This window comes from Mauremys mutica, unplaced genomic scaffold (assembly GCF_020497125.1).
Source record: "Mauremys mutica isolate MM-2020 ecotype Southern unplaced genomic scaffold, ASM2049712v1 Super-Scaffold_100125, whole genome shotgun sequence".
Classification (NCBI taxonomy): Eukaryota; Metazoa; Chordata; order Testudines; family Geoemydidae; genus Mauremys; species Mauremys mutica.
In genome coordinates, this window is record NW_025423274.1 from 1 (window position 1) to 70,973 (window position 70,973).

The 70,973-nt window shown below is 50.4% G+C and overlaps 6 non-coding genes across 6 annotated transcripts; 4 read left to right on the plus strand and 2 right to left on the minus strand.

Moving 5' to 3' along the window:
* The first annotated feature begins 612 nt into the window (after nt 1–612).
* Nucleotides 613–694, plus strand: TRNAS-GCU. Its single transcript has one exon. It is a non-coding gene; the product is annotated as a tRNA-Ser (tRNA).
* An 8,632-nt stretch (nt 695–9,326) lies between these two features.
* Nucleotides 9,327–9,400, minus strand: TRNAI-AAU. Its single transcript has one exon. It is a non-coding gene; the product is annotated as a tRNA-Ile (tRNA).
* A 1,997-nt stretch (nt 9,401–11,397) lies between these two features.
* TRNAS-CGA lies at nt 11,398–11,479 on the plus strand. The gene has a single exon. It is a non-coding gene; the product is annotated as a tRNA-Ser (tRNA).
* Nucleotides 11,480–12,693: 1,214 nt separating this feature from the next.
* On the plus strand, nt 12,694–12,766 carry TRNAF-GAA. The gene has a single exon. It is a non-coding gene; the product is annotated as a tRNA-Phe (tRNA).
* Nucleotides 12,767–15,752: 2,986 nt separating this feature from the next.
* TRNAQ-CUG lies at nt 15,753–15,824 on the plus strand. The gene has a single exon. It is a non-coding gene; the product is annotated as a tRNA-Gln (tRNA).
* A 53,727-nt stretch (nt 15,825–69,551) lies between these two features.
* On the minus strand, nt 69,552–69,623 carry TRNAG-UCC. Its single transcript has one exon. It is a non-coding gene; the product is annotated as a tRNA-Gly (tRNA).
* Nucleotides 69,624–70,973: the final 1,350 nt, after the last annotated feature.

Genomic DNA, 70,973 nt, shown 5'->3' on the forward strand with positions numbered 1-70,973 from the left:
AGAAAGGCAGCTAGTCTTCATGAAATCACATCAGGACATGGCGAATCCACCACTTTCCTTGGTAGCTTGTTCCTGTGGTGAATCATCCTCGCTATTGAATATTTGTGCCTTAGTTGTAATATGAATTGGTCTCTTTTCACCTTCCAGCCATTGGGTCTTGTTATGCCTTTCTCTGCTAGATTCAAGAGCCCTTTAATATCCAATCTTTTCTCTCCAATATGGCACTTCAACACTTCAGTGAAGTCACCTTTCAATCTTCTTTTGATAAGCTAAACAGGTTGCGCTTGTTCAATAGCTCACTAGAAGGTATTTTATACCAGCCCTCAGAACATTTATTGGCTCTTTGGTCATCAGATTCCTGAACTGCAGCTGGATGTGGCTCTTGTTCTTCTGGTCATTTTGGGAAAGCGGCCCCATCATGCTGCATAGCTAGGCAAAGTAGGTGTGTCTGTGCAAACATGGTCTGTTCCTGAAGTCTTTCCCCCCGCTCCTCACTAGATGTGAGGGGGGAGCTCATTCAGCCTCTGCTTCCGCTTAGTGTTTAGAAACTCCTTTTTGTCCCTATCTCTGCTGCCCTTAGATTTCGCCTCCTGTCTTTTTCTTGACAGCTCAGATGAGGTGGCCGAGTGGTTAAGGTGATGGACTGCTAATCCATTGTGCTCTGCACGCATGGGTTCAAATCCCATCCTCATCGGATGCATTTAGTCATTACGCCTCCTTTGTAGACAACCATGTCCCCCTTTGGTACAATGTTGCTTCTTGCAAACTAAAACCTTCTCAGAAACTCAGAACTCTCTTGCTTTAAATAAAATGTCTAAATTCCAGATTTCTTAAAAAAAGAAAAATTTTCTAGTCCTGTATTTCTTAATTTTTATCTCAAAAGGGAACATCCTCGTCATCTCCTCCAAACACCCTGGGACCTGCCCAAATTATTAAAATACCCTCAACCCGAGCAAGGCCAGAGCAGTGAACCAGAGCTAGTGTCTAGGCCAAGCTGTTCTGAAGGAGGCAACTCAAACATTTTCTCCCTGCTTCCCTTGGCAAGATCTGACTGAGAAAACAAAATTCCCCAAACTGAAACACCAATACTAATCTGTTTGGGGAGAGTTTGAAAGTATTATTGTTATTATTCTCTTCTGATTTCTGAATCAGTTCAGTTCAGTCTTTGTCCTCCAGGTGTGTTTCCAGCTAAAACCACATTGAGGGTACTGGACCACTGACCTATCAGCTCTTAACACCCAAACTTTCAGTAACTCTATTATCAGTGCCTGCGAGTGTAATTTAAACCATAGGTCCATCTAACTCTGAATCTTGTCTTCTGACAGTAGCCAATACCAGGTGCCCCAAAAGCCACTCACCAAGATACCACTGGGAGTTGAACCCAGGATCTCTTGTTTACAAAGCAGGTGCTTTAACCAGCCAAACCATGGTACCTGCTGTTACTTAAAGCAGTGTGTTTGCCCATACCTGACTCTCTGCCAGTCCCCACTGGGCCCTGACAAGTGTTGCTTGTGTTTGGCTTCTGTAAAGCAGAGGAGCAGATGAAGTTTTGCTCCCAAGGTGTGTGTATGATTCTTTGGACACCTCTACACTATGAAATTTGGTTGGTGTAATTACATTACTTAGGCTGGCAATGCAGTTCTATCAACCTAATCCCGGTGTAGATAGCGGCTCAGCTGTCAGAACTTTCTGGATCTATGAAAAGGGAGGGGCCCAGCCTTTGTAGCAGGAATGCAGGGCAGGTGAGTTCACGGCAGGCATGGTGGGATACTGGTGGAGGCCAGTTATGGTGATATAATGACCAGCAGCATTTACACTGACAATTTGTCACTTTAAGTTTGCTGCACAAAGCTCTAGGCCTCTCGTCGAGGTGGTTTTATTTTGTCACCAAAACAGGGCAATTTTGTCGCCAGACGTGGTATTGCAATGTGTACACCAGCCACAAGCTGCTGACCGAGGAACCATTGTGTATTTTTCACACACCTGAGCAATATAATGATACTGAAATAACTTTGTAGTGCAGACCTGGCCAAAGATTCACACACACACACAGCTTGCAAGGAAAACGTCACCTGATCCTCTGCTTTGCAGAATCCAAACACAAGCAAAGTTTTGCAGGCCACAGTGGGAATGGCAGGGAGTCAGGTGTGGGCAGACAGTGTGTTTTAGCTACAGGCAGGCACCATGGCTTAGCTGGCTAAAGCGCCTGCCTTGTAAACAGGAGATCCTGGGTTCATCTCCTAGTGGTGCCTTGTTGATTAACTTTTGGGGCACCTGGTATTGGCTACTGTTGGAGGACAAAACACAGAGCTAGATGGGCCTTTGGTCCAGCCCAGTCTGGCTGTTTAAATTACACTGATAACAGAATTACTGAAAGTTTGGGAGTTAAGAGCTGATAGGTCAGTGGTCCAGCCTGTCACACATGACACCCTCCCTCTGGGACAGGGGCAGGACTGGGCTCTCACACCAAATGGCTCATTGTGGCTGCCAGAACCTGTAGGCGGCTCATTTAGTTTGCACAGAGGGTTGAGTCCTGCTTCGTGCATGAGAATGAAAATCCTGAACCACCCTTTGAAATAACAAATGCAGCAGGCCGTGTTATTGTCCCTGCCCCAAAGCAGACAGACCAATGGAGAAATGCCATTGAGTCCATGGTAATACTCCGCTGCCATTTTAACTTTTTTGCTTGCTAAACTCCCTACCAACCTTGTGGGGTTCAGAGCCCGGTATTGAACCGGAACCAAGATGTCTACACTGCAAATTTACCACCCCATGCCCCAAGCCCTGGGAGCCTGAGCTAGCATGGGACAACGCTGGGTGTTTCATTGCAGTGTGGACATAGCCTAGCATTATGTCTACACTGCCATTAACACACCCAAGTCACTATTCTCAAACCCTGGGTCAGTTGATTCAGGCTTGTGGGGCTTGTGCTGCAGGGTTATAAAATTACAGAGTAGACACTTGGGCTTGAGCCCAGCCTCCAAGGGGGTTGTGCCGATCGGGTGTCCGCACTAAGTTCGGCATCAATACGGTGATCCCGGGGAAGCCTAAGGAGGGGTGAACCGGCCCAGGTCGGAAACGGAGCAGGTCAAAACTCCCGTGCCATTCAGTAGTGGGGTCACGCCTGTGAGTAGCCCCTGCAGCGTAGCCTGGGGAAGACAGTGAGACACGATCTCTTTTTACACACCCCACCCCCACCCCGCAGAGCCTGGCTGGGGGGATGGGAGCACCCACACGCTGGGGATTCTGACTTGGGGGGAGGGACGCCCCCCTGCAACAAGGATCTTGAAAAGAAGAACAGTGACACCCACACACCACAGAGCCTGGATGGGGGCAGGGGAACACGGGAGCTAGTTCATGGGGTGGGGGATACACCCATATGCTCCATTGCACCATTCTTAATGAGAAGAACGGGGGCATCCGCACAACACGGATCCTTAACGGGCAGGGGGACACCCACACACTCCACTATTAACCAGGAGGGTCAGGAGCACCAGACACCCACAGTAGCGTGGAGAACACCCACAGCCACCGGATCCCTCATGGGGGTAAGACAGAGGGGATTGTAATGGGGCCCAGCGCACCCACGCACCAGGGATTGTTAAGGGTTGAAGGGACAGGGACACCCACACACACTGAGATCATGGCCTTGGAGGAACGCAAACCCTCCACAGAAGGACCTGGTCTGTTCCATGATGGCAGCCCAGCCTGGGTGAGTCAAAGTCTCTTTTTATACAGCCACGCCCCAGAGATCCTTAATGGTCTAGGGTGCACCCACACACCAGGGATTCTTATGGGTGGGAGGAATGGAGACAGCCAGGCACACTGAGATCACTTCCTCCCAGGAGCCTGGGCCAGACAGGGAGACACAGTCCCCCTTTACAGATCTGCCAGACAACCTTCTTCCCACCCCCTCCACACAATGTTCTTATCTGGAGGTGAAGCCAGGGAAACCACATGGAGGATTCTTATCTGGGGAACTGGGGGGACCCACTTACCACCAGAGATTCTTAAGGGCAGCAGGAACAGGGACTCCCACCTCTGCAGCATGGGGGTGGGTCGCCTGCTGGGATCATCTGGGCATATTTCACCTCGTCAGCTCCCTGCCATTGCCTTGGGGGCCCCTTGTTCGCTGCCTCTGGCACCCAGTTTAGCCTCCTTCCTGAGGGCTGAAACGCTTTGATCTGTCTTAAGTCTGTGGGATCAATACGTGTCATGGTGTCAATACGTCTTCTGTGTTATTCGGGGGTCAGACTAGCTGAGCTAATGGCCCCTTCTGCCCTTAAACGCCATGAAAACATTTCCCTGGTTTCTCCTTGCGCCTGACAGACACCACGGTGAGGGGCCCAATAGAAGATCCTGGACACAGTGCTCTGGCTCTTACTTTACTTGGGGACGTCAGCGCTTTCCTAGCAAAGCTGCTGCTAAAGCGCTGGATTTGGGGAACGGTTCGGCTCCGATTCAGAGATCTGCCTGCGGGGTGTGAACCTGCCACGAGGAGCGGGAAACGCAACCAGCAACAGGAGGCGTTGGCTGAGCTCCAGGTTGCCCCCGTGTGGCCAAAGCTTAGAACTGAGCAGCAGAGTTTAAAGCTGGCGCTGGGAGGGACCTGAACACGCGGGGCACGAAGGCTCCTGCGTGTAACGCTTGTTGGGGGAGCAGCTGAGCGTAGCTGATTGCCGGAGTTCAGGGCTGCACCCCGGGGTGCTGAGCAGGTGTCTGTGCTCAGGTTGGCCTCGCTATGATGGTTTCTGGGAAGTTTGGGGTCGCCAGTCTCCCTAGAGAGAGAGGAGCCAGCCCAGAAAAGGAGGTTTTCAAAACTCTGGTACCAATTGGCAGTGGGACTGCCCCTGTGAAGAGCCACTGCAGCCCCGCCAGGGAGAGCCAGTCTCTCTTTATGCAGCCCCCCCCATTCCTCAGGACAAGGGTTGTGCTCAAAGATCTGTGCCCCGTGTTTTCACCTCCATGTGAAGCGCACAGTGCAAATAACCCTCAGCGCATCAGCTCAGTTCCAGGCTCCACTTCCACCCGCTCAGGCAAGATGGTGCAGAGGAGCCCCTGGGTGGCTGTGGGCCTGGGGAGGATGGCTTTTGATTTTTCGGCCTGATCGCTACGGGCAGCAAGGCCAAAAGTCAGATGGCCGGCTCTCCCCTCCACCACGCTCATCAGGAGCCCTTAGTCGACAGGCTCGGAGAATGCGGGCATCGCCCCCCACTACCTCTCGCATGCAAAGTGAGCGCTCTGCCGCTTGAGCTAATTCCCCGCAGCTGGCCTGACTCTCAGGCACCGGGCAAAAAAAGGCAAGTGCTCTGTGGCCTTAAGCAGAACACAGCCTGAAATGGGGAGGGGGGGCGCTACCCAGAGCTGGGGAAGGGGGTCCGAGTCCCAGCCACGCTCCTCGGCACAAACACCAACGCTCCCTCCCTGGAGTGTGTCTGGGCTGAGAGTTAGCCCCTGAAACAAGCACCAAACTTCAGAAGACAACGCAGGGATAGATCACTTGACGATTGCCTGCTCTGGCCATTGCCTCTGAAGTACCTGGCATCGGTTACTGTCAGAAAACGTGATAGTGGCCTAGATGGACCAACGCAGCCCTTCCCCGCTTTGGCTGTCTCCAAGCTGTCTGCGTGCTCTGCTCTGCTCCACGGCTGCCATGCTGCCTGAGATCAGGAGGCTGCGTGGTCACACGGTCTCAGCTGAGCTGGTATCGCGTGCCACCCCGCCCATCCCCTCATTCCCTTCATGGACCCCTAGGATGTGATTAATTCTGTATTTGAGTGGCTCTCCCTCCCGGCCAATGAGCTTGATGTGGAAAGCTACAGCCCCATCGCTACTCCTACTATGCACACTTCTTGCAACAGCTGATGAACGGCCAGGTGCTTTTCGCATCCAAGTCCATACCAGGGGAAAACCTTGAGAAGCTTCCTGTGGCACTTCAATCACTCCTGGGTGCCGCTCCAGTGTGCAGCTTTAAGGGAACACATAGTACGAGCCCCCTGAAATAACCTAGCTACCGCCCACCCCCACAACTCCCTTTTGGGTCAGAACCCCTAACTTGTGAAACTCTGGTCTCCCCTGTGAAATCTGGTGTTTTGTTTGCTTTTACCCTATACCATACAGATTTCACGGTCTGTGATGTGTTTTTCATAGCCATGAATTTGGTAGGGCTCTACTAATTAGGGTGCCCATTTCCCTGACATTCAATTGGAATGCGACAGCCACTTCTATAAACAGAAGGCATAGCTCCCATGGCGAAACAGAGAGCGACAATTACAATGTAGCATTTGCTGTTTGCTAAGGCCCAAATGACAATTCTGATAGAAACCAAGGAAGAGATCTTCACATGTAGAGTTCTACTTCTTTGATTCATCCTGTCCCTCACTAAACCTTCCTCTCCTTGGTTGAATCTCTGATTTCCACCAGTGATTTAGGGAGCAAGTGGAGCCTTGGTTCTGCCTCTCAGTGCACCAACCAGTGTAGCTTTAGCTAGCGTGGTGTCTGTTGTAATTTGCTGCTGGCCTATGGCATCACAAATTGATTCTCACTCTGAGACCCTGTGCTGGTCCAAGTTCAGTGGCTGTGGCACAGCCATTCTCTGACCTTGAAAGGTGTGAGCAATCAGTAAGCTGGAAAATTGTTCATACAAATGATATGGTAGATATTTCAAACCATATCTGCATAGATCAATCTGTGAGCACTTTGCAAGGGGAACAAAGTCTTTATTCACAAACAGTTAGTTTGACCGTCTTGCCCATCTGATACATTAATATCATACACTTTTATCTTGCCAGCAGCTTAATCCACTGCTTTGTTTTGACAGGCGTCATACTTGCCTAGAAGTTCTACATGTGTCGTGATGGAAATTATGCAGGGCAGGTCACAAGCGCCAGAAATCCAAGCACATGTTAATTGGGCCTCCAGAAAAATCATAATTTGACAGGAATCAGATGGGTTTGTTTACCTTTCCCTGAGGACTCTCAGAGCAATGCATCCTACCAGGGTCTGGAGTGGTGCACACCCTCTTGGGAATCAGATACACATGAATCCTGCCAGCATTTATGAGTTTATTTAGCATGAAATACAACCCCCACTCTACTGTCTATTTCTCTTGCCAAAAAATGTCATAGGTTTGCCCCATTGGTAATTCTTCCCTATGTCTGTGTTGCTAGCAATTAAATAGGGATGTCCTACTCCCTGTGGGGAATGTAATCCCCATATGCTTGTCATGCCAGGAATGAACCCTAGGCCCTTTGTCCTGCCAAGACTCTTTTGGGTGTCACTTGCCAGAAATTCAATGTGTATATTCTTTCTGCCAAGAATGTCATCCCCTGTGGTGTTCCAGTGAGGACTCTAAGCTCTGCGCTTGTCATGCCAGCGATGCTGAAGCTTTCTTTTGCCAAATTCAAATATATACGTTTGTCCTGTTCAGGACTGAACCCTTAAAAATGCCCTGTGTATAATCCTATAGTCTATATCTGCCATAGATATTAACAGAAATCTCCATATTGCATCCATGTCCCAACCAAATTCAGGTAAGTTAGCCGCCATCAAAGGGTTAACATTCATTTTACAATAAACCCAATCAATGTGAAAAATTCAGTTGCCATTGTCCTTGTTATCAAGGGTTGTTACGAATGAACTGGAAAAACATGCAAACATTATCATGCTTGGAGATTATCATCAGTTCTGTCCAGCTACTACGGCATCAACAACCCTTTCAGCTACATATGCTCACAGCACTGCCTCAGAAATTTACAAAGATTCTCTGATTGATGTTGATGAAGGATGTCCTGGGCGTGTGCTAGACACTGGAACTTCTAGAGGGTGGCAGCTTTACCAGATCTAAACTAGGATTTAAGTTGAGAGGGGCCCATGCAGGTCCCCATCTTGTGGATGCTAAAGTTCGAAGTGGGGAATAAACATATGACGGGGCGATGCCCGCATTCTCCCAGCCTGTCGACTAAGGGCTCCTGATGAGCGTGGTGGACGGGAAATTCGGCCATCTGACTTTTGGCCTTGCTGCCCGTAGCGGTCAGGCCGAAAAATCAAAAGCCACCCTCCCCAGGCCCACAGCCACCCAGGGGCTCCTCTGCACCATCTTGCCTCCACGAGTGCCGCACTCTGACCAGCTGAACCAGGCAAGCCACGGGAAGCTTCTCAAGGTCTTCCCCTGGTGTGGGCTTGGATGCGAAAAGCACCTGGCCGTTCATCAGCTGTTGCAAGAAGTGTGCAGAGTAGGAGTAGCGATGGGGCTGTAGCTTTCCACAGCATCTCAATTTGGGCAGCTTTCCATTCCCCTTTTCTGTGTAATGTCCCTCCCACGGGTTTCACTTGCGGAGCTGTATGACTCTGGCAGGGTGGCCATTTAGAAATCTTTTCCTTGCTTTTCTTTTTCGCCTGGCCCCAGCGTTAGGACCGTTTGGGTGTTTCAGTGTGTGTGTTTTCCCATTTGGAGGCATTTGGAAGTTTGGAAGGGGAGCCGAAAGAGGAGTCTTTTTCACAAGCAAGTTGGCTTTCTGCACAGGTAGGGCCCTTGGCCGTAAAGCTTAGCTCCGTCAGTGCGTCTGCATGGGGTTCCTCCAGTGCCTCCAGAGCCCGAGCTAAACTGCGGTGCGGGCGTTTGGCTTGCGCCAGTCAGAGTGCGGTGCCTGCGTCTTCCCAGGGCCGGCTCCCGTGAGGCGCGCATAACTTGGGAGGAAAGGGGTAGAAGAGAAAGCAAGTGAAGCTGACTTCGAGTGGTGGTGCCCCTGGGCGGAGTGGTCCTCCTGCTCCTTCCTGTCGGAGGGGTGGGCTCGAGTGTGGCTTGGGGGGTCTGGCTGTGGGCGGTGGGAGGATGGTGTCCAGGGAAGTCCCAAAGGTTACCCTGCGCCGGCGGAGTGTGAAGCCTCTCCCCTAGGTTGGGGTGCCAAGAATTAAGCCTTCCTCTGTGGCTTGGGCTGGGGAGCGTGATCCGGCGTCGGGTCCATTTGGGTGGAGCTGGCGGCCGGCAAGAATTCGGGCCATCAGGTCAACCCTCTGTGGACAATGGGGGCGAGCCGGGAGGCCTGCGATTTTGGCTTTGTGGGCGGGCAGCTCAAGCCTGGCCTCCTATGAGCCTGGAAGGCAGCCGGCCGGGCTCACCCGTCTCCTCCCCGGGCCCAAGTTCCTTTCAGGCAGCAGGTGGAGCGAGGAGCCCAGGGAGGAGTCCAGAGCCTCGCCCTGCCCAGCGCCTGCGCCCGCGCCCAGCAGGGCTCTTGCCCGCTCCCGGCCCACCTGGTTTTGGCCTCTGCCACCCCTAGCAGTCAGCCAAAAGAGCAGAAGCCACCCTCTTCCTCCTGCACCCAAAGTGGCCAACATAGGGCTTGAACCCATGACCGTGGCATTATTAGCATCACGCTCTAACCAGCTGAGCTAGCCGGCCTACAGGGTGCCCTCTCTTGCCTGACCCTTTTGGAAGGAGTCACTGGCTGGCGCAGGGAATGATGTGGCCTCCGTTATCGAATGAATGGATCAAGATGCCACCAGCCAAGGTAGGGGAATTAGCTCAAGTGGTAGAGCGCTCGCTTCACATGCGAGAGGCAGCAGGATCAATGCCCACATTCTCCAGCGGCAAGGCAGCCCCAGGACTTTCTCTTGCCCTTCTTTTAGAAGCCATGGACAGTCAGCGGGCTCAGCTCCTCCCGTGGCCTCCATCCCTCTCCCCGCTTGGCCTCCCAAAAAGCCAGCCCTTGTGGAGCACAAAGCTCTTCCTCCCCGGCCCTTCTCCCCCTTGCGCTGACTGGGAGGCTGGAGACAGCTGGGGGAAGTTAGCTCAAATGGAAGAGCAGGGGAGAAGTAGTCAGACCCAGACACACATTCTCCAGCCTGCTCTGCTCTGCTGTGCTCTGCTGGGCTCTAGTGGGGGACCTGCACCTTTCTTTCTGAGCTCTCACTGGAGCACAATCCCTTTCCTCCTCCCTCCCTGCTAGTCTACGCCAAGCTCATTGGCCGGGAGGGAGAGCCACTCAAATACAGAATTACTCACATCCCAGGGGTCCATGAAGGGAATGAGGAGATGGGCGGGGTGGCACGCGATACCAGCTCAGCTGAGACCGTGAGACCTCGCAGCCTCCTGATCTCAAGCAGCATGGCAGCCGTGGAGCAGAGCAGAGCACGCAGACAGCTTGGAGACAGCCAAAGCAGGGAAGGGCTGCGTTGGTCTGGAAGAGGGAGTCGGTGGCTGTCTATCCTGGCGGAGGCAGGGTCGTTTTGCTGTATGCTGGGCCAGGGGCCAGGGAGTCTGCTAGAGTTGCTGAGCTGGGCCTGCTCCTGGCTTTGCTTGGGTTAGAGGAAAGTGGTGAAGATAAGAACGGCCCTCCTGGGTGAGACCGATGGTCCAGCTAGGCCACTATCCCGTCTTCTGACAGTAACCGATGCCAGGCGCTTCAGAGGCAATGGCCGGAGCAGGCCATCGTCAAGTGATCTATCCCTGCGTTGTCTTCTGAAGTTTCGTGCTTGTTTCAGGGGCTAACTCTCAGCCCAGACACACTCCAGGGAGGGAGCGTTGGTGTTTGTGCCGAGGAGCGTGGCTGGGACTCGGACCCCCTTCCCCAGCTCTGGGTAGCACGCCCCCCTCCCCCCCATTTCAGGCTGTGTTCTGCTTAAGGCCACAGAGCACTTGCCTTTTGTTGCCCGGTGCCTGAGAGTCAGGCCAGCTGCGGGGAATTAGCTCAAGCAGCAGAGCGCTCGCTTTGCATGCGAGAGGTAGTGGCTCCCAAAGCACAGGGGGGATTTGGGGTTTGTTCTGTTTGCTTAGCCAGGTGCCACAGGAGTCTTTGCTGCTTTTACAAATCCAGACTAACACGGCTACCCCTCTGATACTCCTAGTGACGCTCTCCAATGGATCCCCATCCTCCACCCACCTTGAGCTAGGTAGGAGCGGATCATTATTATCCCTACTTGAAAGAGGGAGAAGCCAAGGCTGAGAAAGGAGAGCCGGCCATCTGACTTTTGGCCTTGCTGCCCGTAGCAGTCAGGCCGAAAAATCAAAAGCCATCCTCCCCAGGCCCACAGCCACCCAGGGGCTCCTCTGCACCATCTTGCCTAAGCCGGTGGAAGTGGAGCCTGGAACTGACCTGATGCTCTGAGGGTTATTTGCACTGCACGCTTCACACAGAGGTAAAAACACGGGGCACAGATCTTTGAGCACAACCCTTGTCCTGAGGAATGGTGGGGGGGCTGCATAAAGAGAGACCGGCTCCCCCTGGTGGGGCTGCAGCAGCTCTTCACAGGGGCAGTCCCACTGCCAATTGGTACCAGAGTTTTGAAAGCCTCCTTTTCTGGCCGCACTGAGAGAATTCTGTAGTTCAGATGACTTCACACCTGGCCATTGGGATTCTTTACCAGTTTCTCTGGCATTGGGGCAATTTTGTGCTCACAGCTGTGATGGCTGAGTGGTTAAGGCGTTGGAGTCGAAATCCAATAGGGTTCCCCTGCGCAGGTTTGAATCCTGCTCACAGCGAGGTCTGTGTTTTAGCCAGTCTCTCACCCGGGCAATACCTCTGTACAACCCCCTGAGACACTCTCAATTCTCTCCTGACCCCAAGTAAATCCTGTTCTGCTCCTTTCATAGAGATCCCTGGGACACCACCTCACACTGTGTCCCTGAGGGGTCTGGCAAACTCTCAGCGCCTGAAGCCTCTGCCACTCACCTGGTGCCCCATAGATCAGCCATAGCCCTGGTTCTGCTCCTCTCTCTAGAGTGCGAAAGGAACCAAGTCAGTGACGCTATGGGGCTGCAGAACCAACAGAGGAAAAATAGGTGCTCAGCGCCCACTGGCAGCCAGCTCCCACCCCCCACTACAGGCCTTGCTGACAAGCTCCTCCTCTTCCCCTTCAGCACCTCCCACCTGCCAGTGATCAGCTGTTCAGTGGGGTGCAGGAGGCGCTGGGCGGGGAGGGGGAGGAGCAGGGAGAGGAAGAGGTGGGGGAGGGAGAGGAATGGTGCAGGGTGGGAAGAGATGGGACAGGGGAGGGGGCTTGGAGGAAGGGGTGGAGTGGGGGCAGGGCCTGGGGTGGAAAGGGGGGGCTTTGTCACAGACCCCTCTAGAGCCAGCCCTGAAGGGAAGCACTGACTATCACAGTGACAATAGAAGTGACCAGCATTGCGGGGGAGGCTGAGGGAGATCCGCACTCACCAGGTCTCTTCTCTCCCCCACGGTGAGCCAGACACTGCTCTCTCCTGGCTCTCACTCTAGCAGCTGGACACCAAGGAGCCATTTCCCCACAGGAAGTGCATTGAGTGCCCCTGTGGTGCTGGGGGGCTGGTGCTGCTGCTGCCTGTGGGGCTGGCAGGGGGCTGATGTCTGCACAGACTCTCAGCTGCCAGGCCGGAGGGGGCACTTGGGACCTTACCAGACTAGCTCAGTGAAGACGGGGGGTTGACAGAGCAATACAGACACTCTCCAGAGCACGGAGCAGCAGCCGCCCATGCAGCCAGGCAATGAGCATTTCCCACAGCCTGGAGCCGAGGGGGAGGCGGCAGCTGCTGTTCCAGCTCCTCGGGGACAGGCCCTGTCAGCCAACAGCCACTTCTTACTCCCCACAGCTAAGGGTGTGGGGTTCCTCCGGTGGGGGTGTGGAACAGCCGTTCATTTTCCTGTCCTTTTTGTGTGCAACTGCTGACAAAAACATCCCAGACAGAGAATCAACAGGCCAAAACACTACTCTGCATCTGCCAAAGTAGCTCAGTTGGGAGAGCGTTAGACTGAAGATATAAAGGTCCCTGGTTCAATCCCGGGCTTTGGCAGGCCCTGTCATCCTTTTTGTATAGGGGTGGCTTGTTTTCTGGGAGCACAGCAGTGCCTGCCCCCAAGGTGAGTCCCTGAGCTTGGGCTCTGCAGTAGGAAAACATAGAATGGGCTTCTTCCCTTAGTTGGCCCACCTGACCTTTAACAAGGAGAGATGGGAGCTGTCTTTCCCAACATGGCAGGAAGAGAGTAAGGCAGAGCAGTCCTCAGAAATGGTGCCAGAGGGCTGCTGGGCAGTGACAGGCAGGGATTGGGGATGGAAGCTCCTCTGTGCAGCTGAGCAATGGTAGTACCAGGGAAGGGGCATCTGTAAAAGTGACCCAGCAACACCTCTCCTCCTCTGGGCACCTAGAGCAGAGGCGGCTGGTGCTGACAGCTCTAAGGGAAGGCTTAAAAGCCACAGAGCAACTGAGGTCAGGGCCAGAGAAGGGCAGGACCATGCCTATGTGTGGCCTTTAGACAGGCACAAAAACACCCAGCCAGGCTGCTCCCTGCCATGCCAAACACCCACTGAAGATCACCAGCATGCGGGGCAGCTGCTGATGCTCTGTGGCCAAGGTAACAAGATGGTAGCAAAGCAGGGCCAGCCTCTGTGGTGGGGCCTCTGACTGGTCCCACTCTCCATGCTCACTTTTGCAATGGGGCAGGAGATTTTACCCCAAGAGGCTTTTCCCCAGCTGGTGAGAAGCAGAGAAACACCCAGGCTCCGAAGACGCTGTGTAGCAAGTACCCTCCAGCACAGGGACAGTCACACACTTGGAAGAGGGAAACTGCTCCACACTCTAGCCCGGGCAGCCGCCCATTTTCTTTGGCAAGTCAGGAATGGCAAAGGTGAGACTGGAAGCACCTTTGTTATGCCCATCCCCCACCTCCTTCCCGGGGCTCTAGCTGAAGCCAGAGCATTGGCCTGAGCAGCCAAGAAGAGGTTCCAGCCCTGAAGGGAGCAGGACTTTCAGCACAACAGTAAAACTGCAGAAACACAACCACCAAGGAACTCGAACCCTCAGTCCTCTGATCCACACTCAGACGCCTTATCCATTAGGCCACATGGTAAAATGAGAAAAACTCCTCCAAGCACTTCTTTGGAAAAGGCGACATTGTGTGTCTCAGGTCATCTGCTGAGGGGAGCCGAGACTCTCTGGGCACAAGAAGTCGAGTTCCCAGCAACACGTGAGACTTAATTCTATGGGGGCAGATGCAGGGTTTTGACAGGGAGGCTCAGGCATGGGGGATTGGGGTGCAGCGGACGGACCGGCTGTCTAGGTGCGGAGATTTAGTCGCACTGAGGTACAGGAGGGAGGAGGAGGAGGAATCCTGCTGACAGGCAGTGGCTGTGCAGAAAAAGAGGAGGGCTTCCGGGGACTTTTTTTGCCTCTCTTTTGCCTGCCTGCTCACTCTTGTGCTGAACGGTGAAACTGTTCTCAATAAACGCAGGTAGTTCAGTTGGTAAAGCATCAGGCTCTTAATCTGAGGGTCCAGGGTTCAAGCCCCTGTTTGGCTACTCAGCTTTTAAGCTGCCTTGTGTGCCAGGAGCCAAATGATTCCTGGTGCTGTTCACAGCCACATGCGGATTCCCAGAAGCCGTGGCCATTTCCTCGAAAGGTTCCTTTCCTCAGGAATCAGGAGAGAGGCCACATCTGCAGGAGCAGGCCTAAAACACACAGTCTCTGGCTGGCAGGAAGTGCTGTGGGGCCAGGTGCTGAGAAAGCTCAGAGGGGGAGCAGCAGAGATGAGGGGAAGAGAGACAGAGAAGCAATGAGGACAGAGCACAAGTGTACAGGGGGTTCAGGTCTGGCTATTGTGGGGAACTTCCCTGGTTTATACACGACCCTGGTGCTGCAATTGGCGGGAGAAAGGATCTGAGTCCCCACCCCCTTACCCAGAGGCTGCCTGACCCCAAGGAGGCTCTTTCTACTCTCCTGTGTGGCAGAGACCTCGTAACCCCGACAAGGCTGGGCCCAGGAATCCTGGGGGGTTTGATGACCCCCAATCTTGTCATGATCACTTGAACAGGGCTACAGTGTCCCCACTCTGGGCACTTCCCTGACCCACTCCTCATTGCATGTGCTTCAAGCAAACACCATTTATTACCCAGCAATCAATGTAAAACACAAGGAAAGAAGGGAAAGGAAAACACGTCACCCTGTTCTGTGGCGCAGGGAGATCACAACCAGCGTCTCTGGAGGGTCAGGGCAGGTCACAGTCTCTCCCTCACATGTCCCAGGCCTCCTCCCCAGGCCCTGGCTGTGCTGCAGGGACACCACGGGCTGGACACTTGCTCTGGCAGTGGCCACGTGCTCTAGCTGACAGGCCCTTGTTCCCAGTGTCAGCCCCCATGTAGGGGATATGATCCCCCCACCCCCAAAAGTCTGGCCTACAAGATCTCTTGACTGGTGGCATCTCCTTGCGCTGGGCCTTCTGCCCAGGGTCCCCCTCGCTCTCCCACGCTGCTCACTGCACCCACCTCCATCCCCAGTGCTGCTGCGGCTCTGCCTCCAGCTCCCTGGGCTGCTCCTCTGGCTCCGCTTGCTGCAGCTCTTCTCCCGGCACAGATCTGCTCCCTGGGCAGCTTCTACGGCTCGTGCTGCTGCGGCTCGGCTCCCAGCACAGATCTGCTCTGGTTCTCCCTGGCTGGTGCAGCTCTGCTCCCCGGCTCTTCTCGGGCTCCTGCTCTCTCCTTAGCTCCGCCCCACTCTGGCCCAGGCTGTTCCAGCTCCCACGGAGGATGGGACCCCCTGGCCTGGTGACTCCCTCATTACACTGCCTGGCCTGTCAGTGCGGCTAAGTTGGAGCTTTGGCCTCTCCCCATTGCTCCTGGGGACTGTCAGTCTCAGGGGCCTGATTTCCCATTGGCCCTTCCTCCTTCTATTTGGACTGGGAACTAGCCAACCAAACCCCCCACTAAGTTTTAGTAAGGGGCCAACAGTCCCTTACACAAGCCGGCCCCATGCGGGTCACCGATGTGCAGAGACAACAGCACAAGCTGGTCCCATGGTGTAACGGGCAGCACTCAGGACTCTGAATCCTGCAATCTGAGTTCAAATCTCAGTGGAACCTTGTACTGCCTTGTGGTAAAGCCCTGGAGCTCACCGTACTCAACTTCCCTGTCTCCAGCTGTGCCACAGCCAGTCTTTCCCCCCCTGCTGGGTGACTTTCCCACAGGAGCTACGTCTTGGGTTATGATGGCCAAAATTGGTTGGGGCTTCAGAACTTGTTACCCTGGTTCCTGATGCCTGTGGTTTGACCAGGTGGTTGGGATTCTTGCTGATTCACATAAGACCCACAAGTTTGGACATTTTGCTTGCAGCCACGTTACCTCTTGTCCACCAGGCACTTGAAGAAAGGAGTGCCAGGGCCAGGCTTCATAGTCAGGGCTAGGCAGGAGGGAGGCAGAGTCCCAGGCTGGAGCCCAGCACCTCTCCTCCTCTGGGCACCTAGAGCAGAGGCGGCTGGTGCTGACAGCTCCAAGGGAAGGCTTCAAAGCTACAGAGCAACTGAGGTCAGGGCCAGAGGAGGGCAGGACCATGCCTATGTATGGCCAGCAGACGGCCACAAAGACACACAGCCAGCCTGCTCCCTGGCATGCCGAACCCCCACTGAAGACGTGCTTAATCCACTTGCTAATCAGGAGGAAAACCTGTCAAAATCTGTGTGCGAGGAGAACCCGCTTGGCTCGGAAGAGAGCGAGGAAAAAGAGCAAGTGAAAAAAATAACTTGTGAGAGAGCAAGCGAAAAGAACGTGAAAGGCAGAGAAAGAAATAAAAGGAGAGAAAAAATATTAGAAAAAGACGGAAAGAAAGCAAGAGCATGAAAGGTAGAGGGGGAAAAAAGAAAGCAAGAACATACAAGCTAGAGAAGGAAAGGAATGAAAAAGAACGAATGAACCACAAGCGCTAGTTGAAGCTGGAATGGGACAGTCAGAGAAAGGACAGACTGACCCGTTAAGCAAAGTTGCACCCCAGATTCTCCATGTTGGGGACACAGGCCCCCCATTTCTGTCCTGGCCCTGCTTGGGGGGACCATCCATAGGTGCCTATTGGCACCCTCATGCTCTGTGGCGGGGGTGAGCCCTCCCATACCCTCAGGACCACCGAGATTGGGTTTGGGCCCCAGTGAAAATTTGGTTGTGGGCCCCCCAGCAAGGGTGGACCAGCTAAACAGGGCTGACGAAGTCAGGGAAGCCAGGTCCCGGGCCCCCTTCTGGACCACCGGGCCCCAGTAATTTGTACCAGCTTCCCCCACCTCTCATCGGTCCCCCATACCCTCCCCTCGGGACGTGGGCTCTCCCCAATCCCGACCCCCTTCCCGCACGCTCCTGGGAAGGCGGGGGGAAGGTGTGTGCTGAGCAGCACCGTGGGTGTCTCTCTCTGGGGCGAAGGAAGAGGATATTTTTGGTACCAGAAGGAAAGAGCAGGGGGCGGGGGCGTTTGTGGAGCCGGGGCGCACACCAGAGAGAGGAACTGAACGCAGCCCAGCGTGAGCCCAGTGCCAGTTGGAGCCGAGACGCCCACACCTGGAGGACCATCTCCAGAACCTACCTTGATGGTGCCATCTGTCGTCGCTCCTTCACTGAGCTCCCCACCTAGACCTCCCTGGACGAGGTGAGGTGGTGCATTGGCAAAGGGTCCAATGCACCGCCCTTTGAGCGGGGCTGTGTGTGTGTGTGTGTGTGTGCGCGCACATCTAATTTTGGGAAGTGATGTCACAAACTGCTGGGGCTGGTTTCCTATTGGTGTGACCGATTTTTGCAAAGCTTTTCCCCCTGATCTTCTTCTTTTGGCGCTAGGGCTGGGTGGCTTTCTGCACTGCCATTGACAAGGGCAGCAGCACAAAGGGCTCAGGACGGAGAATCCAGGAGTCATGGGGGGGAGCGTGCACAGGGGGGTCACAGGGATAAGAATCACATTTAGCCCTTGCACGGCAATGGTGGTGCACTCACGCACTGCCACGCCTTCTAGTAGCATGACTATTTATCTGTACAACAGCAGCACCTACAGAGACCGGGGCAGAATTAAGACCCCTGTTGGGCCAGGCGCTGCCCAGACACAGAGACAGTCCCTGCCCCAGCTGAGATCAGGCCCCGCTGGGCCAGGCGCTGCCCAGACACAGCGAGAGACAGGCCCTGCCCCAGAGAATTTACAGGCTCCACACCCAAAAAGTGGGAGGAGAAACAGACCCAGTGTCACACAGCAGCACTGAGAATAAAACCCAGGAGTCCTGGCTCCTCCTGCTCTGACCACTAGACCCCACTCTGCTCCCAGAGTTGGGGATAGAACCCCGGAGTCCTGGCTCCCCAAAAGGGTGGTGCTGGGGTCTAGTGGTTAGAGGAAGGGAGGTTGGGAGCCAGGACTCCTGGGTTCCATTCCCAGAGCTGGGGTTAAAGTGGAGTCTCATATGTTAGCACAGGTGGGGCTGGGATCCAGGACTCCTGGGTTCTTCCCATCCCCCCCGAACCACCTTGCACAGCAGGAGGGGGCTGGGCAGGAAGCGATGATGGGGTGAAAACTACCAAGAAATGCAAATCCTCGAAGGATCCTGTGCCAGGAACCAGGTGGTGCAGAAACCACGGCCCCATCCCCACCTCTGAATCCCCCTTTGCTGGCACTGGATTGTGCTCCCCGTGCCCCCCCAATCCACCCCCTACGAGCCCTGGGAGGCAGGGAATAGACACGGTACTGGGCCTCCCCATCCAGTTGAAGTGTTCAGTGTCGCAGTGACCCAAGGTGTGTGTACGGGAGGGGGTGGGATGTGCGCATGTGTGTGTGTGTGGATTTGTGCATGTGTGTGTATATGTCTGGAGTTTTGCAGGGATTGTGTGTGTGTGAGCAGGTGTTTGTGTGGCTGTGGTGGGTTGTGTTTGTGGCTGTGCAGGTGTGTGTGTTCGTGTGGCTGGATATGTGTGGGTATTTGTGTGTTAGTAATGTGTGTGGTGTGCATGTGTGTATGCTGTGCTGCCCTCTGCCGGCTGTAGCGACAACTGCTTCTCCATGTGTCACAGTCCCCATACCACCGACCCCGGTGGTGATTTCCCCATCTTACAAGGGCTGGCTGGCCTGACCCTCCTCCCCTCTGCGGAGTGTGGCGGGGGCTGCAGCTCACCCCCTGTGGGCCAGGAGGGCCCAGGTGTGGGGCACTGGGCTCCGATGCACCTGGAGAGCAGCTCAGGTGAGGCTGGACAGGGCATGTGGTGTCTGTTCTGCGTTGCCTGGTGCTGGGCCATTGCACAATCCCCAGCCACGCCACACAGCGCACCCCGAGACGGGACAGGGGGCCAAGCAGACGATCCAACATGAGGGGGAGAGGATGTGTGGTTGGGAGGAGGAAAAGCCTTGGGCTGCACTGGGGGAGTGCAGAGCAGGGGTGACACCCCAGAAACCTGCAGCAAAGGGATGGACAGGTGGGGTGGATGGATAGAAGAGGCAGCGGGTCTAAAATCTAAAAGGGGAGTGTGGGGTCTAGTGGTCAGAGCGGGGGGGCGTGTTGCTGGTCAGAATTCCTGGGTTCTATCTCCAGCCCTGGGAGGGGAGTGGGGTCCAGTGGTTAGAGTGTGTGTCGGGAGAGCCAGGACTCCTGGGTTCTCTCCCTGGCTCTCTCTCTTGTGCAATCCCTCGGCAGTTACCCAACTCGCCAGTGTGTGTGAGTGGGGGGCTGGGGCTGGGTTGTGACACGGCCCAGAGTCCTGTGCTGCCCCTTTTTACCCACCCGCAGCAGGGTGGGGGATGGCCTGGGAGACCGGCTAAGAAAGGCGCTTCTGGTGGGTTTGTGTGTGGGTCACGCTGCCCCCTGCTGGATAGACCCCTCTAGGTCAGAACTAGTCTCAGCCCGGGTCAGACCCTGGGAGCCCAGCCCCCTCTGTCGCCACGGCCATGTCTATTGGTCTCCTGGAAAGGTCCATTCTCATTGGTAGCTGTCCAGTGGCAGTGAGTTCCACAGGCCTTGGCACAGGCTGTGTGGGGCAGGAGGTCCTTGTGTTGGGAGCAGTGGGAGTGAACTGTGTGTGGTTGTGTCTCTGAGCATGATTGTGAATATTATGGTGTGTGTGTGTGATTGTGGCTGGAGGTATGATTGTTTCTCTCTTTGGGGGTTGGGCTAGCATGCCCCTCTGGGTGTGTTGTGTGTGAGTGTTCTTGGGATTGTGTGAGTCCCTTTGTGCGTCAATGTGTGTGTGTCACTTGCTGCAGGATACAAAATCCTGCAAAGCCAACACACACACACACGAGAGAGCAGGGCTCAGCCCCGCCAGCAGGGGGCAGCAGGGACACGTCTCTCCTGGGCCAGCTTGGACAGTTTCCCATCACGACCCGGCACAGTGCTGGTGCCCCCACACGGGGGTGGGCAGTGACCGGGCGGGGGGGGGGGCAGAAGGAAGCACTTTGGGAAAATCAGTCAAGGCCCTTAGCAGAGCTGGGACACAGATCCAGTGACTCCTGCACCACCCTGGGAGGGCAGTGGGGTCTAGTGGTCAGAGCAGGGAGGCAGCTGGGCAGCAGGACCCCTGGGTTCTATCCCTGGCTCTGGGAGTGGAGGGGGTCTAGAGCAGGGGGACTGGGAGCCAGGACTCCTGGGTTCCATAGGGGAGGGGTGTTTTTCCCTGTGCTCCCCTCCCTAGAGATCCCAGCCCAGCCCCCTAGTGGAGAGTGATGGGAGCGGGGGAAGTTGCTCTCCCACTTCAGAAACATGATTCAACCCCTCCCCCCCCCATGGGCTGTGACATCATGGATCTCTCCCTGCCCCAGGCAGACAGTAGAAGCCCCGCCCCCCCCAGAGAAGGGGGGTCTAGTTGCACCCACAACAATCCCACTCATGGTTGCAAAGAAACCCCCACATCCCCACAAACCACTGCTAGGACAGGATCTGCTGCTTTCTTTTCACCACGAGCTGCTCCCCGCCAGGCACCACACCCCATTCACACGCCTTTGGTCAATATGCAGCTCAGTGGCAATCACTGCCCCGAAGTGACTCTGGTGCAGGCACCCACAGCACGAACTCCCCACACCGGATTCTGTCCACACACAGAGAATTCTCTCCGCCGGGCTCCTTCGGTTCCTCTCGCTGCTCTCCGTCCTGCCGCCAGACACTGCTCATCTGCATAGCCCCGCCCATGGACACGTGACACCTTCTGTCGTTTCGGTCTCGAGTGAATGAGTCGCCTGCAGAGAGTGATCACGTCACCACACGTCACAGCCCCCGGGTGGGGATTGTCTGTGAGCCCCGCGCTGGGGGCGGGGCTTCAGGGAGAGACCCAGCCCCATAGACAGACTGGGGCAGGGAGATATTGGGGGAAGGGATGAGGGGATGGTGGGAGAAGGGGGGAGGGAGAGACCCAGCCCCACAGACCCATAGGGGCAGGGAGATATTTGGGTCAGGACGGGAGAAGGGGGGTTGGCAGAGACCCAGCCTGGGGTGCAGGAGAAATGGGGTAGGGTGGAGGGAGACATGTCGGGTGGGGGTGGGGTGTGTGAAATGTTGGTCCAGGGAATCTGAGTCACTCCCAGGACACGCTGTGCAGGGGGGAGCAGAGGGGCAGGGAGAGAGCCCCAGCCCCAGCCCCACAGAGCCCCGGAGGTATATTGGGGGCAGGGGAGGGGATGGAGGGAGGAGAGACCCACCCTCATAGACCCCTAGAGGCAGAGAGATATGGGGGGGGTAGGAGAGGGGATGGCAGAGGAGACACCCATCTCCATAGATCCCCAGAGGCAGGAAATGAGGGGAGCAGGGGGGAGGGATGGATCCAGCCCTATAGACCCGTAGGGGCAGGGAGATATTGGGGGCAGGAGGGGAGAAGGGGGGTTGGCAGAGACCCAGCCCGTGGTGCAGGGAAATGGGGTGGTTTGGAGGGAACTGGGGAGGAGAAGAGACACAGGGCAGGACACATGCTGGGACAGGGAAACTGACTCACTCCGAATACATGCAGAGCGGGGCAGGGCGGAGGCAGATCATGCTGGTCCCAGGGTAATTTCGGGGGGTTCTGATTCCCCTCTCAGCCAGGGGGCTCCCCTCTGGGCTGAGGAGCCCTGGGGTGGGCGGGTGCAGGGGCTGGGTGTGTGTGTCAGGCTGGGGGAGCTGCCTGGGCAGAGGGGCTGGAACCAGGGGCAGCTCCCGGCACCAGCACACCCAGCGCCTGGTTGGGGTGACAAGCTGCAGGGGGGGGCTCTGCTGGTCACCGCGAGGGCAGCAGGCACCCCAGCCCCTCCCCCACTCTACCCCCCCTCACCCCCCTCCCCTCCCCTCCCCTCCCAGAGTTGGGGGAGAACCCAGGAGTCCTGGCTCCCAGCCCCGCCCCCGAGTGAAACACAAAGGACAAACCCTAATGTCTCCAGTAATTCTAGGGGACAAAATCCCTGGTGCAGAATAAAATTCTGCCTCCTTAAGCTCATGTTTTCCATGCTTAGATTTCGTCACCAGATGGATCAGACTGAACATGTTTCAAACCTCAAGGAGGCTCTTACCTTCTAAACAGGGACGGCTGATCTCTAGTAAACTCACTAAAAGGGAAGGAGAAAATTCGAAAGAGGTTCCTCCTGGTGCTCATGTCCGTGACCCCGAATACTCTCTCAGTCCTCAAAGAGAGACCTGGAGAAGGAGACTTGCTGAAGCAAAGCCACAGGGGTCTCTGAGGTTTCCCTGGCCCCTCACCCCTGTCCTGCCTGCCTGATGTCAGCATCTCTCTGTGACGTCACCACCTCCACACCACCTTTGACCAATAGTCTGAGGTCCTGCAAAAAGCCTTTGTGATGTCACTGCCACACCCCTCCCTTGCTGTGCTAATGTCCTGCCCCTGGCCAGGCACTTTGGAGGTTTGAGCTACTCCCTGTGGATCACCCCACTCAAGGAGCGTTCGTTCTAGGAAGCAAGCCGGTAGTTTTGGATCATCTACAAATTCTATCAGCTCACTGTTTAGCAGATCGTTTATGAATATACTGACTAGTACTGGCCCCAGTAGAGACACCACTAGTTACCTGTTTCCATCCTGAAAACTGACCATTTATTCCTACCCTTTCTTTCCTATCTTTTAACGAGTTATTGATCCACGTGAGGACCTTCCGGAGGTGAAAGTAAGCCGGTATGTTCCGGTATGGGGTACTGGCAAAAGCCGGTATGCTGTGCCAGCCCGGCCCGGCTTCCCCAGGCTGGTGATTTAAAGGGCCCAGGGCTCCCTGCAGCGGCCGGAGCCCCAGGCCCTTTAAATCACCTCCCAAGCCCCCCTGCCAGAGCCCCAGGGAGCAAATCACTGCCATGGATGCTGCTCTCTCCCGCTCTGCCAACACAGAGCAGGGGCAGCAGAAGCTTCCTTACAGTGTGGGGGGCACCGTTGTCCGAACTGTGGCACCCCCATGACACCTTCCCTAAGGACCCCCACTCACAGCACCTCTCCCCCCGAGGCCACACCCACAGAACGCCTCTTCCCCAAGACTGCACCCTCCCCCTCATCATTTGTCCTAACAGCCAGTAAAGAGTGGTGGGGCCATGGCCCTCTAAACCCCGTTCCAGCACCCCTGACACAGAGCTAAGCAGGCAGCAGTGTGTGCGTGTGACAGAGAGTGCTGTGCTGAGCTGAGCCAGTGAGAGAAGCGGTGCTGATGTCGGGGCTGTCCCCTGCCTAAGGACTGGTTGCTTCCAGCAGCTGTCTGAACTTAGAGACAGTGTGCAACATACTCACTCTTCCGCAACGCACACACTGTCTCCCCCCCACACACACACACTGTCTCTCCCTCCCACACACATTGCAGTTGGAAAGCAGCTGGCAATCTAGTAGGCTGCCCATGGAACAATGGGCTAGAAACCTGCATCATGTGATGCTGTACCAGCCCGTGAGGCATTGCAAACTCTTCCCAAAGCACCCTGCAGCCAGTTGCACAGTGGGATGGCTACCCACAATGCACTGCTCTCTGTGGCAATGCAAAAGATGCTAGCATGGATGTGCTCTGGTGACACAGGGGCATAGGGTGGACATGCAACAGCTGTTCAATTAAAACACTTTAGTTAAAGCCATGTTACTCTTTTATGTAGACATAGCTTAAGAGTGAGACAAGACCCAGCTCCATTGAAACTAAAGAACCACAACTTCCTCTGTAGTTGGCAGGATTTGAACCTGTGCAGGGAGACCCCAATTATAAATAAATAATGAAGTTGCTTTAAGCACAGGGGAGAGAGCTGTCTCATCCGTGCAGTTAACCCATCTCCCCGAGAGGTGGTAGCTATGTCAGTGTGGGGAAGCTATGTTGGTGTGTGTGCAAGCTGTGGTGTCTACATGTGTATATAAAGTTTAATCAAACCCCATTTTCAAAACCCTGTGGTCTGGGAATAGAAAAGGAGCTCTCTGAGGCAGAGCCCGTCCTTCAAAATCCTTAAGATCACGGACTTGCCAATGCAAATGTCATAGGGGTATAGCTCAGTGGTAGAGTGTTTGACTGCAAATTAAGTGGTCTTTGGTTCAAACCCCAGTGACCCCTTACAAGCCTGTTTCTTCAAAAAAAATAATTCCATTTCTAGTATGCTCAGGAGCCCCACTAAATAGGGATTTCTGAACTGAATGGGCGCACACACAATGTTTTCCTGTGCAAATGCATAAAAACCTAGCAAACATGTCCCCCAGCTGAAATCAGTTCCAATCCTCTAAGTGTCTAGGTTTGTTTTCATCAATGAAACAAAGGCACATGAAGACACATTTGCTGGTCCTTGGCCTCCATGGGCTACAATGTGCAGAAGAACAAGAACCACATTCACTTGGGAGGCATGGACTAGTCTGTATTACATTTGGTAAGTAAGTTGCCATTGGGACTGAAAACTCTACTGGAGGTGGACAGGAGCCTGTTACAAAACTAAAATAACCAAGATTTACCAAACTCCCTGTTACACATTCAAGCCTCTGTTTGTGCACACGGCATCAACTGGGGCTCTAATAAATGGCAGCCTTCCTTTAACACAGATCATTGTTCCTTGTGACTTTCAGATGCATTCAAATGGCAGCTGTTCAGAGGTCATGTGCTGCTAGTTCATGAGCAGCAGCAGAGTCTCTGTACGTTTACCAACCGTAGAGCTGGGTGTGTCTGCATCCAAGTAACTGCAGAGTCAGTGTAGTACCAGACAGTTAATTGCACAGTCTCACTTTCTGGTCTCATTGATCATTTGGGTAGAAACAGCAACGGTTTGGTGGGTTTTGGTTTTTTTCCCCTTCGTTTTCTCCTAAGGAATGTGTGATCTTGAGCATGTTAGTTTAAGTTCCCTGTGGGTCAGGAAAATTCCATCTCCTTGAAATAGCTGGGGAAGTGACCTGTTTGTATAACCTAGAATAAAGGAGCTTTTAAAGAAGAAACTGCTTTACAAATATGCTGGGATAAAAACACTAAATTCCACGGCCAGACACCAGGCCAGGATCAACTGATGGGACCAGGATCAATTAATTACAGAAGAAACAAACTCTTGGGAAGTAGCTGTAATTTGTCCCCAAACCTTTCCTTGTTCTCATATGCTATCAGGGATTCTCTTCTAGAGGGCAGAGTTAAGGTTATCTGGGCATGTACCATCACTCTGTATTCCCGGTTTTTCCAGAGTTTGAGTTTTACTGGACTCAATGTTCTGGAAGGTAAGAGATATTCACAGTCAAAGTTAACTCTCTGTTAACAAAGGTTTTGTTAGTGGCAAATAATGAGACTAAGCCCTCACTGTGGTAATTCCACGGACTTCAGTGTACTCTTTCCCCATTTCTAGTTCCAAAAAAATAAGCAAATTAAAACAACCTTGAGACCTAAAATGCTGTGAGAAAATGGAAATTTGAGTAGCTCAGATATTTCAGTATCTTCTGTGTCTTGTGCGTATGTAAATGGCACAGCACATTAATTTATAAGCACATCTTTCTTAACTTCTTTAAATATTCTGTAGTACATTGACTAGATCAAGTGGGTTGTTCAATGCAGTGAAGTTTTCATGCATTGCCGAAAACATATTTTTCATATTATGTAAATGAACACAACTCATTGAACACAAAATTCTGTATTTCATGCTGTGAACTGTGTCGGTAGCTCAAATTAATAGGTTTATTTTCTCTCTCTCTTTCTCTTTCTGTGAGGCACAACAAAATAATTTAGTGATGCTGAAAACATTCCCTTCTCCTCCAGAACTGCCTTGGAATCACCTTCCCTTTGTAGATTAATCTGCCCCTGTGTCTCTACAAAGAAAATATAGTTTCTATGAAAAAAACACAATTTTTTAATTAAAGGGACTGAACAGAATAGGTTACTCAGACATAGGTCAGGGGTTTGTTACAGGAGTGGGTGGGTGAGATTCTGTGGCCTGCATTGTGCAGGAGGTCAGACTAGATTATCATAATGGTCCCTTCTGACCTTAAAGTCTATGAGTCTATGAGAATAGCCACATGATGGCGACACATCTGGAATGCAAAGCAACTCCTGGTTTGCACATTGATGGTGACAAGGGATTGAACTCGACTCCCCTCTTTTCACAGACACATTTGTTTTATTCTCTGAGGTCAAACATAAGTTTAAATGTTGTACTTAGTCCTCTGCCTTGTAGCTTCAACAGCCGCAGATGAAGATGAGTTACTGCAGCCTAGACCTAGTGTCCGTGTTTAGGTGGTTTTCACCTAAACGTTCAAGCAGCTCACAGTAATGTCCCGAGCTCCCCAAGTCCCGCTGACAGCTGAGCTCTTCCTGCCCACTGAGCCCAGCGCAGACAGTGGGTGGGGGGTGAGTTTGTACCCAAATAACTGACAGAGCCAAGCAAGGAGCAAAGAAATGTTTGCTTCGGTCACTAGGTCTGTGTTTCTATTGCTCGTTTGCTCTCTCCCCTTCCCTGTTAAGGAGCAACGGTAAGAGAGGAAGAGGTTAAAACATGTGCTAGGTGGTGGCTGGGTTTGGATGACAAATTTAAAACCATCACAGCGCCCTCTAGTGTGACACTGACACCATCAGATTCTCACCTTTCACTCACACTTCATTAATAACAGTTTCCTTGAACTACTTTGCTATGATTATTTCAATAGCTCCTACACCGATACCTGCTGTCCCTTCTGGCTGGTTAATTGCACTATTTGGAACCTGCTCCTAAAATTACACCCTTCCTGGGAGCAAGGTTCAGAACTGCCCAAGAAAACCCCATTGGGTTTCAAGTGCAGCCCAGGCAGGGTGGCAAGGGGACAGCCCAGGGGTCTCAGAGCTTCTTCTTCCTCACAGAGAGAAGGTTAAGGGGGGCCACTAGTTATGACTCCTGGGTTCTAGTCCTGGCTGTGGAAGGAAAGGGGTGTCTAGTGGATTAGAGTTGGGGGTCTAGAAATCAAACAGAGAACATCTCCCTTTTCAGCTTCAATGCTTGTTGAACAAGAACATGGCTTCTCATCTCTTCGGTTTCAGAGGAGCAGCCGTGTTAGTCTGTATCCTCAAAAAGAACAGTAGTACGTGTGGCACCTTAGAGACTAACACGTTTCTTAGGTTCTGTTGCCATCATGTGGCCATTTCATTTCACTTCTTATTGTTAAAAGGTCTGGGTACTTCAATGAGGCTAATCATCTAGTGGAACAAGCTCCGCAAGGGACGTGGTTAATTCCCCATCACTGCCGTGTGTAAATGAAGACCGCAGCTCTTGCTGCAAGACACCTGGTGTGTGGGTGTCCCTGTTCCCCCTTCAGAATCTCTGGTACATGGTGCTTCCCTCCTCCCAGTTCAAGATCCCCATCATGTGGGTGCTTCCATCCAGGATCTCTGGTGGGTGTCTCTGTCCCCACCCCATGAACTAGCTCCCGTGTGTGGTTTCCCCTGCCTGCCCCCATCCGGGATCTGTGGGTGTCTCTGTTCCCCTTTTCAAGATCCGTGTTGCTTGGGTGCCTCCCTCCCCCCAAGTCAGAATCCCCAGCGTGTGGGTGCTCCCATCCCCCTCTGCAGGCTCTGCGGGGGGTGTCTGTATAAAAAGAGACCGTGTCTCACTGTCTTGCCCAGGCTATGCTGCAGGGGCTATTCACAGGTGTGATCCCACTACTGATCAGCACAGGAGTTTTGACCTGCTCTGTTTCTGACCTGGGCCGGTTCACCCCTCCTTAGGCAACCTGGGGACCCGAAGCTTCCCCAGGATCACCATATTGATGCCGAGCTTAGTGTGGACACCTGATTGGCACAGCCCGCTGCAGCCCAGATCTCCTGAGCTCAAGTGATCCGCCGGCCTCAGCCTCCCCAGGAGCTGGGATCACAAGCACCAGCCACGGAGCCCGGCTTGTTTGGGGGCCTGGCAGCTGGAGCTTTAAACTCTAAGCCTGGTCTCCCAGATCACAATGGAGGCTGCAGCGTCTGACCCAGGAAGCTGAACCCCAATATCCTGAGCAGAGAGGGACAGAGCGTTTGAGCAGCTTCCCTCCTTTAGCTCTCTGGGTAGAGCAGCTAATGAGAGAATTGCTGATCTCATTTGTCCCACTGTCCATGACTCTGGATTAACAATGTTCTCAATGAAACCAGATTTCAGAAGGAATGAGTCCAGAACGCTGTGGAAGAGACCATTGTGTGGCATTTCTAGCCCCCTTCCCACCTGTCTCACCCCCCAGATCTAGGACAAGGACTGGGTGGGGGAGGGGCATGAATATTCCCTGCGGGACCAGAAGTTCCTGCAGTTTTCAAGAGGGGAGAAATGAAAAATCTGTGATTTCACCTGACAGTGTTTGGTAAGTGGATAGAAAGTTACCAGGGTGAGTGGGCCTGGCTGGGGGCTGCCTGGCCGCGCTTGGAGCCAGGATTGTGGCACAAACTGATCCGGGAGCAGGATCAGGGTTAGTAGCAGCCCCCAGACACCCCCCAGTACCCAGAGCCCAGACCCCACAGCCGGGGCCCCAGACACCCCCCAGTGCCCAGACCCCACAGCCGGACCCCCAGACACCCCCCAGTGCCCAGTACCCAGACCCCACAGCCGGGGTCCCAGACACCCCCACAGCCCCAGCCAGGCTCCTGCCAGATCTTCCCTGGCCCCCAGTCCCCAGAGTCCCTGGCCAGGGGCCCAGACACCCCCAGAGCCCCACCAGCCCCAGGGAGAGCTGGACACTGGCGAAGGGGGGAGAAAATGGGGCACAATCGGGGGGGGGCAGGGAACTTCTCAGGGGTTGGGGGAGGGGGGGTCACCCTGGGGGCTGCTCGTGGCTCTCTAGGGAGAAAGGGGGCAGGGCGGGGGGGGGCAGCGGTAAATCCGAGGGGGTCTCAGCCCCCCCCTTTCTCTCCCCGGGACCTGGAGGCTGCAGCTCCGCAGCGGGGGCGGGGCCCCGGCCGGGCACGGGGGGGGGTTAATGAAGGTCTCTCCCGCCGCGATCTGCGCATGCCCAGAGCACAACGGCACAAACCCTTCTCCGGCCCGGGAGAGGCTCCAACGACCCCGCGCGAGCCAGGCAGAACCGCAGCTCCCCGCGCGCGTTCGCGCTCCGGCTCCGCCTCCCTCGATGCCGTCACTTCCGCTCCAGGGAGAGTCCGGAACTACATCTCCCAGCCTGCCCCGGGGGCGCGTCCGCCCTCTCCAGCCCAGGTGAGGGAGGGGTCAGCAGCGAGAACTGCGCATGCTCCGTGCGAGCCCCGCTGGGGGCGGGAGAAGAAAGCTGCTGCTGCTGCCTCCGTGTGAGCCGGTGAGTGAGAGACCCCGGGGGGGGCGGGCACGTGACTCTGCCCCGGGGAACCTGGGAGAAGCCTCGGAGCCGCCTCGGCCCCGGGAGCCGCATCTGGGATGGTGTCGGGCGGGGAAGGTCGGGGGAGGGGGCGGGGAGTTAATTGGCTCCTGTCCCTGTTTGCGCCTCTCGCCCCCGGTACAGAGTCTCTCCGGTTCTGCCCCGTTTCTCTCTCGGGGTCTCGCTCGGGCTGTAACATCCGGGGAGATTCGCCCCCCCCGATCCGCTCTCTCGGCTCCCCTGTTTCCCCCCCCCCCGGTCTCTCCACGAGTCTCCAATGTCCATTTAAAATCTCTCCGATGGGGGGTCCCCCCCCCCGTTTTACCTGCAGCGATTTGTCCTTGTCCGGGTGGGAAATTGTTGCCCTGGGTCCGTCCCCAGCACGTGGCTGCCCCTGGCGCGGGGGGGGGTGAGATGCCGGTTCTCTGCCAAGGCGGGGGCGGGAGGGGCACGTGTCCCCCGTGGGGGCTGCCCGGACCCCGGTTTCCCAGTCCCAGTTACTGCCCCCAACTACCAACACAGCCACCTGCCTGTCCCCCACTGCTGCCCCCTTCCCTCATCCAGGGACCTGCCAGCTCCCCCTGCCCCCCCTTTGCCCTCTTAAAGCAGCTCCTCAAAGGGCTCCCTGCTGCCCATGGGAATGGTGGGGGGAGCCATCACTTTCTGTATATGTTTTGGATAGTAATATAAAATCCAGTCCAACAGCCCCCCTTTTCCCTCTAGTTATTTAACAGTAATACAAAATCCCCTCAGACCTTGGTGGTGGTCATAGAATCATAGGGTTGGAAGGGACCTCAGGCAGTATCTAGTCCAACCCTCTGCTCAAAGCAGGGCCAATCCCCAACTAAATCCTCCAACAGCTTTTTACCACAGATTTCTAAATGGCCCCCTCAAGGACTGAATTCACAACCCCGGGTTTAGCAGGCCAGTGCTCAAACCACCGAGCTATCCCTCTCCCCTCTCTCATGTTATCAACTGTGCAGTTTCTGACACGTATTCTCTGCAAATCTCAAAGATTGATAAAACTTATCCTCAACCCCACTTTTTCTCCAATTGTCTATTTCTAAATGACTATGGCCTGAGATTTTTCCCTGTCTCTCTAATTATAAAAAAGTAAGAAAATCTCAAATTTACACCTTTTCTCAGATTCCTGAACATGGATATAAAATGTTGGCAAATGTTGCCCATTTTCTCTCTATTCAGTTATCAGATATTGATGTGAAACACTCAGATTTTACCTCGTATCAACAACTGATATAAAATCCCTCTGATTTTCCACTTTCCTCTCTAAACGGATTTAATACCCATCAAATCCAGAGGCCTCCCCCTGTTTGGGGGATCAGTGGTTCCCAGCTGGTAACAGGAGAGTTGGCTGGACCCTTTCCTTTTCTCCAGCTGGCACTGGGTGAGGAGGTCACTCTGAGTGCAGCGTGGGTCCAGAAGTGTCCCAAAGCCCATGACAAATGGTCTCTGGGAGGGGTTGCTTCCCGCAGTGCGAAGATGTAGCTAGTGACAGGGCATGGACCTTTCTTGCCCTCCAGGCCTTCCATTATCCTGTTAAAGCAGCACCCCCCAGGGATCCCTCTGCTTGTGTGACTGGCCAGCAGGGGGCAGTGATAACTTTCTATCCACTTAGCAGACACAGTGAGGTAACTGTTGCTGGGGTAGGGGATGGGGTGTCTGTGTGGGGAGATTGCAGCTGGAGCTGAAGGGGCATTGTGGGAGGGGGAGGCCTCTGGGTGACTGGGCAGGGGGTTCTGGAGGTTTGGGGGGGTGGGTTCTGATGTGCCCAGCCCTGAGGCTGTGGGTCCTGGAGGTGGGTATCGCTGGGGACTTGTTGGTGCAGAACAGTGAGGGTGGGCGTCTCTTGGGGAGGCGGGGCAGGGGGTTAGAGGGAGCCTGGTGCTGTGCGAGGGGCTCAGTCATGCCCAATGCACAGAGCTGGGTGGGGGAGTCCCAGGCGCTAGGTCGGGATGCCAGGCAAGCAGAGGGAGGGGTCCCGTTGTAAAGCATCAGGGGGTCCCAGGCAAATGGCCTGGCAGGTCCTGCTGGAGAACAGGTGGGGGTCCTAGGCAGGCAATAGGGGAATCCTGGGCAGGCAGTGAGGGACTGAATTCCCGGTGAGGGGTCCCCTGGGGGGGTGGTCCCTGGCTGTTGGGGGCTCTTGGTGGGGGGAACCCTTTAGGATTCCCACCCTGCCAGTGATGATCTGGTGGGGGTTCTCTGGCCAGTGGGGTGCTGAGGGGTATCTGGAGTCCCTGTTCAGGGATTTGGGGGTTGGGTCCCAGGGAATATCTGGTGGGACCCTGGCTGCGGGCTCTGGGGGTGTCTGGGGGCTGCTACTAACGATGCTCCTTCTATCTCATCAGCTTGTGCCAGAATCCTGGCTCCAAGCATGTCCCAGCATTCCCCAGCCAGGCCCAGTCACCATGATAACTTTCTATCCACTTATCAAACATCTTGAAAACTCCAGGACCTTCCAGTTCCATTGGTAAAATTTGTGCCCCGAGTCCTTATACTAGATCTGATGGGTGAGACAGGTGGGAAAGGGGCTAGAAATGCCACACAATGGTCTCTTCCACAGCATTCTGGACTCCTTCTTTCTGAAATCTGGTTTCATTGAGACCATTGTTAATCCAGAGTCACTGCATGGAAAGACAGGGAGTGACTCCAGATGGACAGTGGGGCAAATGAGATCAGCAATTCTCCCTGTGAGGAGGGGCTCTGATTAGCTGCTCTCCCCAGAGAGCTAAAGGAGGGAAGCTGCTCAAACACTCTGTCCCTCTCTGCCCGGGATATTGGGGTTCAGCTTCCTGGGTCAGACGCTGCAGCCTCCATTGTGATCTGGGAGACCAGGCTTAGCAGCTGCTGCTCCCCCAGTGGGGTTCTGTGCTGGGATGTGACCTTAATTAAAGCTTTTTTCTCTGCCCGGCCCAGGGGATAACTTTCTGCAGCTGGTAGTAGCTCCCTAGGGCAGCCCTAGGCCCTGTTAATGCAAATTCTGAGCCACAGACTCCAGGTTACTGAAAGATCTCAGGGAAAGTGACTCTGCACAAACAGCGCCAGGAGAAAATCCAGCCCTGGGAGAGCAAAAACTCCACCAGAGAGGTCCTTTGGGGCCATCTGCCTGTCCCAAGTCAGGGTAAAGGAGGAGGGTTGGGCGTGGGGCTAGCAACTCCACCCTGTAAAAATCAGCTTGCTACAGAAACGCCAACAATAGAGTTAACAGAGACTTTTAGCCTGGAAAAAGAAGGGTCTTCAACTCGAAGACGCATGATGCTGGGTGGTGAAAGCCGCGAGGAAGCCACTAAGCCGATCACCCTTCTTACAACCAGGAGGATTACCATCGGCACATGGAACGTGAGGACCATGTACGAGTCAGGAAAGACAGTGCAGGTTGCAGCAGAGATGAGGAGCAACAACCTGACCCTACTAGGCATTAGCGAGACAAGATGGACGCAAGCTGGACAGAGACGACTGTTGACAGGAGAGCTGTTGCTGTATTCAGGACATGAAGAGAGTGACGCACCCCACACACAGGGAGTAGGCTTCATGATGTCCAAATAGGCACAGAGAGCACTGATTGGTTGGGAGGCACATGGTCCCAGGATCATCACAGCATCCTTCAGAACTAAAATGAAGAGGATTAAGATGAATGTTGTTCAGTGCTACGCTCCAACCAATGACAGTGAAGAGGAGGACAAAGACTACTTTTACAACAGACTCCAGGAAATATTAGAGACTCTCCCAGACAAAGACATTACCATCCTTATGGGAGACTTTAATGCCAAAATTGGACCTGATAACACAGGATACGAACAAGTCATGGGGACCTACGCTCTGGGAGAGATGAGTGAGAATGGAGAGAGATTTGTGGATCTGTGTGCACTTAACAACCTGGTCATAGGAGGCAGCATCTTTCCTCACAAGTGGATCCACAAGAGTACCTGGGTATCGCCAGCAGGCATGACAGAAAACCAGATCGACCATGTCTGCATTAGCAAGAAGTTCAGAAGATCCTTGCAGGACGTTAGAGTTAGAAGAGGAGTAGACGTGGCGTCCGACCATCACTTAGTGGTGGCCAGATTGAAGCTGAAGCTGAAGAAGAACTGGATAGACGCGTCAGACAGAAGAGCGAAGTACAACGTCAACCTTCTGAAGGACCATAAGACCAAGGAAGATTTTGGATTGACGCTGAAGAATAAGTTTTCAGTACTACAGGATCGGTCTGAGGAAGAGGAAGACAGTGTACTCAACAGATGGCAGAAAGTGAGAGACACACTTAGGTCAGCATGCCAGGAAGTGCTTGGAATTAAGAAACACCAGCAGAAAGAGTGGATCACAGCAGAGTCCTTGACTAAGATAGAAGACAGAAAGAAGAAGAAGGCAGCAGTCAACAACAGCAGGACTAGAGCAGCAAAGGCCAAAGCTCAAAAAGAGTATGCTGAAGCCCACAGAGCAGTGAAGAGGAATATTAGGAAGGATAAGAGAGATTATGTGGATGGACTGGCAGCAGAAGCAGAGCAGGCAGCATACAGCGGTAACATGAAACAGCTGTACGATACTACCAAGCGACTATCTGGAAAGTTCAGCAAGCCAGAACGTCCCCTTAAAGACAAGCAGGGAAAGTCTATAACAGGAATAGAACAACAGATGAACAGATGGGCGGAGCACTTTGAGGAACTCCTGAACAGACCAGCACCACCAAATCCACCAGACATCGACCCAGCCAACGAGGACCTCCCAATCAATTGCGATACACCAACCAGAGACGAGATCAGAAAAGCCATCACCATGATGAAGAACAGGAAGGCGGCTGGACCTGATGATATCCCAGCAGAGGCCCTGAAAGCAGACCTGGATGCTTCAGTGGAAATGCTGTACCCCCTCTTTGAGAAGATATGGGAAGAAGAAGTGATTCCGGCTGACTGGAAAGAGGGATATCTCATCAAAATCCCCAAGAAAGGAGACCTCAGCAACTGTGCCAACTATAGAGGAATCACGCTCCTGTCGGTGCCAGGGAAGGTCTTCAACCGAGTCCTCTTAGAGAGAATGAAGGATGCCGTCGATCCACAGCTACGAGATGAACAGGCAGGTTTCCGGCAGAACAGATCATGCACGGACCAGATAGCAACGCTCCGCATCATAGTCGAGCAGTCTATGGAGTGGAACTCCTCGTTGTACATCAACTTTGTTGACTATGAGAAAGCGTTCGATAGCGTGGCTCGAGAGACCCTCTGGAAGCTCCTTCAGCACTATGGCATCCCAGCAAAGGTGGTCAACCTGATCAAGAATTCATACGACGGCATACACTGTAGAGTGATCCACGGAGGGCAGCTCACAAACAGCTTCCAGGTGCGAACCGGAGTCAGACAAGGATGCTTGTTGTCACCACTTCTCTTTCTTCTCGTCATCGATTGGATTATGAAGACATCCACTTACAAGCGTAGGAACGGAATCCAATGGTCATTGTGGACCCAGCTTGATGACCTGGACTTTGCCGACGACCTTGCACTCCTTTCGCACAGTAAACAGCAGATGCAAGAGAAGACCAACGTAGTGGCAGCCACGTCATCACAGGTTGGCCTCAACATCCACAAGGACAAGACCAAGATCCTTAGGATCAATTCCATCAGCAACGACCCAGTCACACTGAATGGAAGCCCCCTGGAAGAAGTGCAGTCCTTCACCTACCTAGGTAGCATCATCGACCAGCAGGGTGGCACAGACGCAGACATCAAAGTAAGGATTGGTAAGGCAAGAGCAGCCTTCTTACAGCTCAAGAACATCTGGAGCTCCAGAGAGCTGTCTTTGGCAATAAAGATTCGACTGTTCAACTCCAACGTGAAATCAGTCCTACTGTATGGAGCTGAAACCTGGAGGACAACCAAAACAACCACCAGGAAGATCCAGACCTTAATTAATAGCTGCCTCAGAAGGATTCTCCAGATCCGCTGGCCAGACACCATCAGTAACATCCACCTCTTGCAGAGGACCCGTCAACTCCCAGCAGAGGAAGAAATTAGAAGGAGAAGGTGGGGCTGGATAGGACATACAATACGCAAGCAGCCAACCAACATCACCAGACAGGCACTGCGGTGGAACCCCCAAGGCAAGCAGAAAAGAGGCCACCCAAGAAATACCTGGCGACGCGACCTTCAGGTTGATAGCAAAAAAATGGGCTATACCTGGAACCAGCTAGAGCGAATGGCCCAGGATAGAAGACTATGGAGATCTGTGGTTGGCGGCCCATACCCCGGTTGGGGTGACGGGCATGAATGAATGAATGGGAGAGCAAAGAACCAGGAATGGGACTGCCTCAGCCAGAGGGGCAGGGAGAGAGGACAGGGGAAGGAGATACTGAAAGGGGCTTTGGGAGAAATGAGTGAGGGGAGAGATTTCCAGCTCTCTAGTCCACCCAGACACATGTATTGCAGCATCCCTGGGCAGAACCACTGTCCAGTGAACAAGAAAAGGCTCAGACAGAGGAAAAGCCAGTTCTTGACTCCATATTCCCCTGCTGGGGTGTGACTGCCTTGGAGTCAGTGTCTGAGGGAATCCCCCACAGTGACTCCTTGGGTTCTGCTCTTTTCCAGCCTTGTGTTCAGAGACTTTGTTACGGGGTGAGGGGAGGGAGAAGGGAGGTTAAAAATCTCTCTGTGGGCTTAGCCTGGCAGGAGGGGCCAGGTCTACACTGTAATAAAGAGATTGAGCATGTTCCCAGCATGGCAGAGTCTAGGATGTCTGTCTGGAGGGAAAGGGCCTGGGGGAATTGTGATGTGAAATTAACTAAAGCCTGTTCTGAAACCTCCACAACTGCCCTTCTCGCCTTGCCAGGGCTGCAGAATGACGTCCATGTTTTTCTCCAGCTCATCCCATCCTCCCATGACACAGGGAAGAGAAATGGCTGCAGTGGAGCCAGCTCAGGTAGGGATTATTTTTTTGAGGGGGGGTTGGTGGGTTCCTACAGGAGGGAGAGGGACAGCAAATACACCGGAGATGGGCAGGTTTGCACAGTCTGGTTTGGAGGTTGGCGCGGGGCAGGAAATGCACAGGGTGGAGAAAGGGAGGACAGGGTGTGACAAACCTGCTGGGAGTTGTTTAATAAGTGGCCTAGATTCTAGGAACAGACCCATGAGGTTCAGAGGTGTAAATTCTCTAGTTTGTGTAGCAGAAAATAACCCACGTGAATGGGGCTGGGAAAACTGACCAGACTCATAGTGCTGGAGCCTGACCCGACTAATCAGTGGCTGCTGTGAAATATGAAGGCGATACCCACCAGTGAGGGTTAGGGGAGAGTCCCCTCCCTTCATATCCAGCTCCTCACAATGAGGAGGGTGTTGGGCTTCCTACCAGGGAGCTCTCCCTGGTCCCTGCTAGGGGCTCCCTCTCCTCTATCAGTCTGTGGCTAGTAGGTATGTGATGGATCTGCTGGGAGAGATAAGGGGCTCTCTTTGTCCCCTCACTCTGATGTTTCCTGGATGCTCTGAGCAGGGTGGGGGTGGGACTTTGTTGACTGCAATCCACCCAGGGCTTCCCTTGATGGGCTCCTCTCCCCACAAATAGTGGGGCTGTGAATGGGGCAGCAGGTATTGAGTGTTGGACTCTTGCTCTTTCAGGGGCCGGTAGCCTTCGAGGAGGTGGCTGTGTATTTCACCAGTGAAGAGTGGGCTCTGCTGGACCCCACTCAGAGAGCCCTCTACTGGGATGTCATGCAGGAGAACTATGAGAATGTGACCTCACTGGGTAAGGGTTACTGTCCCCTCGGTTCTTGGAAGGGGAAATGGAGAGAGAGAAGGTTTACGCCAGCCCCACAATGCCACCTCTACTCTGCCCAGTTTCAGCATCGCCCCAATATGCCAGTGACACACACACTACCAGAGACCCTCCCCTGCTGCAGAACACTTTGGGAACAGAGCACAGGAGCCGTATCGCACAATGTCAAATATCTCCTGTTTGCTCAAGTAAAACTGAGGGTTAAGTGCAGCATAATCAACAGAAGCTTCCTAGGGGTCCCCAGATGAAATTAATAGGCAGCAGGTTTAAAGAAAATGAAAGGAAGTTCTTCTTCACGCAGCGCACAGTCAACTTGTGGAACTCCTTACCTGAGGAGGTTGTGAAGGCTAGGACTATAACAGCGTTTAAAAGAGAACTGGATAAATTTATGGTGGTTAAGTCCATCAATGGCTATTAGCCAGGATGGGTAAGGAATGGTGTCCCTAGCCTCTGTTTGTCAGAGGATGGAGATGGATGGCAGGAGAGAGATCACTTGATCATTGCCTGTTAGATTCACTCCCTCTGGGGCACCTGGCATTGGCCACTGTCGGTAGACAGGATACTGGGCTAGATGGACCTTTGGATCTGACCCGGTACGGCCGTTCTTATGTTATGTATGTATGTGTGCATTTGGTGCAAGGAGGCTTTGGAGGCCAGGTGCTGGAACTGGAGGAGCTAAGGGAGGCAGAGAAGTATGTTGATGAGGCTTTCTGGGACACTATAGAATTGTCCCAACTCCGGTCAGACAGCCCCCCGCACTGTTGAGGAGGATGGAAGGCCCAGGGAATGAGAGCAGTCAACGGGAGCAGAGGGAAAGCTTCTCATAGTTGGGACCCTCCTTCCAGATAGTGTTAGGGTAACCTCTTGCACTGAGGTTACCTCACCAGGGGAGGGAACTCCAGTCATTAAGAAAAGGCAGCTGTTAGTAATGGGAGATTCGATCATTAGAAACAAGGATATCTGGGTTTTGATGACCGGGAGAACCGTATGGTGACTTGCCTGCCTGGTGCGTAGGTTGCGGATTTCTCAAGGCATCTAGATAGATTTATATGTAGTGCTGGGGAGGAGCCAGTGGTCATGGTACATGTAGGTACCAATGACATAGGGAAGGGTACCTGGAGGCCAAATTTAATCTGCTAGGAAAGAGACTGAAATCCAGGATCTCTATGGTGGCATTCTCAGAAATGCTCCCAGTTCCACACGCAGGGCCAGGTAGGCAGGCAGAGCTTCAGAGTCTCAATGCGTGGATGAGATGATGGTGTAGAGAGATGAGGTTTAGATTTATTAGGAACTGGGGAAACTTTGGTGATGAGGGAGCTTATACAGGAAGGATGGGCTCCACCTAAACCAAAGTGGATCCAGACTGCTGGCACTTAACATTAAAAAGGTTGCAGAGCAGTTTTTAAACTAAGAGATGGGGGGAAAGCCAATGGCTGCAGAGGAGCACGTGGATCGGACAGAGACTTCTCTTAGAGGAGAGTGTAGTGATAGAGATTTTTCTAGTTTTAGTCAGGAAGAGAGGCTGGAAGAGGATAAGGTAGGGGCCAGATCAGACGAGAAGCATTCACACACAAAGGAATCTAACACATCAGAAAAGGGCAGACAAATAAACAGTGACAAGTTTTTAAAGTGCGTGTACACAAATGCTAGAAGTGTAAATAATAAGATGGGTGAATTAGAGTGCCTCGTGTTAAAAGAGGATTTTGACATAATAGGACATCACAGAAACCTGGTGGAGTGAGGACAATCAATGGGACACAATCATTCCAGGGTACAAAATATATCGGAAGGACAGAGCAGGTCATACTCGGGGGGTGGGGAGGGGAGTGGCACTGTATGTTAAAGAAAATGTAGACTCAAATGAAGTAAAAATCTTAAATGAAACCGTATGTTCCATAGAATCTCCATGAGTAGTAATTCCATGCTCTAATAAGAATATAACAATAGGGATCTATTATCGACCTCCTGTCAAAGACAGTGATAGTGAGGATGAAATGCGAAGGGAGATTAGAGAGGCTGTCAAAATAAAGAACTCCATAATAGTGGGAGATTTCAATTATCCCCATATTGACTGGGTACATGTCACTTCAAGACAAAATGCAGAGACAAAATTTGTCGATACTTTAAATGACTGTTTCTTGGAGCAGCTGGTACAAGAACCCGCAAGGGGAGAAGCAACTCTCCATTTAGTCCTGAGTGGAGAGCAGGATCTTGTCCAAGAGGTAACTATAACAGGACCGCTTAGAAATAGTGATCATAATATAACAAAATTTAACATTCATGTGGTGGGAAGAACAGCTCAACACTATGGCATTTAATTTCAGAAAGGAGAACTATACAAAAATGAGGGGCTAGTTAAACAGAAATTAAAAGGTACAGTGACTAGAGTGAAATCCCTGCAAGCTGCATGGATGCTTTTAAAAGACACAATATTAGAAGCCCAACTTAAATGTATACCCCAAATTAAAAAAAAACAGCAAAAGAACTAAAAAGAGCCACTGTGGCTTGGTTTAACCATGTAAAAGAAGCAGTGAGAGATAAAAAGGCATCTTTTAAAAAGTGGAAGTCAAATCCTAGTGAGGTGTATATAGAAGGGAGCATAAGTACTGCCAAATTAAGTGTAAAAATGTAACAGAAAAGCCAAAAAGGAGTTTGAGGAACAGCTAGCCAAAAACTCAGAAGGTAATAACAAAATGTTTTTTAAGTACATCAAAAGCAGGAAGCTGCTAAACAACCAGTGGGGCCCCTGGACGATTGAGTTACAAAAGGAGCCCTTAAAGATGATAAAGTCATTGCAGAGAAACTAAATGCATTCTTTGCTTCAGTCTTCATGGCTGAGGATGTTAGGGAGATTCCCAAACCTTTTGTGGGTGACAAATCTGAGAAATTGCCACAGATTGAAGTGTCACTAGAGGAGGTTTTGGAACTAATTGATAAATTTAACGTAACAAGTCACCGGAACCAGATGGTATTTACCCAAGAGTTCTGAAGGAACTCAAATGTGAAATTGGGGAACTATGAGCTATGGTTTGTAACCTGTCCTTTAAATCAGCTTCTGTACCCAATGACTGGAAGATAGCTAATGTAATGCCAATATTTAAAAAGGGCTCTAGAGGCGATCCTGGCAATTACAGACTGGTAAGTCTAATGTCTGTGCCAGGCAAATTAGTTGAAACAATAGTAAAGAATAAAATTGTCAGGCACATAGAAGAACAAAAATTGTTGGGCAAAAGGCAACATAGTTTCTGTAAAGGGAAATCATGTCTTTCTAGTCTATTAGAGTTCTTTGAAGGTGTCAACAAACATGTGGACAAGGGGGATCCAGTGGACATAGTGTACTTAGATTTCCAGAAAGCCTTTGACAAGGTCTCTCACCAAAGGCTCTTACATAAATTAAGTTATCATGGGATAAGAGGGAAGATCTTTTCATGGATTGAGAACTAGTTAAAAGACAGGGAACAAAGGGTAGGAATAAATGGTAAATTTTCAGAATGAAGAGGAGTAACTAGTGGTGTTCCCCAAGGGTCAGTCCTAGGACCAATCCTATTCAACTTATTCATAAGTGATCTGGAGAAAGGGGTAAACAGTGAGGTGGCAAAGTTTGCAGATGTTACTAAACTGCTCAAGATAGCTAAGACCAAAGCAGACTGTGAAGAACTTCAAAAAGATCTCACAAAACTAAGTGATTGGGCAACAAAATGGCAAATGAAATTTAATGTGGATAAATGTAAAGTAATGCACATTGGAAGAAATGACCCCAACTATACATACAATATGACGGGGGCAAATTTAGCTACAGCTGATCAGGAAAAAGATCTTTTTGTCATTGTGGATAGTTCTCTGAAGACATCCAGCAGTGTGCAGCGGAAGTCAAAAAAGCAAACAGGAGGTTAGGAATTATTTTAAAAGGGATAGACAATAATGCAGAGAATATCTTATTGCCCTTATATAAATCAATGGAAATAACTAATTTAGAGCCCATCATTTTATATGTATATTTGGGATTATGTTTTCCAGTGGGCTGCAATATGTGCTATCCTGACATCTAGTAGTGCTGAGATGCTGCATTCAGCAATATCCCTGCCCTTCCTGTCCCCTTTCTCCACTGAGCCCCACGCTTATGTTTCCAGCTTCCCCGGGACTCTCTCTTTGTCTCTGGACCTGTCTGTCAGCAAGAAGCAGAGCCAGGGAGACTTGCCCTCTCTCTGGAGACTTCGATTTCTGGGACATGGATTTACTTTCTATGTGTTTTAGGAGACTTTGAAATTGAGTGTCTGTGACATTAAGCACAGTACAATCTGGAGTGTTGAACAGCTGTCCCCTCAGTTCCCCAGGCTGGGGTGCCTTTTACACTGCTCTACTGTGAGAGTAGCCACTCCTGGGCAGGTAACACACAGTCTCCAGCATGTAACTCGCTCCCAGCTACACAGTTTTGAGTGCTGCTAGTCAGCAACTCCCGAATAACCCACAGGAGAGCCCCAGAAAATTCTCTGCTCCCAGACATCCCCCAGAAATGTGCATCTTGTCCTGTCCAGCACACTACTGAACAGTGGGAGCTCATATGAAATCTGTTATTTCATCAATGGAAAATGATATGCACCAGCCTTGTTATTCCAAATGGAGTTTCCAACACACTTTAATCCAACCACACTGGTTAGATAAAACAATAAACCAAGATTGTTAACTACTGAAGGGAAAAAAAAAGATTTTCAGTGACTACAAGTAATGAGGCATAAAAGTCAGAATTGTTTATGAAAGAAATGCAAGATAAAGCACAAACTAACGTCTAAGTTAACCAGCTAAAATGATTTAAAACAAATGTTTCTGTCACCATCTGCTGAGACAGGCTGGCTTTCCTTTCAGCCAGGACTCCCTCTAACCTGCCCCTGCTGCCCACATTTAGTCCTTCAGGAGTTGTCATGAGCAGAAGGAAAGGAGCGGGTGGGGGAGAGAGAGTCTCACTGGAGGGGGGGAGGGTCAAACTAAGGTATGCGACTTCAGCTACGCAAATAGCGTAGCTGAAGTCGAACTACCTTAGTTCGAACTTCTTACCTGTCCAGACGCCACGGGATCGAAGTCCGCGGCTCCCCCGTTGACTCCGCCACCGCCGTTTGCGGTGGTTGAGTTCCGGAGTTGACGGGAGCGCGTTCGGAGTTCAAACTATCGCGTCTAGATTAGACGCGATAGTTCGAACTCCGAGAAGTCGAACGCTACCCGTCGACCCGGCCGGTAAGTATAGACGTACCCAGAGAGAGTCTCATGCATTTTCCTAACATCTCTTTATAATTCAGTCCTTTGTACTAGAAACAAATCCAGTTCTCAGCTGAATCATGGTGATAGGCTGTCGTAGATATGAGCTTCAAGTGGTCCCTGCGATGGAATGTAAATGTCTTCACACCTTCCCCCTCCTGGAGAATGGCTATTTGACCAGCTGTTTGCCTTGCTGCCTCTGAGGAACTTAGGGTTAGGGTTGCAACTTTTTTAGTAATATCATACTGTAAAATCTCATAACTTTACATACAGTGTTGCTACACATTTTAAGGAGGATATTCAGTAGATTATGTCTTTTCAAATGATACCTCACAAGCCATACAGTGATAAATGAAGGGGAGGGGAGGGATCTCCCTTTTATAAACATCCAGCCAGCCAGATTGCTGTAAAATCCTTGTTGGTGTGACTTCTCTGCTTGCTTTACCTGTAAAGGGTTAACAAGCCCACAGGTAAAAGAAAAGGAGTGGGCACCTGACCAAAAGAGCCAATGGAAAGGCTAGAACTTTTTTAAATGGGACAGTAACTTTCCCTTTGTCTGTTCTCCGGAGAAGGCAACACGGAGTAGCAATGCTGTGTGTGGCTTGAAGCAGGTTTGAAAATTCATCTTCCATCCTTAGAAGAAATGATTTGGACAGGGAAGTTTAGACAAACACAATCAGGTTTATATTTTTTATTTTGGCTTTTGGAGCTCCTCTGTGCTATCCCAGATGCTTTTTTTTTGCTTCTAAGCTTTAAGCTGAACCCCCAAGAATGCTATTTTGGGTGCTTACAACAATTGTTTCTTTTAAGATCTAGCAAAAGCCTAAGTTCCAGATTTATTGTTTTTCCCTTTCAATTTTAATAAAATTTACCTCTTTTAAGAACAGGGTTGGATTTTTGGTGTCCTGAGAGGTTTGTGCATGTTGTTTGATTAGCTGGTAGCCACAGCTAATTTCCTTTGTTTTCTTTCTCAGCTCTTTCCCAGAGGGGAGGTGAAAGGGCTTGAGGGTACCCTAGAGGGAAGAATTCTCAAGTGCTCCTTCCTGGGTCCAAGGGTTTGGGGTTTTTTTGCATCTGGGTGGTGGCAGCATTAACCAAGCCAAGGTCAGAGAAAAGCTGTAACTTTGGGGGTTTAATATAAGCCTAGAGTTGCACAAATTAATTTTTAGAATCCTGACGGGCCCCCACTCTCTGCACTTGGAGTGACAGAGTGGAGATTCAGCCCTGACACATACTATGAACAAAATTGATCATAATTTTCTAGAAGAGTGACCATAGGGGCACAGACTTGCACAGTGTCTGTCTGTGTGTTCCCAACATATATGTGGGTATTTCAGTCCCTCAGAAGCAAGGTGTTCGGCATCTTCAAACACCTGGGGAACCGGTCCTGGGAATTCACTGGTTTATTAAGTGACACTGTATGGAATTGAGAGACACTTTATATTATTGTTATTTTATTATAAATACCGAGATGATGAAATTGCAATGAATCGTGCTAGATATGCCATGTAAGGTGTCAATGAAAATGTTATGATTTTCCAAGTTTGATAATCTTGTTTCTATCTTTGTATTGTGAGTTATAGATATGTTATAGATATGTAGGGTATATCTGTATTCCAGAGATATTGGCATCAGCGCTGCCCAGCCTGTTTGATGGCCCATCCAGGGTCATCAGCTGTACAATGAACCCATTGAAAGGATCAAGGGGAGACACCTATTGAGTCAGCAAGACATGCAGGGATATGCCTGTGTACTGAGATCTCCAAGGCTTTTCCATGCCATGTGCTGTGAAGCTTGTGTTTAGGACACAGGAAGTACAAGCCACTTGGCAGAAGGAATATAAAGGGCAGCTGCATCATCTCCATTTTGTCTTCAATCCCTCTTCCTACCTCTGGAGCAACTTCTCTACAAACTGAACTGTGGAACAAAGGACTGAATGATGTGGATGTGTACCAGAGAGCCTCTCAAGCCAGCAACTCACCAATACTGATGTCTTTTTTTTCAGTTTCTCAATAACCAGTGTGGGGGATCAGAAGCACAGTTGGTGACTGATCAGTGAATTTAATTTCCGTGTTAACCACCAGTTTTGGGAGCATCTGCTCTCCCTTTTTCAGCCTGCTCTGATCTTGCCATTTTCAGTGTGGACTTCCCCAGGCACACTGGGTCACACTAAGCACTGAAGTTAAATTAATAGTGTTTTTTATGACACAGTCATATGAAATCAACTGAACTCCTTTGTTTTCTTTCATCTGAGCAGGGTTTCCAGTTTCCAAACCTCATATAATCTCCCAGCTGGAACAAAGGGAAGAGACATGGGTCCCAGACCTCCAGGGTTCAGAGGAAAGAGAGATCCTGAGAGCTCCCTGCACAGGTGAGGAAACATTAAAGCAACTCAGAATCTGGAAGTGCCTGAAGGAAACATCTGGGATGCCCTACAAAGCCTTTGGAAGGTTTCTCAGTTCATTACTGTCCCTAGCAGGGGTCGTATCCTTAGGGTAAATATAGCTCATGGCTTCCTGTAAACCCTAGCAGACACCAGGCAGTAGCTTCCTCCCTTCCCCTGTGAATTTGGATGTGATGTGAGGGCCGAATTGATCCCCTCCTCTCTCCTGTTTAGGGGAAGAGATTGGAGGAGTTTAGTTCTTGTTTTTATTTGACCTCTCTCCAGCACTTGTATTGGTTTGGCCTTCCGCTTTCCATCCCTGTTTGAGCTTTTTGTCTCTATCACAGCAGGTGACGCAACGGTAGGTGAGAAAGAGGAGCAGAATTCTCAGCAGGAAAATGTTGCTCAAGTGGCTAAAAACAGAGAATTATCGCAAAGATCGAAAAGGAATGTGTCCAGGAGTCATGAGCAGGGAAAATCCTGTGAGATTCAGCACAGACCAGAAAGAGAGCAAGGAAACCAGCCAGAGGAGAAAGTGGATAAATGTATTTCCTCTTGGGGAACACAGAAAGTGCTCATGGAAACCACAACACAGCAGGAAATCCTCAGGCGAAAGAGAAAAAATGCATGCAGTGGGTGTGGAAAAACCTTCTCTTGCAGCTCAGCCCTTTCTGTACATCAGAGAATCCACACAGGGGAGAGGCCCTACAAATGCAGTGAGTGTGGGAAAACCTTCAATCGCAGCTCAAACCTTATTAGGCATCAAACAGTTCACAGAAGAGAGAGTCCCTATGAATGCTGTGAATGTGGGAAAACCTTCAATCGCAGCTCCCACCTTATTAGTCATCAAACAATCCACAGAGGAGAGAGGCCCTATGAATGCAGTGAGTGTGGGAAAAACTTCACTCACAGATCAGCTCTTTCTGTTCATCGGAGAATCCACACAGGGGAGTGGCCCTATGAATGCCGTGAGTGTAGGAAAAGCTTCACTCACAGATCAGCCCTTTCTAGACATCAGAGGATCCACACAGGGGAAAGACCCTACAAATGCAGTGAGTGTGGAAAATGCTTCACTAACAGCTCAACCCTTTCTGAACATCAGAGAATCCACACAGGGGAGAGGCCCTTTGATTGCAGTGAGTATGGGAACACCTTCAATCGCAGTTCATACCTTATTAGGCAGCAGAGAATCCACACAGGGGAGAGGCCCTACAAATGCAGTGAGTGTGGGAAAACCTTCAATCGCAGCTCAAACCTTATTAGGCATCAAATAGTTCACAGAAGAGAGATTCCCTATGAATGCTGTGAATGTGGGAAAACCTTCAATCGCAGCTCCCACCTTATTAGTCATCAAACAATCCACAGAGGAGAGAGGCCCTATGAATGCAGTGAGTGTGGGAAAAACTTCACTCACAGATCAGCTCTTTCTGTTCATTGGAGAATCCACACAGGGGAGTGGCCCTATGAATGCCGTGAGTGTAGGAAAAGCTTCACTCACAGATCAGCCCTTTCTAGACATCAGAGGATCCACACAGGGGAAAGACCCTACAAATGCAGTGAGTGTGGAAAATGCTTCACTAACAGCTCAACCCTTTCTGAACATCAGAGAATCCATACAGGGGAGAGGCCCTTTGATTGCAGTGAGTGTGGGAACACCTTCAATCGCAGTTCACACCTTATTAGGCATCAGAGAATCCACACAGGGGAGAGGCCCCATGAATGCAGTGTGTGGGAAAACCTTCAATCGCAGATCAGCCCTTTCTAGACATCAGAGGATCCACACAGGGGAAAGACCCTACAAATGCAGTGAGTGTGGAAAATGCTTCACTAACAGCTCAACCCTTTCTGAACATCAGAGAATCCATACAGGGGAGAGGCCCTTTGATTGCAGTGAGTGTGGGAACACCTTCAATCGCAGTTCACACCTTATTAGGCATCAGAGAATCCACACAGGGGAGAGGCCCCATGAATGCAGTGTGTGGGAAAACCTTCAATCGCAGATCAGCCCTTTCTAGACATCAGAGGATCCACACAGGGGAGAGGCCTTATAAATGCTGTGAGTGTGGGAAAACCTTCTCTTGGCTCTCAGCCCACGTTAGCCATCAGAGAATCTGCAAGGGAGATCAACATTGTAAAAATCTCTAGGGCTATCAAGACTTTCTTTTCTTTAAAACTTTTCCTGATTCCCACATAGTAACTTTTAAAGCTCTTTGAACTGTGTGCAGCACCGTTATCCCTCAGCTTGTCCAGATGAGTGGCCCATTTTTGCCTTTTGCAGTTCGCCCTCTTTTGAGATGGACCTATTTGTCCTTTCTATTGTCCCACAAGTAATTGGAGTGTGCCCTTCCTATGAGGAACCAGGGAGCGTCACATTTATACCATTCCTCCTATTGCAAAGTTATTGTTAGTCACGTACTATACAGATTGTATCATTGCCAGTTGTTCTCCCGTTGCTCTGGGTTTTGCTGAAGAGCAGATATATTGGGAATTTTTCAAATTACATGTAAATGAAGAGGAGCAGGGGCAGGAAAAAAAGTGTAATTTCAGCCTCTGTGACACTGGAAGGAGATGGGGTGACTCAGAGATTCCCTCCTTCCCCATCACTGCAGAACTGTTACCTTTTGCCTGAGCCATGTAGAGTTTATCTTCATCATGTTCTATCCATCCACTTCTCAAAGTGTCATGTGATGAAGCATTCTGCATTGTCTGTGCTTGGAGATGATGTTTTGACTTCTTTAATCCTATATCAGAGTCGCTATGACTGAAGATGAAAGTGTCCAAAGTCCTGGGAGGGGAATTCAAATGGATCCCAAATACAGTGTTGTTGGAGTTTAAATCCCAGGTTCCATCTATTGTAAAGCCACTTTTGACAAGGTGGCTGTTTTTCCCTCATTATGGGAATGCTAGGATACTAAAAATGTTGTAATTAACATAACTGACTATGTAGACAGGGATGAGTGAAGCAGGTTTGAATGGATCAGAGGAGAATGTGATGGGAGAATCTCTTGTCCCGATTCTGAATAATCAGATGTAACCTGCTCTGGAATTTGACTTGACACTTTCTTTGTAATGTATTCTCTCTATGTGATGTGGGTTTCTATCTTTCCTGAAGGCTATTTGGGCACCCGATTGGATATTAGTTAAGTTTGATAGGATGTAGCTCAGATGTATTGGAGAATTTAAGACAATGACCCTTAGCTAAAGTCCTCATTTATGATTTCAGCTTTGCTTTTTCCCCATCCCTCCATGATGACATAGAGAAAGTTGAAGTGCAGTTCTATCAACAGGAGAGAACTCTCTAATTTACTGGACAGGCTAACAAGGAAACAGCAGTGATTTAAAATCTCCACTCAGAAATGGTGAGCAACAGCAGAACCCCAACTAACTGAAGGAAGTGCATCTAATCACAGTGTAGTTCAGTTGTTTAAGGCAATATTGTCTCAGATGATCTGGGAAGAGAATTCCATGGTAAGTGATTTTGAACTAGGCAAAATGCCCATGTGTTTGGTTCCCAAAGCCTTTGTAACTCAGGCCCTACAGAAGATCTCTCCTAGCTAATCCTGTGGTATGGGAAATGCTGCCCTTCATGACTCAGATGTTGAGGAAATAGAAGTGGAGTTTTTTGTCAAATTTATCTTTTGTAGGAGCTAAAGATCTGTATAAAATTAAACCAGTGTTGAAAATGTAATATATTCAGAAAAATAGCCATTTTTAATAGAATCTCCAGCTCTGGTAACTAACGAAGATTCTGCTCCACGCCTGTATCCAGTCCCTTCTCTGGACCTGTGCCACCAAATTAAAGAAAAGCTTGGGCATGTTTCAGGAAGCCATTCCTCATTAACACTGCTGAGATTTGAAGTGGTTTTGTAAAGGATTCTACTTCAAAGAAGTGTAAATTTACTGATTACACTTCCAAAGGATGCCAGGGTTAGATTGAGAACAGTCATCCTTCACTGTTTGGATGCAAAGAGAGAGTGCTTCATAGGACAGTCCTTCCCTGTGGATCCCAAACTGGCTGCCTGATTGGGTAACAAGGACTTTCAGGCTGTAGAAATGATGGTAACCAATGAGGCAACAAATTTGTCAGGCTCCAATTTCAGACTTCCGGATACATGCATGTTGAGTCCTGATTCTATGGTTTTGTGTCTGACGCTGTGGCTACACAATAAAGCTGATGTTGGCACAGCTGCACCAATGTAGCTGCACTGCTGTAGCACTGCTATTACAAATGCTCTAAGCCAATGGGAGAGATTTCTCCCATCGGACTTGATTAGTCCAACCCTTGCAAGCGGTGGTGGCTATGTTGGCAGGAGAAGCTCTCCCGCTCATGTAGCGCTATCTACCTAAGGGGATTAGGGCTGTGTAACTGGATTTTTTACAGCCCTAAGCAATATAGTTATCCCAATAAATGTCTTTAGTGTGGACCAGACCTTAGTTTTCTCTTGTGTTTTATGCATTTACATTACTTCTCTAACTCCTCCTACTTTGAAAGATTAAAAAGTGTGAAAAGAGAGGTATTTTTCTCCATGATGCAAACATTCCGACATAGAAGACCCCTTCTACGAACACATGTGGCAGAAGAACCAGAGATATATGAACTCACAGAAATGGTTGGGACCTACGTTGGGACAAACCACAATAAGAACCAGGGTTCAGTTGTTGGCAATGGGGATTAAAAGAAAACTAACATATAAGACAAGAATTTGTGATCTTTGAATATGTTATTGTTACCAATTAAAGTGAAATTATGGGTGAAGTTATTGGTTAAAGAGTAAGAGACTGTGTGATAATCTGAATTATTTTGGAAAACTGAAAGTTGTCTTGTTTTTGTGTTTTGTTCGTTGTACAGGCAATACGACAGGAAAAGGGACTGTCTGAATTGCCAAGGCAGGGAATGAACAAGCTATAGCAACATTAACATACAACATCATTAACCACAAACACACTCTAATCATGCTCCAGCCATTGCTGTTCGGCCATGGCCACGCGTACAGAGCTGCACAGCAGTGAGTGTGCTGGGGAAGCTGGTCTGAGCAAACAATTGGAAATGACCCTTCAGTGAGAACAGAACCAGATTGTAGAAAGGCCCCTGTGTTAAGTGGTTGTGGCTGAGGGCTTAGGGAGCTGGGTTTGAAAGCAATGGGCGTCTTTCTGTAGAGGTTTGATTCTTGCCAACTAGACAAGGCTGGTGTGTGATGTCTCCATGGCTGTACTTTCAGTGTCTGATCACCCATGGTGCCGCAGGGAGCCAAGCCTAGATGTATGCAGAGGCTAAGGACAAGTCAACATTTCAAACAGTGAGTCTGTGCTGCTGCAGCTCAGTAATGGAGATGCTGTATGCCAGGGTTTCTCAAACTTCCTTTCACTGCAACCTTTCACTGCCAAAAAACTTACTGCATGGCCCTGGAAAGAGGGACCAAGCACCAAGCCCCTCCACATTGGGGGGAGTCAAAGCCTGAGCCCTGCCCCAGTTGGGGGAGGGCAAAACCGAAGCTTGAGGGATTCAGCCCTGGTTGGTGGGGCTCAGACTTTTGGTTTCAGCCCCAGGCCCAAACAAGCCTAATGCCAGCCCTGGCAACCCCATTAAAACAGGGTAATGACCCACTTTGGGGTCCCGACCCACAGCTTGAGAACCACTGCTCTGTGCTGATGGGAGAGTTTTCCTGTGGGTGCAGTTAATCCACTTCCCCAGGAGGTGGCAGCTATGTCAGTGGGAGAAGCTATATCGGTGGGTGTGCAAGCTGTGGTGTTTAACACATTTAAGAAGTTTAATCAAACACCTTTTTTAAAACCACCTGTGATCTGTGAATGGCAAAGGAGCTCGATGAAGCAGGGTCTGTCCTGCAAAGTCCTGGAGATCACGATTCCATTCTACTGTTGTAATAGGGGTATAGCTCAGTGGTAGAGTGGTTAACTACAGATCAAGTGGCCCTTGGTTTGAGCCCACATGCCCTCTTATAACCTTCCTTTTTTTTAAAAAAAGGAAAACATTTTCATTTCCATTCTCCATTATGTTCAGGAGCTCCACTCTACGGGGGTGCTTAATATGAATGTAAACACTCAACATTTCGCTGTCCAAATGCATAAAAACCTAGCAAAGCTGTCCATCAGCTGAAATCAGTTCTAATCCTCTAAGTGTCTAGTTTATGTTTTCATCAATTAAACAAAGGTATCATATGAATGTACATTTGCAGATCCCTTTCTCCAGGGCTGTGTTGTGCAGAAGAAGAAGAACCACATACAGCTGCAGTTCAGGAGTTTGATGAGCAAAGGCAACTTGGTGCAGGCTAAAGTCACCAGCACTTTGGCTCCTTCACATTCAACCAGCAGCTGGGCCCCCAGGACAAGGTATGAGAAGAAGACAGTGGCTGTGAGCAGGAAAATAGCCACCAAGAAGCTGGCTAAAGCTGTCAAGATCCCCAGGAAGGTCACCATGCCCATGTCTAGAATGTGGTTGTGGAGATTAATGGAAGGAGGAGGCACACATCAGAGCCCTAGGGGGGCTCAGGTCAGGGCCCTAGTGGGGCTCTGGGTGATCGCTACTTCCCACCACCCAACACAGATGCAATGTGGTTGAGTAGTGTCAGCAAAAGAGAAACTAAACAGCTAATTATTCCTCCAGAAAGGTTTTTAATGACTTACGACTATCAAGGCAACACAGACAGAATAAGAAAAACAGAATGAAAGACCAGCACTGAGTGAGGATTAATACAAATGGCAAGTTATACTGGAGACAAGCACAAGTCCAAGTAATATTATGCATTAACTGCCTGTTCCTATAAGTGCACATATAAAAGGTAAATAATATTGAAAATAGTCACAAGCACGTGCAACGCTACTATTACTATTACTGATTGCCCAGCAACTTTACATGTACTGTAACCAACCCCAACAAAGACAATTCTCTATGTAATACTAATACATTGATTCACTATATTTTACTAACCTTAACCTACCTATAACCTTATAAAACAACTTATTGACTTTGATTTACTTTTATGATAAACTTGATGGTAACTTATGATTGCACTCTTTAAATATATCAGAGGGATAAATACCAGGGAAGGAGAGGAATTATTTCAGCTCAGTGCTAATGTGGACACAAGGACAAATGGATATAAATTGTCAGTTAGGAAATTTAGGCTTGAAATTAGACGAAGGTTTCTAACCATCAGAGGAGTGCAATTCTGGAACAGCCTGCCGAGGGAAACAGTGGGGGCGAAGGACCTCCATGACTTTAAGATTAAGCTGGATAAGTTTATGGAGGGGATGGTATGATAGGATAACGGGTTTAGTCAATAGGTCAATAACGTGCAACCACTGGTAATTAGTACAAAGGGTCAATGTTGGGATATTGTTAGCCTTCTTCTGAGGGTCTGGCTAGAGAGTTTTGCCCGCATGCTCGGGGTTCAGCTGATCGCCATATTTGGGGTCAGGAAGGAATTTTCCTCCAGGGTAGATTGGCAGTGGCCCTGGAGGTTTTTCGCCTTCCTCCGAAGCATGGGGTAGGGGTCGCTTACTGGTGTTGCATCGCACTCGCGCAGGAACAGAGCCCAAGCAGAGAGAGAGAGCGTGTGTGTGTATGCATATCCATTTATTCATTCCCAGCATGCTCTTATATACAATATAGTCAACAATCAATTGCTAATTGATTAATTATATACACACACCCACAGCTGTAACCCCATAGGGTAATTATCATCCTACACACCTGTATCCTATTTACAATTAGCTGGCCAATGAGAACAAGCCCAAGACCAGTCCTTCACACACAACCCAGCATAATCAGTTCAGCATCTCACATTGTAATCCCACATCTCCCCCCTCTATTCAAAATCAAAAGAAGAGGGAAAGGAAAAAGGATAAAAAACATTCACAAAACATTTCCAACTTATAACAACATAATACCACAGTCTATCTTAGTCTTATCCAAAAAATTTAGATTATCATAATAAATATTATGGTGGAAAACTAAAGAACAATAGTGTTTAAAACAGATAAGTGCAGGTCCTCAGCTGGTGTAAAGTAACACCAGCTGAGGATCTGCCTCAGAGCCTTCAAATAAGATCACAATACACAACCACTGAGTAATCTGTTCACAAGCCAAAATTAAAACTTTATAAAACCAACCTATATAACCATGCAATCATTAACATATAACCCAACAACACCAAACAAAAACAAAACACAACAAATAAATAGTGCAAACTCTACAGGATTCCCCCCTTCCTAATACCAAAGCATCCCTCAGATGTCAGGCGATCAAACTGACACTGAGGGAGGGGGGGTCCTAGAGAAAATACATAAACCACATAAAAAATCTTAACAACACAACAACAATTCTGGCCAGAAGACATCACAAAACAAAACAAAAAACACAAAACATCTTAATAATTGCATGGTACACTAAATGTTATACAGTCAACACAAAATTTCTTAAGCAAGTGATAGAACTAAAAAACAGTTATAGCTTTGACTCTCCAATATAGCTTCCCTAACACAATTTTCAAAGCAATATCTTGAGAAGCACAAATAAAGACAATAAACAAGTTGGACATTCTGTAGTGAATGTGTCATAAGAATCAAATCTGTGAGGCAATTTCTATAAAAGACATCACATACTGATTTAAAGGCAGCTGCAAAGCAGTCTGAGTTAACTCCCAAGTCTTAAAAATTTAAAAACAAAACAAAAAACCTTTCCATTTAGCAACACTGTTCTCTTATTAAAACTGAGTTCTTGTATATTTTAACATGCACTCAATGGCACAGAGATAGTGTTTTCTTAAAAAGGAAAGGCAGCTGTTATTCATTTCATGCTTGAAGAGAACTCTCCACCGACGTTGTCTAACTTCAGAGTAAAGCACAGGATCTAGGCTCCCGGAAAAGATTGCTCCCAGCAGGAACACCTATTAACAGGCGTTCTGCATACAATACTACTGAAGTTCTGCAGCTGCATAAGAGACCTTGATCCTCTCCACCCCCGCCTCCAGCTTGATTTCAAAGTTCCAAGCTCCTCCTTGTCTCACAGCATGGAGTCTAGAGGACTCTGGTAATTGTAGGAGAAGTAACGCACTCACAGGATGATCTCCCGGGCAGTCTTGAGGATCTCGACAGCCTTGCTGTACTCAATGTCCTGAAAATCAACATCATTAACTGCCAAGACCTGGTCTCCCTCCTGCAGCCTGCCCCGCTCCGCGATGCATATCTTCCGCTAATACAGCGGTTTTTTTTTTTGGTTTTTTTTTCATGGTAGCTGCTCTGCCCTTCTCCACCGCGACTTATAGCCGCCCTTCTTCTCTGCGACTTATAGCCGCCACTTATCTCCGCAACTTATAGCCGCCCTTCCTCTCCGCGACTTATAGCCGCTCTCCTCTGGGCTCAGGTGTGCCTCCCTTTTCAGACGCCCTGCAGCTTGCCGCTCAACACCGAGCTCAGGTGCGCCTCCTTTCTTTTCGGGCATCCTGCGGCTCCTAGCCGCGCAACACTGAACTCAGGTGCGCCTCTTTTCGGACGCCCTGCGGCCGCTGCTTGACACTGAGCTCAGGTGCGCCTCCTTTTCTTTTCAGGCCACCAACACTAATGCCCGCAGCTTCTCCGCCATTTGTTGCATCGCACTCGCGCAGGAACAGAGCCCAAGCAGAGAGAGAGAGCGTGTGTGTGTATGCATATCCATTTATTCATTCCCAGCATGCTCTTATATACAATATAGTCAACAATCAATTGCTAATTGATTAATTATACACACACACCCACAGCTGTAACCCCATAGGGTAATTATCATCCTACACACCTGTATCCTATTTACAATTAGCTGGCCAATGAGAACAAGCCCAAGACCAGTCCTTCACACACAACCCAGCATAATCAGTTCAGCATCTCACATTGTAATCCCACATACTGGTGGATTATCTGCTACTTGAAGTCTCTGACTCACGATTTGGAGCATTCAACAGCAGAGTCAAGGGAGAGAATTAGTTCAGGAGTGGGTGGATCGGCTTATGTGGCCTGCATCTTGCAGGAGGTCAGACTAGATGATCATCATGGTCCCTTCTGATCTTGAATTCTATGATTCTATGATCTTATACTGAAGACAGGCACAGCGACTTGTAAAGGTATTATGGTTTATAAACTACTAGCTTCACCAGTGAAGGACATAAATCCACACCGTGTAGAGGTCAAGCATAGGAGTTTATTACACACAGCGCTGGTGGAGTGTCACCTTGCTTATTAGGCTCAGAGACACTGTCAATCAATTGATTATAACAGAATATATAGATTTTCCATGGGCGGGGGAAAGTGATGGGGTAGGCAGTGCCACACCCCAGGATAGATTTTGCAGCAAGACAAAATAGCACATTAGCTAATGGTTAACAGGTTATGTAATGTCTCCGCCCATGGTTTCAAGTTAGCAAGTTAACATTTAATGAATACTTTGATAAAATGTTAGTAGTATAAAATATCTATGTTGAATTCTGATTTGGGGTCCATAGGAATGGAGCAACTCCTTTGATTGTCCAACAGGTACATTCCTAGGGGTTAAAGCAAAGAACCAGTGAAAGTATATGGCAATAAAGATTGTTTTCTGTGTGTCTAAAGGCAAGGCATTGGTCCCTGGGAAGGAAGGTGGAAGGATGCCATATCTTATACTGACATGTGCCAACTTCTCATAAACTCAAGATTATATCTGTGGGAAGAACGTCTCCCTACAGAAGAAACAAATACAAGAGAAACAGGGATTCTTTGTTCAATCTGCAACTCTGAATAAGACACAATTCTTTAGTTCTTAGCTCCAACACCTGGCAATTTGCTGACCAGGCCTATCTTAGCAAGCAAGGCTTTCTGTTTACCCAGCTTTCTCTTAGCTGATCACGATTTGCTAGGCCTCTGGTCCCTTGACCATATTCTGGACTTTGGGTCTGGAAAAGAGCTGGCACAATCCATAGACCAGGTTGTTATACAAAATGCACATGGATTTGAACCCTGCACATACAGTAATGGCAAAGTTCTTGGTTTGGCTTGTAGCAGTGATGAAAGAAACTGCAGGTTCAAATCACGTCTCTGGAGTCCATCCACAGCTGGGATGGGTCATTCAGTCCTTTGTAGAGAACTTCAGTTTGTAGCAAAGTCCCTCCAGGGGTATGAAGCAGGATTGAAGACAAGATGGAGATGAGGCATCAGCCTTTTATAGTCACTTGCCATGTGGTCTTTGCTTTCTTTGTCCCAAGGACACTCTATCCAGCACGTGGCATAGAAAAACCTGAGTTCTGTCCATAGGCAGGTCCCTTTGCTGAGTCACAAGGTGTATCTGCCTTCTCTCAATGGGTCAGTTGTATAGCTCATGGTCCTTAATGGGCCATCAAGCAGGCTAGGCAGAACTGACACCAACTTGTCTGGCTGGAGTGTTCCCCGGAAGCAGAGCACAAGTTTGAAATACGGGCAGCATAGAGCCAATATTTATAACGTCAACTACAAAAATGATACACATCTAGAGATGACATAATTATAATCAGCCAATCATAACCTCTCCATAGACCCCTTACACGACAACCTTTCTACCATATTGGCTGCAAATATAGAACAGTGGTCGCAACGGTGATCTATACAGTTACAGATTATGTCAATAACGTCACAGGAGGTGACACGGCATCAGTGAGACTGATACTGGAATACTGCCTCCAGTTTTGGTGTCCTCATTTGAAAAAGATGTTGTGAAATTGGAGCTGGGGCAGCAAAGAGCCACCAAATGTTGTGAGGGCTGGAGAAAAATGCCTTTAGGGAGCTATTGAAAGAGCTCAACCTGTTTAGCTTATCAAATGAAGATTGAAAGGTGACTTCATTGAAGTGTTGAAGGGCCTTAATGGGGAGAAAAGAATGGGTATGAAAGGTCTCTAGCAGAGAAAAGCATAACAAGACCCAGTGGCTGGAAGGTGAAAAGAGACAAATTCATATTACCAGTAAGGCACAAAAATTCAACAGCGAGGATGATTCACTACAGGAACAAGCTACCAAGGAAAGTGGTGGATTCACCATCTCCTGATGTCATTTCATGAAGACTAGATGCCTTTCTGGAATGTGTTTGCTCCAAAAGTAGCTCTTGTTTCATACAGGAGGCCTGTGGTATGCAGGGGGTCAGATTAGATGCTCTAATTGTCTCTTCCACCATAAAGTTGACTAATTTCTGAAAAACTGAGTGTAGCATTGGGAGCAGCATCTGATGTTTTCCTGTCTAGCCGGCTTGCTTCCTAGAATGAATGCTCCTTGAGTGGGGTGATCCACAGGGAGTAGCTCAAACCTTCAAAGTGCCTGGCCAGGGGCAGGACATTAGCACAGCAAGGGAGGGATATGGCAGTGACATCATAAAGGCCTTTTTCAGGACCTCAGACTATTGGTGGGGAGGTGGTGACGTCACAGAGAGATGCTGACATCAGCCAGGCAGGACAGGGGCGAGGGGCCAGGGAAACCTCAGAGACCCCTGTGGCTTTGCTTCAGCAAGTCTCCTTCTCCAGGTCTCTCTTTGAGGACTGAGAGAGTATTCGGGTTCACGGACGTGAGCGCCAGGAGGAACCTCTTTCGAGTTTTCTCCTTCCCTTTTAGTGATTTTACTAGAAACTAGCCGTCCCTGTTTAGAAGGTAAGAGCCTCCTCGAGGGAAGGGGTGTACTGGGGGCATCACAGTTTGGATGCCGGTGGCCACCCCCACCAAGGTAAGGAAGTTCCCGCCACTCTGCTCTGTGTTCACAGTGTGGGAGAGAGCAGCAGGCTCAGCTGTCAGAACTTCCCGGAGCGATGAAAGGGGAGGGGCCCATGGCTCTGTAGCAGGAGTGCAGGGCAGGCGAGTTCATGGCGGGCATTGTGGGATACTGGAGGAAGCCAGTTATGGTGATATAATTAATAGCAGCGTCTTCACTGACACTCTGTCACTTTAAGTTTGCTGCAAAAAGCTCTAGACCTCTCATTGAAGTCATTTCATTTTGTCACCAAAACAGGGCAGTTTTGTCGCATTGCAGTGTGTACGCCAGACACAAGCTGCCGACCGACGGAACGTTGTGTGTTTTTCACACACCTGAGCAATATAATTCTGTTGAAACAACTTTGTAGTGCGGACGTGGGCAAAGATTCACTCACACACAACTTGCAAGGAAAACGTCACCTGCTCCTCTGCTTTGCAAAATCCAAACACAAGCAAAGCTTGTTAGGCCCCGGTAGAGATGGCAGGGAGTCAGGTGTGGGCAGACAGTGTGTTTTCGCCAGCTGCAGGCGCCATGGCTTAGCTGGCTAAAGCAGTTGTTTTTGTGAACAGGAGACCCTGGGGTCAGTTCCCAGTGGTGCCTTGTTGGCTACTGCCAGAAGACAAGATTCAGAGCTAGCTGGGCCTTTGGTCTAGCCCAGTGTGGTTTTTCTTATGGTTTAAATAACACTCACAGGCACTGATAATAGAGTTACTGAAAGTTTGGGAGTTAGGAGCGGGTAGGTCAGTGGTCCAGTCCCCACACAGATGACCCCTGTCTCCCTCTGGGACAGGGGCAGGTCTGAGCTCTCACCCAAATGCTCATTGTGGCTGCCAGAATCTGTGAGCAGCTTGTTTAGTTTACGCCAAAGGTTGAGTCCTGCTTTGTGCACCGTGTGTGAGAATGAAAATCCTAAACCGCCCTTTGAAATAACGAATGCAGCAGGACGTGTTATTGTCCCTGCCCCCAAGCAGACAGACCAATGGAGAAATGCCGTCGAGTCCAAGGTAATACTCCCCTGCCATTTTACCTTTTTTGCTGGCTAAACTCCTTCTTCTCTGCCCGGCCCAGGCTGTCCTCTGCCTCAGCTGCTGCTCCCGGCCTGCTCTAGAGTCAAACATGCGGGGCCCCCAGGGGAACAGAGGCTGGGACAGGGCAGCAGCCTGGGCTGGGCTGGGAAGATGCTGGGAGTTCTCGTTCCCTGAGAACTGGCCCGGCTCCCTTCTCAACAGCAAACAAATCAATTCCACGTCCCCTCCCCAGAAAAACCAGCCTGGAGCCAAGGGCAGCAGGGGACGATTCCCTCCAGTTCCCACCAAGGCAGGAGAGAACCCAGGGTGTTTCTAGCAGAGCTTATGGAACTGACGTGGGGAAACCAGCCTTTAATAACAGGCAGTTCCAGTTTAAGATAAGTGTTTTTAACATGCATCTGATGAAGTGGGTATCCACCCACGAAAGGTCATGCTCCAAAACGTCTGTTAGTCTATAAGGTGCCACAGGACTCTTTGCTGCTTTTACAGATCCAGACTAACACGGCTACCCCTCTGACACTTCCTTTTCTCAGTGTTGCTCCCAGCACTTTAGGGAGTTTTTCCTCTTCTCCCTTCCAGCTGTGGTGATGGGACTGCAGCAGCTCCCCAGGGCCAGCTTTGCTCTTACATCCTTCACGTCTTTGGCTGAAGCTGTGTTTGCCACCAGTTTAATCCATAGCTGAGACCGCAGGTACCAGCAGCTAGTTACAAAGGCTCAATTCCCATCGCCATCAGTGGGAGGTTATCCAGGGCTGCAGGATTTGGCCCATGGACAGTCAAGGTGCTACAGCAGCTACATTCTTACGTGGTGAGTCTTGCAGCCTATTACCAAACTGCTCTGCCATAGTCTGCAGGGGGCCTGACTTGCTGAGAATCTGGCAGAAGAGAGACCCTGGAGCAGAGAAGGAAAATGTCCTCAGCAGTCACAGCTGGTAGGCGGAGTAAAGGTTCAGTTTCTTTTTAAACTTCTCTCCCTGCTCAAGCCTTTAATCGTTCCTGTGGCTCTTCTCTGAACCCTTTGCAATTTATCAGGGAAAACAACCAATGAACCAAACAAACAAACCAAACCAGGCTGTTCTGACTGATGTAACAATCTATTGCCTTCCAAGGTTGAATACAAATCAGATCATTCTGTTCACCCAAGAGTTCCACTGTAAGGGCTTTTTGTTTTCTAGTTCCAGTCAAATCCTGTGCAACAGCATCATGGTTAACTCGCCACTTGGTCACTTCCCATTCACACGTTCAGAAAGTGGGCAGGTCTAAGTCTTTCCTCCCACACCAACATGAAAAAATCAGTGACAGAAAATGCCCTAAAGTGCCTCTGCTGCCTTGCACAACAGCCTGGGGAAATACACGAGGGAAAGTGCTTTCCTCTCTCCTCCTGACACCGGGTAACGTTTCTGTTTGTCCTTGAGATCCTGCCACAGGGACAAGCAAATGACATGTTAAGGCTTCATTGGTTTGTACATTCCTTTACTCCTTCATTAGTAAAAGCAGCAAAGAATCCTGTGGCACCTTATAGACTAACAGACGTTTTGCAGCATGAGCTTTCGTGGGTGAATACCCACTTCTTCAGATGCAAGTTGCATCTGAAGAAGTGGGTATTCACCCACGAAAGCTCATGCTGCAAAACGTCTGTTAGTCTATAAGGTGCCACAGGATTCTTTGCTGCTTTTACAGATCCAGACTAACACGGCTACCCCTCTGATCCTTCATTAGTGATAAGGGTGCATGAGCTCGAAATAATCCCGCTCTGACTTTCACACCGGAGACTATTTCCAGGCTTGCAAAAAAAAAAAAAACCCTTTCTTTCTAACCTGAGCAAGCTGAACCTAGAGTCATTGCGAGATGATAAATAGAGAGCCCCATGATGACTGGGGCAGATAGTTATTAATTATAATATTCGTTATCTATGCAGCACCCAACACTCAATAACCAGGAGTCAGACCTAAAAAATCCCAAGGGTTGCTTATGTTTAAGAACCGCTGCCTTATGGGAGTAATGTTATTTTTTTCTTGGTTCTTCTGAGACTCTTGGGCCATGTTTTCTGGCTGAACTTGAAGGCTAAAAATGGACTTACAAAAATCACATGGTTTCCAGATTGGGGCCCTTGCTGTGCTGGGTATTGCAGAGGCCCCCACCAAGAGCAGGTGCTCCAGTTGTGCCAGGCACTGCAGAGATCCTGATGAGGGTGGGGGCCCTGATTCTGCCGGAAGTTGTACAACTCACAGTGAGAGAGAGAGTCCTCGCTGCCAAGAGCTCACAGGCGAAATGGACAAAGTGTGGGAGGGCGGTTCCCATTTTATAGAAGTAGAAACTGAGGCCCAAAGATATGGTGTAATTTGTCCATGTTTGCTCAGAGGGCAAAACTGTTAACTGAATCCAGATTTTCTGAGCCACAGACTTGCCCTGAACCACAAGCCAAGCGTTGTCGGTTGCATGGCAGAGGGCCAGGTGGGAAGTTGCAGAATCTCCTTCATTGGAGGGTTTTAAGAAGGGGTTATACAAACACCTGTCGGGGATGGCCTAGGGATACTTGGCCCTGACTCTCAGGGTCCCTCCCTTTCTATAGTATTCTATTTGAGTGGGTTTGTGCTGTGTCGTCGTTCCACGCTGAGCTGTTTTGCACAGTGTCACTGCGAACTCTGATGCATTGTTTCATGTTGTATGGTTTTTGCACTGCCTTGTGTTGAGCTCTTTTGCAGTGTGTCATTTTGCCCTATGGCGCATTCATTTGCATGGTGCTGAATTGTCAGGCTTTGCACTCCTACGTGTTGTCACTTTGTGCTGTGGAATGTCAGTTCACGCTGAATTGTTAGATGGGGGCATTTCTATGTTTGTTGTTTATATTATACTGCGATGGCATAAGTAAGGTAATAATTGGAGATATACCAATCGCCTAGAGCTGGAAGGGACCTTGAAAGGTCATCAAGTCCAGCCCCCTGCCTTCATTAGCAGGACCAATTTTTGCCCCAGAACCCTAAGTGGCCGCTCAAGGATTGAACTCACAATCCTGGGTTTATAGGAGACCAATACTCAAACCACTGAGCTGTCTCTCCCCACCACTGAACTAGCCCTCAAATTATAGAGCTGTACAGCTGCAAGGGCCCTGGAGAGGTCATGAAATCCAGCCCTCTCTGCTGAGGCAGGGCCAAGCAGAGACGATGCGTCAGGGCCATGTGGGGTCAAGTGCCCACAGCAGCCGGCCCAGGCAGGGAGCAGAAGGAGGGAACCAGAGCCAGAGCAGGTTGTCTATGGGACCAAGTATATGGAGAGTATCCTTGACAGAGGTTTGTTCAACCTGTTGTTAAAAACCTCCAAGGACAGCGACTCCACAGACACCCTTGGGAGCCTATTCCAGAGCTTAACTACACTCAGAGTTAGAAAGCTGTTCCCAACATCTAACGTGAATCTCCCTGGCTGCAGATTAAGCCCATTACTTCTTGTCCTACCGTCAGTGGACATGGAGACCAATTGATCATCATCCTATTTATAAAGACCAAACTTTTCTCTTTGCAGACATCCGTTAAATGGTTATTATCCCCTCTTCTTGCCTGGGGTAGAATGGAAGAGGAGAAATTCCTCTCTTAACAGAGGATGCAAATGTCAGTTTGGTCTCTCTTCATGTTTTACTGAAGCTGAGAGAGAGGAAGAAACATGACCTGCCGAAGAGCATAGAGAGTTTGTTTCATTTTGGTCTGTGACTATTAGCAGAAGAGTGACACCTAAGGGCTGTCACTACCACCCACCATGGGGCTTGGATTTATGATGGTGGGATTAAGAGCCTCATGCTCTACCAACTGAGCTAGCTAGATTTAAAGTCAGTCAACTGCCCAGTCTCCATGTAGAAGGAGCCCTGAGGGTGTTTATTTGTGAGCTGAGGTTCCCTGTCTGACATTTGCCTTCTTTCCTGGTTCGTTATATCTCCAGCGAGCAAACCGGAGCTGTCACAAGGCTGGTTAGATGCTGCTTTCTAGACCAGAGAGCTGGGGTTGATTTAGCATGCTGCCGCCATCAGCTGGTCAGAGTAACCAGGGTGGAAGGGTGGAATTTAGGATTCTCCTACCACCAGAGGGAGGTGCTGTTGGACTCATCTAGTGGGGGAGAGTCTGAAAAAGCTTCTCAGCTCCCAGAGAGGGGGGCAGACAAGCCAGTTCCCCACACGCCACACACACATTTTCACAGGGAATCAGGTCCCCTAGGGAAAAACTCAAAAGAAGCCCAGGCCCAGGAGTGTCAGAGAAGGGAATCACTGTTTGCCTTAAGAGGTGGGTTCGGGAAACCTGCAGGTCCTTAGATCCCTCCAGCGCCTGATAGAACCATTTTTGGGGAAGGTCTGGGGAAGCCGAGGAGGACAAGGAAAGGGAAAAAGGGCTGGCAGCTGTTGTGCAATCCCCATGCTCCCAGCAGAAGGATCAGGAGGGGTCAGCACTGTGGTTGCTTGTTGAGGACACAGAACTCACAAGATGGCAAAGCTCAGAGCCCCGTTACACAGAGTCAGACTGTGATCAGCTCTCACCCAGGGGGAGCAACACCCCTCCCTTGGTCTCTATGCCAAAGCTCCTATCAGCTCAGTCCTTCCCGCAAGAGTCGGCTGCTGAGAGGGTTGCAATGGGGTAAATGAAGGCAGAGGAGGATTGTTCCTCATGGGTTTTCTTTGTGTGGCTCTGTGATCCTGCTGGAGGAAGCTGAAGCATGATTTGAGTTTTTTTCAGTGGCTTGGGTTGGGCTCAAGTTGTGACCCTGAGTACAGGGGTTCTCTGCTCTTAGCCCCTCAGGGAATGGACAATGGAGCAGTTTCAGAAAGTGGCTAGAAAGTAGCCTAAGAAAGTGTAGCATAAGTGAGAAGAAAACTACCATCCTCACCTCCCTGGTGGTCTAGTGGTTAGGATTTGGCACTTTCACTGTCATGGGGTGGGTTCAATTCCCAGTGAGGGAAAAGTAACTTTAAATCAAAAAAATCTTCAGTTGCAGTGTAAACAAATTGATGGGTTTTTCCTGATTTCCCCCATCTTCCCAGTGTCTCCATGGCAGGGCTGGCACCAGAGCAGCAAACAGGAGCCTGGGGTGGCCATTAGAAAGGGGAGGCACAAAGGCAGGTCTGGCCCTCTCAGTCCCTCTTGGAGGGAAGGACCTGCCACTGAATTGCCCCCACAAGCGGTAGTGGTAGAGCTGAAGTGCTGCAAATTGTGGCTTTTTTACATTTTATTTTATTATTTTTTTTCGCTTGGGGTGGCAAAAACGCTGGATCTGCCCCTGCTCCATGGAAGATAATTTGTTAAATCCCAGATAAGTGCAGTTCTATCAGTTCTCAGCCTAAATCCTTAGGTCTTAATCCTGAGGATATTGTCCCACCACGGGGCCATTTCCCGCCTCTCTTTCCTAGGGAAGCACAATTTTTTTGCACAGACACAGGAACAGCAAGATCTTTCTCTGTCCCTTGTGCAAAGCAGGGGGCCAAATTCCATGGAAACAATGGACAAGCAGGGGGCCCTGGGCACATCCAGCCCTGGCTGTGAGATGTTCCCTCCCCTCTTTCTTTATGCCCCTGTTGTCATTTCATGGATTGTCTGGGATGGGGGAAAAGCTGAGTTCACTCCAGGTGGAGGGGGAAAAGGACCCTGAAAGTCTCAGTACCCAACCCCTGCTACCAGGATCACTGAGGTGCTGGGAATCTGCATGGGAAAGGGACTGTGTGAATTGTCAAGGTGGGGAATGAATAACAATCTACAACTAGATCCACCTCATTAACCACTGACACAGGCTAACCCTGCCGCAGATAGAAGGGAAACTGGGAGTGATTCTTTGCTGCTCAGCCATGGAAACAGTGACCCCATTGCACCGCAGTGAATGTGCTGGGGAAAGCTGGACTTCACAGGCAGGTAGAAAGAGCAGATCCTAGAAACACCTGGAGCTCCCCACTCCACTTCTGCCACCAGGGTCAGGTGTTGAGCGACTCACAGTGCCCCCCCCCGACACATTACCTTCCAGCAGGGGGTGGCAGTACCCCCCACCCAATGCAGGGGAGAGGGCTGAGTGTATCTCTGCACCCTGAGTCCAGGGCACCCACTCTCTCTGCCCCACACATCGAATCTGGCTCTGCTGCAAAGTGACCCCTAAGAACCAGCAACCTCCAGGACAGCAGGTTTGGCCTCAGAGCAGGGAATGTGTCCCTCATGCTGCTTTTAGGCCACTAGGTGCTCTGGAAACAGGAGGGCTCTGAGTGTAATCTATAGAACATATGGCCTATCTGGGGATATAGGTCAGTGGTAGAGCACATGCTTTGCATGTATGAAGTCCTAGGTTCAATCCCCAGCATCTCCAAGTTCTTTTCACCCTGCTGCTTTGCTCATGCCCAGAGGGGATGTGGCCCAGCAGTCTCCCTGCAGGAATCTCAATCCTGCTCAGTGATGGATAAGTGCCAATTGCATGGAAGGTCGGGGGGGTTTCTGCTCCTAAGTCTCCTCTGTACATTTAAGATTCCCACCAGTTGTGTTGCCTGGGACAAGGGTAGATGAGAAGGGAGAATCCTCCAGCACTAGAGGAAAAGGTCCCATCTGCACAGACTGAGAGGCAAAGACTAGACTTATTTCTAGTCTGGGCCCAATCTTTTCTCCTGGTATAGTCCTTGTTCCAGCTCAGGTGGTAGCTGGGGATGTCTCATGACTGCAGCCATGTTTGTTCAGTTCCACCCCCTTATACAGCTTTGGTACAAGGCAGGAATTTTTTGTCTCTCTCCTGAGGAAGAGCCCCAGGTTTAAGATGGATTCCTGTACCAGGTGACATGGTCACATGTCCTGTGAGACCCCCAAGCCTTCATTCTTCCTGGCCTGACTCACAGATGGTGCAGGACAGAGCCATCTCCAGTCAATTGTCCTGGTTAATGGGAGCCATCAAGAGTCCAAACCACTGTAAATGGCCCATACTTTGCATCATTACAACAGGACCTCAGAGTTATAGTTCATATTTCTAATTTCAGATTCAAGAATGATCGGTTCATACAAATAGGATGAACACACACCGTAGATTATAAGCTTTGTAATGATACCTTACAAGAGACCTTTTGCATGAAGTATAGTCCAGTCACTTTATATTCACACTCATTAGCATATATTCATAAAATCCTATGGAGTGCAAGGTCACAGCTGGGAAAGGGTTTTACTGCGGCACCTGGGAGCAGTTGAGTTTCATGTTCAGGCTGTGGTATGAGTTCCTCCAGGTTTCTCGTAAACACACAGGGACCTTCGCGGGTGCTCTCGATACAGGAATGGCCCCGACACGATAAAGTGATGGGAATTGCATTTTCCTTTTTTATTTTTGTATTTCCAATGACATTTCTGTTTGTGATTTTGTTTTGTTTTGTATAACTGTGTTTTCTCCTGGATTTGATGTTTAATGAAAAAAAGAATACGGCCTCAAGCCACCAGATGGAGGAGCAGGCTGGGGCTAGGACTGCTAAGAGAGCGAGAATAGCAGATTTTCTGTATAGTTTCCTGCCCTCATTTTCATGATTAGTTTCTCTTCTGCACAAAATTTCCAATTTTAAAATGTGAGTGTAGCTAGCTCAGTTGTCAGAGCATCAGACTTTTAATCTGAGGATCCAGAGTTCAAGTCCCTGGTCAGGTGAAGAAACACTTTTCTCCTGTGATATCCCCAAAGAGTTTTAGAAGGACTCTCCTTTACTTTAGTTTTTCCTTTTCAGGACATGGCCTTTCCCAGGAAGGGCCCTTTACTGCCTTGGACTGAAGGTGCTATTGCCTCATCTGTCCACTGGCCTCACAGTCTGGAGGAAGAAAGGCCTCTGGGGCTGCAGCAAAGTGCCGTGCGCTGACTTTTTGAGCAAATGCAGGGCTGGCCAGAGAGGCATCTTCCCACTGAGTCCTCCCTGCCAGAAAAAATTGTCCCCACAGACAGGGGCAGCTCCAGGCCCCAACACGCCAAGCGCGTGCTTGGGACAGCAAGCCGCGGCGGGTGCTCTGCTGGTTGCAGCGAGGGCGGCAGGCAGGCTGCCTTTGGCGGCATGCCTGCGAAGGGTCCGCTGGTCCTGCGACTTCGGCGGACCTCCCGCAGGCAAGCCACCGAAGGCAACCTGCCTGCTGTGCTTGGGGCGGCAAAATGCCTAGAACCACCCCTGCCCACAGAGTCCTCCCTGCTGGAAGTCTACAGTAATCAACAGGTGCTCTGCTGGTCCCATGGTGTAAGGGCCAGCACTCAGGACTTTAAATCCTGCAATCTGAGTTGAAGTCTCAGTGGAATCTGAGAACAATTCCTGTGCCACAAACCCTGCTGGGTCTTCCAAGGCTCTGTCTTGCTTTCTCAAAGGCCATGAAAGCCACTACAAAAGGGTTGCATCCGAAGAAGTGGGTATTCACCCACGAAAGCTCATGCTGCAAAACATCTGTTAGTCTATAAGGTGCCACAGGATTCTTTGCTGCTTCTACAGAACCAGACTAACACGGCTACCCCTCTGATACAAAAGGGTTCTTTCTCCTGCTGATAATAGCTCACCTTAACTGATCACTCTCATTATAGTGTGTATGGCAACACCCAATTTTTCATCTTCTGTGTGTGTATGTATGTATGTATGTATATAGATAGATAATCTATATCTTCCTGCTGTATTTTCCGCTGCATGCATCCAATGAAGTTGGGTTTAGCCCAGGAAAGCTTATGCTCAAATAAATTTGTTAGTTTCTAAGGTGCCACAAGTACTCCTTGTTCTTTTTGCAGATAAATGAATGGAGGTTAAGTCCATGAATGGCTATTAGCCAGGATGGGTAAGGAATGGTGTCCCTAACCTCTGTTTTTTAGAGGGTGGAGATGGATGTCAGGAGAGAAATCACTTGCTCATTACCTGTTAGGTTCAGTCCCTCTGGGGCACCTGGCATTGGCCACTGTTGGCAGATAGGATGCGGGCTTGGATGGACCTTTGGTCTAACCCAATATGGCCATTCTTATGGTCTTATGAAGGGAGGAGCAATGTACTGCGACAGAGTTTCTGTAGTGTAGTGGTTATCAGATTTGCCTAACACGCAAAAGGTCCCTGGTTCAAAACCAGGCAGAAACATGCTGGCTTAATTTTCCCAGCTCCTACTGGCCTATTCCCTGCTGTTGTAAGAGCAGCAGTGATTTCTATGCTCAAAAGGTCTGTTATACTTCCCGTGCTCCCACTTTTGTCTCCTCTCCCTCTCTGAATGCCTGTGAAGTGGCTTTCCCCCTCCCGTTCCCTCCTGGAATGCTCCTGGGATGAATGGGCTGGTTGAAGAGCAGAAGAGCTCTAAGGTAGACAAGGTGTCTGGGACGCTAATTAGGCAGCGATCACACATCCAGAGCATGGACACTGCCCAAGGTGGAGTGTGACCAACCAGATGCAGCCAAGTCATTTCTAGTCGCAGGCCATGAGGTGCAGGCCCTTAAAAGGGGAAGGGGCCCTGTGCTCAGGAGAGCACTCACAAGCTTGTACCTCCAGTGAATGCCCTTTGCCTGGACCGCCTGGCCAGTGGTTCTCTGCATTGTATTTCATTGTGCCTCAGGAAGACTTACCTTCATCGCACCGTCCATAGCTGCACTGTGGGACACTTACCTTGCAGAATCCTGACATCTCCAGTGCTGTGCCTGTCCTGGGAGCGTGAATGTGTCACCCCGCCCCCCTTCGTTTGAGCTTAGCTATCAATATAATAAACGTGCTGCTTTCTGCCAAACTCTGGTGGGTCATTAGTGCTTCCTACGCTGACTAGCTGGCCCAATTTAGGGTAACACCTGCGATAACCGCAACCCCTGCATGACAGAGGGTAGTGAAATGAGCTGGGAAAAAGCCTTAGCATCAGCAGGGGAAAGCTAGAGGATCTGGGCCAGGCACCTTTTGAAGCCCTGTGGCTTGGTCTCCTCTGCCCTTGGAGATTGGCCTATGGCGGCCGGCTCTTCTGTGTGACTTGCCAAAGGAAGAAGTGAGGCGGGAATGGGGCAAAAGAGGAAAGTTGATCTGAGGAAGGCAGGGCAGAAGCTAAGTGCCTTAGTGCAGCTAAGTGAGGTTAGTAGAGCACCACCAGTCGTTCTGCAAAGCCTGGGGAGGTGCGGTTGGCTGCTGGGAGGTAGAATCCTGTGCCTGCGTCTTGGCTTCCCAGGGATGGCTACTTCCAGCCCAGGAGAAGAAGGATGGTTCTGGGTGAAAGGAAGACAAGCAAAGCTCTGGGAGGAAGTTTGGGTGCGCGGTGCGGGCTCTGCGCTGGGGGAGGGGCTTGGGGTAGAGGAGGGGTGGCGCTTACCCCGGGCAGTGCAGCTCCCAAAGTGACCGGTACACACAACCCTCTGGCAGCAGGTCCTAGGTGGGCCATGCCAGGGGGGGTCTCTGTGTTCCGCTGCCTGCAGGTGCTGCCCCCAGAGCTCCCATTGGCTGCAGTTCCTGGCCACTGTGTGCTGCGGAGTTGGTACTTGGTGCAGGGGCAGTGCATGGAGCCCCCCCCCCGCCCCAGGGGATGCTGGGACATGCCGGCCACTTCTGGGAGTGGCACGGAGGGACAGAGGCAGAGTGGGCAGGGAGCCACCTCAGTGCTGCTGGCACATCTCTGCACACCCATTGGGGGAGGGGAGCAGAGGGCCCCATGTGCTGCCTGGGGTAGGGGCAGTGCACAGAGCTGCCTCCCCTCCCGGGTCTATTACAGGAGTGGGTGGGTGGGTGGGGTCTTTTGGCCTGCGAGGTGCAGCAGGTCGGACTAGATGATCACATTGGTCCCTTCTGACCTTAAGGGCTCTGAGTCTAAAAGGGAGAGAGAAGTAAAGGAAAAAAAAAAATATATAAACCAAACATTGTAATACCAGGATGACTCCACCTGCTCATTGTATAGTCCCGCCCCTTTCTTCCTCCACTGGGTGTTTAATGACCTGCAGCACATTGATTCTCTCATTCCCTTGCTAAACTGATACAACGTGACTGAAATTAAACCAATTCCCAGCAGAGAAAACATCACATTCCTGCATTCGCTGGGAATTGAAGCCAGGTCAACTGCTTGGAAGGCAGCTATGCTCACCACTATACCACCAATGCATCTGGCAAAAACACCACTTATGCTTGCCCAATGAGGCTAAACCAGAATCGAGGCGTTTTACTGCCTGTTAAGATGTACTGGAGTCTCATCACTAAAAAAAAAAACTACCTCTATCTTCACCTGGGTTTGGACCATCAGCCTCTCAATTAGGTCACCAAAGTGGTTAATCACAGACACAGGTAACTACCCTACTTCCCAAGCTTGTGTATGAAGCACCTACAGGGGCACACCTGGTTGGTGAGGGAGGCGCACTGCTGGGGTTATGAGTTCAGACCTCACCCAGAGCATCGGTTTTCATTAGCCATGGAGCTTCCCCCACTCACTTTGTCTAATCCACATGGAAAGTGCCATACCTGGGTGATGAAGAGTAAATTCTAAACTCTGAAATGCGGTGGTGGGCCAGAGATTGGGATAAGGGGTTTGAAGAGAAAAAGCTCTAAGGATATAAAACCAGACAGTCTCCAGGGGCAGGTACGGTACAACTCCTCAAGAGGGAGCCATTTGGGGGAGGGGGTTTCACTTCCTCTGTTCAATGTCCTGAGAGGTATTTTAAGATGAAGATAGCACCATGGCTCACAGTTGACTGGCACGTCCTGGGTTAAAGAAAGGAAGGGACTTGGGTTAATAGTCAGAAGATTTGTGTTACCGTCACTGTCTGACCCCCCTTCAGTGCAGAGGTTTATACTTTTCTGGGTGGAACGCACAGACTCCTGGAGAGCAGGGGCAGCTGTTTCCATGGCAGAGAGCCTGGCACTTAGGGGACTTTCTACACTTGCTGTTTTGAAGCAATTCAATAAAATAACGGTGGAGCTACAATGTCCAGTCCAAAATTTCACCCCCCCCCAGTGCAAAAATGCTATTTTAGGATCTAAACAGGAGGCTTCCGGCGCTAGGACACCTGACCAGAGAGCGCAGTGGGGGGTGTAAGAGCTGCTGACTCTGAGGGTCCTGGGCTAAATCCACTTGCAGGTGGAAGTGTTTTGATTTACTTGATGGATAATGAGCACCAGCTACCAGGGGAGAAGCCCTGCCAACCTGCTGCCACTCCAGCTGCTGCCCCAGAGGGGGGAGCCCCAAGGGGCCTGCTGCTGCTCTGGCCACCCCAGGAGTGCTGCCAGGGGCCACCGAACTGCGGCTGCTCCTGCTGCCCACGGAACCACAGGAGGGAGATGATTTTTTGACAGTGACGGATGCCTCGTCCTAAAGGCCTTTGTCTGCACCCTTCTAGTGACTGTTTGGTACAGGAATGCAGCCCTCACTCCTGAATCTCTCCTGGGGAAATAACGTTCCTGTGCAAAACACCAAAGCTTTTGACAGAAAGGAAGAAAAGGAAATGGCCACACGATGGG